General features: G+C 41.1%; 2 protein-coding genes, 1 long non-coding RNA gene and 1 other non-coding gene across 4 annotated transcripts; 3 read left to right on the top strand and 1 right to left on the bottom strand.

The window, feature by feature from the left end:
- Window positions 18,457–24,056, top strand: LOC109213562 (telomere repeat-binding protein 5-like). Its single transcript, XM_019377378.1, has 10 exons — window positions 18,457–18,542; window positions 20,043–20,254; window positions 20,351–21,098; window positions 21,182–21,385; window positions 21,475–21,534; window positions 21,635–21,714; window positions 21,834–22,075; window positions 22,639–22,965; window positions 23,087–23,150; window positions 23,550–24,056. The coding sequence occupies exons 2-10, from the start codon at window positions 20,174–20,176 to the stop codon at window positions 23,718–23,720; spliced, it is 1,977 nt and encodes a 658-aa protein (XP_019232923.1). The 5' UTR covers window positions 18,457–18,542; window positions 20,043–20,173; the 3' UTR covers window positions 23,721–24,056.
- Window positions 40,480–41,118, top strand: LOC109223053. The gene is made up of 2 exons (XR_002067515.1): window positions 40,480–40,597; window positions 40,730–41,118. It is a non-coding gene; the product is annotated as an uncharacterized LOC109223053 (long non-coding RNA).
- Window positions 40,849–40,919, top strand: TRNAG-GCC. Its single transcript has one exon. It is a non-coding gene; the product is annotated as a tRNA-Gly (tRNA).
- Window positions 41,924–46,207, bottom strand: LOC109213553 (M-phase phosphoprotein 6-like). Its single transcript, XM_019377370.1, has 5 exons — window positions 45,962–46,207; window positions 45,122–45,228; window positions 43,227–43,308; window positions 43,042–43,124; window positions 41,924–42,407 (listed from the first exon to the last, which is right to left on the bottom strand). The coding sequence occupies exons 1-5, from the start codon at window positions 46,001–46,003 to the stop codon at window positions 42,161–42,163; spliced, it is 561 nt and encodes a 186-aa protein (XP_019232915.1). The 5' UTR covers window positions 46,004–46,207; the 3' UTR covers window positions 41,924–42,160.

The raw sequence follows: 57,519 nt of genomic DNA, 5'->3' as shown, positions 1-57,519 counted from the left end.
GCCCATGAAATCAATGCCCCACACATCAAAGATATCAACTTCGAGAATAGTGGTGAGAGGCATCTCATCCTTCTTTGAAATTCCACCTGCTCTTTGACATTCGTCGCATCTCTTCACAAGTTCACTTGCATCCTTGTACAATGTTGGCCAGTAAAAACCACAACTAAGAACCTTTGAAGCTGTCCTCGCCCCACCATGATGACCACCGTAGGGAGAGGAATGACAAGCCTCTAAAATACTCAATTGCTCCTCCTCCGGGACACATCTCTGGATCACACTGTCAGTGCAGATCTTGAACAAGTAAGGCTCATCCAAGTAGTAGTCCAAACTATCCTGTTTAAGCTTCTTCCCTTGGTTAGAAGAGAGCTCACACGGTACAATACCAGTCACAAGGAAGTTGGCAACATCCGCGAACCATGGCATGCTATTCACTGATACGGAGAGGAGTTGCTCATCAGGGAAAGAATCATTAATTTCAAGGCCATCAAGGGGCCTCCCCTCCTCCTCCAAGCGGGACAAGTGGTCCGCCACTTGGTTTTCATATCCTTTGCGATCCACAATCTCCAAGTCGAACTCTTGAAGCAATAAAACCCATCTCATCAATCGTGCTTTGGAGTCCTTCTTGGTCATTAAGTAGCAAAGTGCAGCATGGTCAGTATGAATTATCACTTTAGCCCCCATGAGATAGGGCCTAAATTTCTCCATTGCAAACACAATCGCCAACAACTCTTTTTTCGTCACCGTGTAATTCACTTGAGCATCATTCATTGTTTTGCTTGCATAATACACCGGGTGAAACATTTTATTCACTCTTTGACCTAAGACCGCTCCAACCGCAACATCACTCGCGTCACACATGAGCTCAAAAGGCAAGCTCTAATTGAGTGGGGTAATAATAGGAGTGGTGGTCAACTTGTACTTGAGGAGTTCAAAAGCTTTCATGCATTCCTCATTGAACATGAACTTCGCATCCTTTTCCAAAAGTTTGCACAAAGGATTCACTACCTTCGAAAAGTCCTTGATAAATCTCCGGTAGAACCCCGCATGCCCAAGAAAACTTCTAACCCCCTTGACTGAAGTAGGGGGAGGAAGCTTTGAAATAACTTCAATTTTGGCCTTGTCCACCTCTATTCCGTTCTTTGAAATCTTATGGCCGAGGACAATGCCCTCCTCGACCATGAAGTGGCATTTTTCCTAGTTGAGCACAAGATTCGTCTCTTCACACCGAGACAACACCTTGTCAAGGTTCTTCAAACATTCATCAAAGGAGTCACCCACCACGCTAAAGCCATCCATAAACACTTCCAAGAAATCCTCTACCATGTCGGTAAAGATATCCATCATACACCGCTGGAAGGTAGCCGGTGCATTACACAACCCGAAAGGCATCCTGGAAAATGCAAAGGTCCCGTATGGGCATGTGAAGGTGGTTTTCTCCTGATCCTCCGAGGCAATCAATATTTGGTTGTAGCCTGAATACCCATCTAGAAAACAGTAAAAGGCATGCCTCACAAGTCTATTTAGCATCTGGTCAAGAAAGGGTAATGGGAAGTGATCCTTTCTGGTCACTTTATTCAACTTGTGGTAGTCCATGCACACCCGCCATCCAGTGACCGTCCTGGTAGGAATCAGCTCATTTTGCTCGTTAGTCACCACAGTTATACCACCCTTCTCCGGCACACATTGCACCGGAGAAGTCCAAGAACTATCTGAGATGGGGTACACAACCCCTGCATCAAGCCACTTGATCACCTCCTTTTTAACAACCTCTTGCATCGCCTCGTTCAACCTCCTTTGATGTTCCACGGAAGGCTTTGCATCATCTTCTAGAATAATCTTGTACATGCAAAAGGCGGGGCTTATTCCCCGAATATCCGCTAGAGTCCATACAATTGCCTTCTTCCATCTTTGGAGCACCGCCAATGTGGCATCTACCTGCATGTTAGTAAGACAAGAGGAAAGAATAACTGGCAAAGTTGAACTAGGGCCTAAGAATTCATACCTGAGGTGTGAAGGCAAAGGCTTCAACTCCAAAATGGGAGGTTCCTCAATTGAGGGCTTTGTTGGGGGGAGTTTTTCTGTTCTCAAGATCCAGAGAAAGCTTACGGGGCTCATAAGAATAAGACCCCATACCATGTAAAGCATTGACACACTCCACCCTTCCTTCATCTTCATTGACATCTAGGTTCAACAATACCGCCTCTAGAGGATCCTCCACATTTATCATGGCACTAGTATCATCAACGATCACCTCCGTGACAAGATCCACAAAGGAGCACACTTCCTTACTGTTTGGTTGCTTCATTGATTTGCACACATGAAAGACCACTTTTTCATCACCCACCCGGAAGGTGAGTTCCCCTGCTTGCACATCAACTAAAGCCTTCCCAGTTGCAAGAAAAGGTCTTCCCAAGATTATAGGCGCCTCATAATCGACCTTGCAGTTGAGAATCACAAAATCGGCCGGCAAGATAAATTTGTCCACCCGGACAAGAACATCATCAATTATACCTAATGGCCTCTTTATTGTTCTATCCGCTATTTGCAATCTCATGGAAGTCGACCTCAGTTTCCCAATACCCAAAGTCTTGAAAACGGAGTAAGGCATCAAGTTGATACTTGCCCCCAAATCACATAGAGCTTTTGCAAAGTTTGCACTCCCAATGGTGCAAAGAATGGTGAAAGCGCCGGGATCATCTAGCTTCGGAGCCATCGAGTGCACTATTGCACTAACGTGGTGGGTCATCTTGATGGTCTCACAATCCATGGATCTTTTCTTTGTCACCAAGTCTTTCATGAACTTGGCGTAACCCGGCATTTGTTCTAGAGCCTCCTCCAAAGGCACATTAATTGATAAGCTCTTCATCATGTCAATAAATTTCTTAAACTGGTTCTCATTTTTCTGCTTCGCGAGCCTTTGAGGATAAGGTGGAGGTGGCCTTGGCAAAGGAGCCTTGGCTTTAGGCACAACCATTTCCGGCATGTCTATTACGTGTTCCCTAGACGGGTTCACGTCATTCTGAGTTTCCACCTCGTTATCTTGGATATCAATCCTCACTTCCTCATTCAAGTTCTCATCATTCACATTCTCAACTACCAAACGGATATCATCCTCTTGCAACTCAACTTCATCACTCAAAATTTCTTTTTGTTTGGAGGCATTCACATCACCGCCTCGTCCACTTCTTGTAGTTACCGCCATTGCATGCCCGGTATTGTTCCTACCCTTCGGGTTGACTACCGTAACACTAGGTAGAGCCCCCTTAGGGCGAGTATTCAAGGATTGTGAGATTTGGCCTAATTGAACCTCCAAGTTTCTGATTAAAGTATTGTGGGATGTCAACTGGGCATCAGAGTCAGCATTCTTTTTCATCATCTGTTCAAACATCATTTCGATTATCCCCATTTCATTGTTGGATGAACTAGGACCTTGGGATGGAAATGGGGTGGATTGTTCGGTTGTTGATACATCGAGGGCCTATGAAAGCCTTGCCCCCGATTTCCTAGATTGCTATTGTTCCAACCACCCTGATTGTTGTTTCCACCCTAGTTGTTGTTGTTGCCACGCCAATTACCCTGATAGTTCTGGTTATTGTTCTGGTTGCCCCAATTTGAATTTTTGTTGTTGTTCCCCTAATTACTATTCCTTGTTGTTGTTGATTTCCCCAATTGCCTTGGGATCTCCATTGTTGTTGTTGGTTGGAAGAATTGCTCCTTTGGCCCTGATAGTTGTTCACGTATTGCACTTCTTCATTCTGCTCATCTTACTCATCATCTTGGAACCCACCACTATCTTGGTCATATTGATCCGAACTCCCTTGGTTCTGTTGACCTCTTTGTCTTCTTTTGTTCACTAACATGTTGACACCCTCCATAGCATTTACTTGTCGTGGAGTTTGAACCTGTTGTAATTGTGCCTTTGCTAGCTGGTTCATTGTTGTTGTCAGTTCTGCTATTGCCTGCCCATGATCATGGAGCTCTTTGTGCAAGTGAATGACCGTGGGGTCACCCTGTGGCACATTGGCTCTACTTTGCCAAGTGGAGGATGTGTCAGCCATCTCATCCAATATTGTATTAGCCTCATCATACGGGGTGTTCATGAAATTGCCCCTGGCGAGTTGGTTCATTATGCACTGATTTGTTGTGTTAATGCCTCGGTAGAATGTCTATTGTATCATTGCCTCAGTCATATCATTATTTGGGCATTCCTTTACCATAGTCCGGTATCTCTCCCATATCTCATGCAGTGGTTCGTTGGGCTCCTGCTTGAAAGCTAAGATTTCATCCCTCAAGATTGCCATGTGGCCCGGCGAGAAAAACTTTGCAATGAATTTATCCGCCAACTCATCCCATGTATGGATGGTGTGGTTGGGAAGTCTCTCAAGCCAATCTAATGCTTTCCCTCGAAGAGAGAAAGGGAATAATCTCAACCGTAGGGCATCCTCGGACACATTCGTTTGCTTGCTCCCCCAACCGGTATCAACAAATCCTTTAAGGTGCTTGTAAGAATTTTGATGGAGAGCACCCGTGAAATACCCTCGCTGCTCCAACAATATCAACATCACATTGGTAATTTGAAAATTTCCCGCCCGGATCCGGGGCGGGATAATTGCACTGGCGTAGCCCTGGTTTGGAAGCACTCGAGGTACAGCTCTTGCAGGTGGCGGGGGAGGGTCTGGAATATTATTATCATTGGCATGTCGGCCTCTCCTTTATCCTTGAGGTACTAGAGGTACCTCATCCTCTCCATTGTCATCAACCTCCTCCCCCGGTGGAATATCTCCAAGAGGTGCGTTGTTTGCCATATTTTAGTACCTGAATTGATAATTCACCCAGGTAAGTAAACAAGAAGGAAATAAAAACTAAACACAAAACAAGATAGATAGATAGCCAAAAACCACTTAGCTCCCCGGCAACGGCACCAAAAAGTGATCGGGTCCTATCCTACACCACTACAGAGTGGCAAGAGCGGTCGATGCAGCTTTTACCCGTGAAGGTCCGGATCGAATCCACATGGAGCTAGAATGTTTGGGAATTGGGTTCCTATCTACACTAGTAACGTGCAAAGTAATTGTTTACACTTCTAAACATGCGTGGATGGTTCACTAATCTAGATTATCACTAATGATGCAGAAATTAAGCTAAGTATGATATCTTTTTGTGAGGTTTTCTTAATTTATGGAAAGGCACTAGGAAAGTGACTTTCCCCTAGGTGAATACTTGACGGGTTCTAAAGCCTAAGGCAAAGTTGTCATGTTTGGGATTGGGATATAGCCAATGCACGAAACTACTCACTCTATATCTCTCGGTAGCTTGAGTGACTTTGCCCTAATTGGCTTTCTCAAGACCAATTGGGTGTCAAAATTGTGCAAGCAATATAGGCTCGAGTTGGGTATTACTATCTCTAGGTTTAACCCTTTAATTGGGGCTATCAATCTCTTGAATACGTTCCAATTCTTTGTTGGCCTGATTTTCCTAGACTCAAGCTCTCTTTCTCAAGAAGAGCCCAAGTCAAAAGGGCACAAATTAGTGTTTGCAACCACTAATTCAACATGGAAAACACAAATCAGGCCAAATATCAACCACCCATAAACATCTAAGCCCTAAAACAAGAGACCCATCAAATACCCACACTAGGGTTGAGCCACAACCCTAGCTAATGGTTCTAGCTACTCATAATAATGGAAGAAATCAGATATTGAGATGAAGAATAACCCATAAAATATAATTACAAGATAAGATTCGAAGATTCAATGTTAAACTAGCTACAAAATTACTCAAAATAGCTAAAAAACGGCGTTCACGTGCTCAGCTATAGATAAGATGACCTAAAAATCTGAAAAAGAAGTATTTATACAAGGTCGTATTTTCTGGATAAAAATGCCCCTGAAGGAGGTACCGCGGACCGCGAAAAATGGACTACGGCCGCGGTGAGGCTACCGCGGCCGCGTAAAATCAACCGCGGACCGCGGTCAAGCCTTTTCGGCTTCAAATCTTGTTCTCTGAATCTGGCCACCGTGGACCGCAATAAATGGACCGCGGCTGCGATGGCTTCAGCGCTGCGGCATAAAATCAACCGCGATCAGCGGTGTCTTGAAAACTTCCAAACTTCAGGCTCTCTGAATCACTTCTCCGCGAACCGCAACAAATGGACCGCAGCCGCGATGAGGCTACCGCGGCCGCGTAGAATCAACTGCGGGTCGCGTTGCTTGAAATTCTAGGATTGCATCTTCTCTGATCTTTGCCACCGCGGATCGCGATAAAAGAACCGCGGTCGTGGTGGGTCTATTGCAGCCGCAGTGGATTTATTGTTGTAGCGGTGCTTTGACTTGTTCTTGGCACTTGTGCAGGTTTCACTCCTTTTTGAGCTGGTTTTGACTTCCTTGTCACTTTGACCAAACACTGCAAACAACCACAACATGTAAGCTTTCAGGATTACTTGTATACACTTTTAATCCAAAACTCAAGCAAAAAGTAGTATAAAATAGGCTAGAATCCCTAGTTATCATCACGCAAGTCATAATACACAGCGTGAAGCTACTCGTGACCTCAAACTGTCGAACCAGATGCAATTGCTCAAAACGACCGGTCGGGTCGTTACGTCCTCGCCCACTTAAACATACGTTTGTCCTCGAACGTGCCGGGAATTGTTTCAAAGCTATCAAATCACTGCATGAGCTCACCATACATACACCCCGTGGTGATTACCCCATCACCCAAACCTATGCAGGCCTGATAATGCAACTTAACTGAAGATCTCACTTCAACCTTAGTCCATAACCTTTGGACAGAACCCACCCCTCAACATCTGAAACTCATCATAGGATTTGAATCTCGCATCATCACACTGTATAAACCTGAACAAGCCGAATTGAGCCACAGTTCCAACCCAGGGTACAATCACATGATGTTCCACACAACTCAAATGCCCGTAGTAATAACTTCCGACCACCATAGCTGTCCAATAACAATCTTGGCACCGGTAATACACTTCACATCAAATAAGACTTTGTTCCGGACCTCCGCAACGCTGCCCGTGATAAAGAAACATGCGGGAACTCATAACCGCTCATGAAGTCAACAAGTCAGGAAGTTCTCTCGTCCGTACACCAAGCAAGCAGCCCAAATGACAACTCATCACGGAACAACACAGATTCTCACACCATACGGTCCGTACACCCAACCAGCAATAACTCAGTTATGCAGTACAAATAGAAGGAAAGCAAGGTATGAGGACTATCTAACAAGTAAAACAGGTGTGTAACAACAAAATTAAAGTTTCATTAAATCATCCCACAGAGGGAAAAAAAACACCATGTAACCACAAGGAAAGGGTATCCCACATAACATACGCTGCGGCGTGCAGCCGGTCCTACATACTCAATCACATAGGGATACTCACCGAGCCAAAGTGCTCGGATTCACTGATCTCATGAATGTTGATATCAAGCACAATAGAGTGCACGAGTATAACTATGGGAAAATGAATAGAAATAATAAAACATGGAAGAAAGCAAGCACAACAAAGGTGCAATGAGCAAATCAACATCACGAGGGCCATCTCGTCCACATCGCCATAAGGCGCGAGATTAATCATATACCTCACAACCCATCATCGCATAAGAGAAAGACACATAACATAGGCTAGGGGCACAAATAATATCCATTCTGCCCGGTAACATAACCGTGATAAAAATCACACAAGAGCACCCAAACTTGATGTGATATCAAATACACATTCCCATTAGGCTTTCAAATAGCCCCCAAACCAAATCCTAATCATTCCCGAACAGGTAAATATCCTTCCAAAAGACCATAGCAACCTATCGATAATGTATGCTATCAGTTATCCCATTCTCAACATTTCTTCACAATCCGCAGACAAGGAATAGTTTGCATATTAGAACATCCAGCCCCAAAACCTCAGGAATTCCAGAACTCCCATACCGATCTCAACTACGCTACTCAAATGGCTGATACATCACTCACACCCCATCATCTTACGAAAACACCTACATAGATCTCCGACACCATGTAGCCAAAACCTGAACCTCAAAAGCCCGAAAACCCGGCAATCATCGTACCGCTAGCCAAGCATCTATGAACCAAAAGAAAAAGTTCCTTGCTAAAATGCACGCTCTTCACATATGATATCTGATAATGCCAACATTCTATTAACTTCTGATATCCATCCAGGAAAAAACCATAATGTACAACATATTCCTTATGCCCGTAGCGGATCGCCGACTCAAGTCGTGGTCAACACCATCGAGAACTCTCCGAGACCTCCACGCACGCAACTAAGCCATCAGGACCGCATCTCCCCAACTCAACCGAGTCACACAAACCGTCCAACCCAAGATTACTGCCACAAATACCGGTAGAGAATTCCCATTCAAAAAGGACCAATTACTTCCATTGCTACGCTGACCCAACACCACAGAGCTGACCCATTTCTTCGGATACTCCTCGTCTTTCCTCTGGGGTAACACTTCTCCCTGTCGATACATAATGATCCCAACCAAAGCCCAATGCAGAAAATCCTAGCACGAACCACGTAGCCCAGAAGCTCATAAATCACTGTATTTCCTCTGAAGCACCCTATAATTCCCCGACCGAGATGCTAGACCTTTTGTGAATTTGAAATAGCTTCTCCGACCCCCCTTTTATTCCGAAATGTAGATCCATTAATGACGCAGAAATGTCGTAATCCACAACATCATCCCATGGAAATCTCAGATCTTAGTCATATGCAAATTTCGGGGAACCTTTCAATATCGTATACATACATCCCAAGCCAAAGCTGACACAACACCTTACTCTGCAAGCTGCTCATCGATAGTGAACTCTCCCACTTGGTGCGAAGCCATAGAAAACAACATCTGATGATCCGCAAAACTAACCTTAACAACTCGTACAACACAAATCACAAGGTACTCCAAGTCATCTGCTACGCGCACATACATTCTCGTGATAGTCAAACTAGCTTCCTTCAGTGCCTTGAATGATAATATGTATCTTCCACTAAGTAGAAATCTCATACGAACCACATAGTCTCCAATACCACCAACTATCCTCAAATCAACTGTCACGCCCCAACCTCGGGAGGCGCGACCGGCGTTCAATCGAGTGAACCCAACTGAGCAAGACTTATTAACACTTTTCTACCCAACTCAATACGATTAAGGAAACCATGCTTCCATTTATTTAGACAATAGCAAAATCGAACATTCATATTTGTTAATCCATTTTCATGTCACAAACCTTAAACCATGGTTAACTTTTCAAGATTTCATACAGTTATAGTTTAGAAGAACTAGGGTATAGAGTTACAACGCAATTCATTGACCCATCCAACACTCGTACATAACCCACACAAACGTCTACGGAGCCTCTACGGATACAAAAGACAATTATGACAATGTCGGCAACAAGGCCCCGGCAATACCTCAAAAGTGGAAGTCTACAACAAAAGATGTACAACATAACCCCTTGAAGGAGAAAGGGGCTCACCAAGACTTTGAGAGGAGGACACTCCGCTACGCGCGATCGGCACTGTCCGCTATGGAGCCACCTACATTTATTCATAAATATAGCGCCCCGGCAAAAAGGACGTTAGTACCATGGAATAGTACTAGTATGTATAACTAAACACCATGTAGTTAGAAAGAACTATCATACAAGAATAAGGAAATCACAAGTATAACTCAAAAGCTTTAAACGATCACCACATCATCATATAAAAGAATCATACAACTTTCACATAATTTTCCATTGCTTTTAGTTTGGGCATTTCATACTGTTCATCATTATTCGCAATACCACCGCTATCTTGAGCGGAGTCCGTCACGACCTGATCGGCTAGGTTGCCTCATTTGAGACATATACCTCAATCACAATCTCATTCTCCTTTTTCCGAAATTCAATATCAGCACAATACCACCATGTGTGCGGCATGGCGTCCGATCACGGCCCGATCGGCTAGGACGCCTTACCAAGGCGTTATTCCTTTATCATTAATCATCTCGTTTCATTCTTTGTTTCACATATATCAATTCATAGGCACTTGGGGCCACAGTTATCACATCATTCTTGGCACTAGGACTTAATTCACATCATTTTCAATTTCAATGTTAGCTTTGTAATTTAGGATAATAGGTACACACGAGAGCAATTTAAGTTGAAAGCATAGACAAGACCTCACATAGATGGTACTACGATCGCAATTTCAATCTTGATTTGAGGTCTAAGCATTTCAATACTTGATTCATATTATTCGCACCTTTTTAAGTTATCAAGAATAGCGCATTGATCATATTGAGACACACCTTTCACGTATATAAAGTTGCAACACCAATTCATGTGAAATAACAATCAATACATCAATCCAACTTTAATCTTACCGCACTTGCACAAACACCAACGGAGCTCAATTTCTAAAAAGAGGGGGTTTTAGCCATACATATACCTCAATAGAGCTTTCCTTAAATTCTTACAAAATTTCGAGACTTTTAGCAGCTTCAATCTATTTTATGGGAATTACAAATTGAACCAAGAATTAGAGACATGATTAAGATTCTAGCTCATTTGAGCATATTATCAAGCACTAAGTGTGCATTGTGATTTTAGGACCCTTTTGTGAGAGATTTTCTTCAATCTTATACTCCAATTGCTATCTTTTTAGTTCACAACCTCCCCATACCCTATTATCTTTTATGCATGCAAGAAAATCCATTTTTATACCCATGAACCCACAAGCTAATTACTCATTCTAGTGTGAATTTCGAAACCAAGGGCTGGGGTTCAAGTTCTTACCTCTTGGGGTGAAGGTCTAGCAGCTGTGCTTGAAATTCTTCAAGGGTTTAGGCAAGAATTGGGTGGGGACTTGATGAAGATCACCCTCTCTCTCTCTAGAACTTCCTCTCTCTCACTCTATTTTGCAGTAAAAATAACATAAAAGGGGTCTTATGGGGTGTTTTTAATGGGATAGGGTCGGGTTTTAAAAGTTGGAAAATAGGAGCCCCGACACAATCTGCGATCACATAATGGACATGCGGCCCGCAAACGGGACCGCAAAAATGGCTTCAAAAACCTGAACAAACTGCCCGGGTATGCGACAGGAATGCGATTCGCATACCTGTTCTGCGGTCGCATAATGCACTGCAGAACTGCCCCTCACAAAATTCCAAGGGGATTACGCGATGACTATGTTGCCCGCATATTGATTATGCGATCGCATAATTGGCCGCATAGTTGACCTTAAAATTACCATCAGACTGTCTGACTCTGCGGCGACTATGTGGTCCGCATAGCTATTATGCGACCGCATAATGGACCGCATAAACGAACTTTTTTGGAAAATATTATTCCTTAACTTTTAATACATAGATCAGTCCAAAGGGTCCGAACCGCGGCGAGCTTCTAACACACATTCCTAACTTGGCACTACGAGCTTTCGAGTTTTGAGTAGAAATTTCCACGGGGCCTTACATCAACATCCATATCGTGACCCTACCATGATCGCGATGACTAGTCAACCAATTAGACCTTCCCAAGCTCGTACTTATCAACCAGATGCCAGAACCCGCTGCACCTCCACATGAACAACTGAAAAGTCTCTCAATACCTCCGCATCCTCAGTCTGGACGACACTTGAGACAATGCTTGAGCATCCCTGGCCCCCTCGTAGCCCGTCTGTAGCATCACGAACCGTTGGCGCATAGTTGTTACCGAGGGTGTGATATTGTACACGAGTGGATGCAAAGGAACATGAGGTATATGTTTCAAGTTGAAACAATATCGCACGACAAGGAATGAAAGAAGTGAAATTTCCTAATAGTTTCCGTAGCCTCTCAAAGATAAGCACAGACGTCTCCGTACCGATTTGCGAGACTCTACTAAATATGCTTATGACTCATAGCACCTATGAACCTAATGCTTTGATACCAACTTGTCACGACCCAAAATCCCTTCGAAGGAGTCGTGATGGCACCTAGTCTCTAAATCTAGGTAAGCCTAACACATACCGAAATGATGACAGGTTCTACCAACAGCTATTAAACATGAACCAGAAATTTCTAAATAAACCAATAGTCTCAACATGATACAATATCCCAAAATCGGTAGTACAAGTCATAAGCCTTTCTAGGATAATTATACGTAATGAATACATCACTGTTCTGGAATAAAAGGAAACAATGGAAATAAATACAGTAGAAGGTGACTTCGGAGCCTGCGAACGCCCAGTAGGTGTACCTTGAAGTTTCCAGCCACACCAAGCATAAGTCTCAAAACCAACTCGATCTGAAGTACCTGGTTCTGCACACAAAAAATGTGCAGAAGCGTAGCATGAGTACACCACAATGTTACCTAGTAAGTGTCAAGCCTAACGTTGGTAGAGTAGTGAGCCAGGTCAAGACACCTACCAAACATATAAACCTGTGTAGGATATGACATAAAACTAACAAGGAAGGAATATCAATGTAATGCCAATAGCAGATGGAAATCAGATTACAAGCAGTAGTAACGATAAGGGGAACACGAATGGCAACACGGAATAACCAAGTAATTAAGTAACAACATAGTCGGGGTACGGATGAAGTACAAATGTGCCCAAGTAGGGAAAACCATGTCAACTCAACTGATCAATCATTTCTAATATACAATTTTAACAATCCCACTTCTTGTAATCTCATATCATAAAGCACAACTTCCAAACCTTTAACACACATGGCACCTTGTGCCCACATCTTTCCATCTTACTTTGCACAGCAAAATTCACGTGCTACTCGGTACATAATATCCGCGTCAAATGCTAATTAGGATGTTCAAGAGATTTTATTTATATATCATAAAGTAAAATTACAGTTTCTAGACCAAGTATAAAATCAATGAGAAAGATGAGTTTATTTTAGAAATTATTTGGGTGTAGAAAAATAATATTTTCTAATAAAATACAACATCGAATAAGTTATTGAATTTAATATAGAATTTCTCAGATTAAAACATAATAACAATTCCTTTTTAAGTAAAATAAAAATCTCAGACAGGTTAAGGAGATTAAGTTGACAAATCAATTGAAGTAAAATATGACAACTATTAGAAATGGTAAATACCGAAATATACGGCAAATTTTAACTTAAAAGTCACACAAGGTATATTAATTCTTTTGTTTTAAATCACTATATTACTAACAACTCATCAGGACAGGAGGTAATGACTCAATGTAGTAAATTCACCTTGAAAATCAATGTACCAGAATAATAGTATTAGGAAAACAGCTCAGGAAATGACGGCAAGGCAATAAGTCAATGACAATAACTCAATCCTCGGAAAATAGTGAAAACCGGAAATACAAATTCTCAGAGTCTCGTACGAAGAAACTGAAGCCAATACAATAAAACATGGAAGACAAAATACAAAATATGTTGCGGCGCGCAACCCGATCCCACCATATAATATCGACATCATAATTCACCCTTATTCCACCATATAAATTCACCCTTATTTCACCTGTTGCGGCGTGCAACCCGATCCCACCGTACAATATCAATATCATAACATTAAGCAAAATATGTTGCGGCGCGTAACCGATCCCACCATATAATCTCAATATCATAATTTACCCTTATTCCACCATAACAGTCCACCCTTATTTCACATGTTGCGGCGTGCAACCCGATCCCACCGTATAATAACAATATCACAATATAAATATCCTCCCTTGTTTCACCACCTCCCTTATTTCACCTGTTGCAGCGTGCAACCCAATCCCCTATGCAATAATTTAGATCAACAACAGCAATTCAATAACTCAATTTACGAGAATTTCTACAATCTAGGGGATGAGTACACGGCAACAAAGGAACCACGTAAGAATTAAAGGAATACAACAACCTTTACAAAAATGACAAGACATGTAATGCACGTGATAACTAAGCATGAAATCACAACAATTTGGACAAGTAGCAGATATGCACAGAGTCATAGAAGAACTCGACAGTTAAGAAGTAACACAGCAATAAGGAAGGCAATAACTTCAACTAAGGCATATAAGGGCCAAACAATGAGTAAGAGGTACAATAAGTGCTAACAACGTCATATAGAGAATGTGAGAGTAGCCTAACAACCAGATACCTCATGTTATGACAGTTTAATCAAAGGCATAGGAAGAGACTAGACAATCTAAACCGGTTAATACCACATATAGACCGTGTACCCACTCGTCACCTTGCGTACACGGCTTTCACATAACAAGATAGCACAACTAACTCAATTCCTAAGGGGTGGTTTCCCCCACACAAAGTTAGACAAGACACTTACATCCGCTCGGCTCAATCTAGCCAAAGACGACTTAAATACATCAAACAATGCAAGAAAAAACAATTTCAATTAACAAAGCTATGATCCTTATACAATTTGAAAAAAGTCAACCTCCCGGACCCGCACCTCGGAACCCGATAAAATTTACCAAACACGAACACCCATTCCGATACGAGTTCAACCAAACCAAAATTATCAAATTCGGATACCAATTCATCCTTCAAAACATCATTTTACATTTTGAATGATATTACAATTTTCCTCAAATTTTCCTTTAGATCCTCATCAATTTGATGTTAAATCTAAGGTATAATCACAAAAATATAATTAAAAATTGACTAGAAGTACTTATCCAATGATTTGATATGAAAATTCTTCCACAAAATCGCCTCCCATCGAGGCTAGGGTTCAAAACATGAAAAAAGAAGCTATGTTTCGGAATGCTCAACTGTAAGTGATCACGCTCAACTGAGTCTCACAAAAGACTAAGCGGGCGTTGTAAATATAATCTGAGTATTATTGCCCAGAGTCGAACCACAGGGAATTAACCTATCAATTACTACTGTCGGATTCACTAAATTCACACAATCTGTTTTCCCAAACTTTCTGATTCACAATGGTTGATTTTCTAACAACTAAAGACTGAAAGTAATTTATAACTGAAATTTAACTAAACTTGATGTGTAAACAGTAGAAATAAGGTCTAAGGCAATGGTTTCCCCCGTTGGTAATTTCCTTGGTTGTATATGTCCTATAACTACGATTTAGTTGTCTCTAACAATCATGAATGCTCAAGCTATCATAATTCTTTCTCAAGGAATTATGATAATCTACTAGACGCACTCTCTCAAGCTACGCTAGCTAATTTCACAATACAGTTCACTTAGATTGCACCCGGGGTTTCGTTATCTCTAATCCAACCCCTAAACCCTCGGTTATGACTCTCGTCTATACTCCGGGAGTGATGTTGTTCATACAATCACCTAAATATGCACTCTCTCTCAAGTAGATACATAATAAATAGGAACGGATAATTGAGGGCCCTTTCAACTAATCCACAATTAAAACATAGATGAACAACTAAAGATTAACAACCAAATCCAATTATATTAATAAAACAACCAAGTCATCCCCAACGGGTTCCACCAAACCTTAGATTAAGGTTTTTAGCTACTCATAACAATGGGGAAATAAACTACTAAAAGATGCATAATCGTAAATTGCAAGAAAAATAAAGAAGAATAAGAGTAATGATGTTTTGGGTGATCTCTCACACTTGTTTTCCTTGCCAAAGTACTCTCTAAAACATTACATGCCTCCCTTGGGCGAGTTCTATTGTTTAAAATAGGGTTTTGGGCTAAGAATTTCGTGTTTTGCACTTCAGTCCCTCAATTTTACGCCTCTTGCCGCGGTCCTACCGCGGCTACGCCAGGACCGCGGCCAAATCACCTCTCAGAATCCGCAACACCTTCCTGCCGCGGTCCGACCGCGGTTACGCCGGGACCGCGGCAGTCCATCTCCAGTTCTGGTTTTGTGCATTTCGCATGGTGCACTTGGCGGATATTGTGCGATTGGCCTCTTTCGTTCATAATTGATCCCAAAAGTACTCCATAGCCTTCTTTTATTGTATGTAACATGCAAAGCATGAAAAGCACTAATCAGAGCATTTTGTTATCACTTTTACCATAAAAACTATACAAGAAAGTGGTTCTTTAGGGCTTAATTATAGTTCAATTCACCTATTATCAGTAAGCAAGCTGCAGATGCCGCATTTGCGACACTGGGTTCGCAAATGCGAACTCGCAAAAGCGAAGAATCGTTCGCAAAAGCGGAGCTTGAACAGTTCTAACGCTTTCGCAAATGCGACAGAAAATGTCGCAAATGCGAACACTGGTCTTCGCAAAAGCGACCAGTTTGTCGCAAAAGCGACCCTACCCAGCCCAGGCCTTCATTGCAAATGCGATAAAAAGTTCGCAAATGCGAACACTACAGGCTTTGCAGAAGCGATTATTTCTTCGCAAATGTGATCCCTTCCCCAGCAGCCCAGGTTCGCAAATGCGAAGACTACCTCGCAAATGCGGTAGTCGCATTTGCGACCAAAACATCGCAAATACGTTGAAACCAGAAGCAGCACTCAAAATTTTAACAAAAACAATCCGAATCCAATCCGAAACTCACCCGATCCCCCGAGGCTCCAAACCAAACACCCACAAGTCTAAAAACACAACATGAACTCGCTCGCGCGATCAAAACACTGAAATAACCTCTAGAATCACGAATCGGATGCCAAAACACATGAAAATCACAATGAACTTCAAGAACTTCTAGAATCACAACCAAGCGTCCGAACCATATCAAATCAACTCCAAATGGCACCAAATTTTGCAGGCAAGTTCCTAATGACAAAACGGACCCATTCCAAGTTCCAAACCAAAATCCGAACTCGATTACCTTAAATTCAAACTATGTCAAACCTAGGAAAATTCTAAACCTTTAAATTGCCAACTTCCGCCAAATGATACCGAAACCTTTTAGAAACATCCAAATGAAATTTCGGGCATACGCCCAAGTCCAAAATCACCATCCGGACCTACCGGAACCATCAAAACTCTGATCCGAGGTCAAATGCTCAAAAGTCAAACCTTGGTCAATTCTTTCAACTTCGAGCTTCTCAAATGAGAGTCACTCCTAAAAATCCTTTCCGAACTTCTCAAAAACCCGAACCGATGATGCACGCAAGTCATAATACACTATGTGAAGCTACTCGTGACCTCAAACTGCCAAACCGGACGCAATTGCTCAAAACGGCCAGTCGGTTCGTTACAATTACCCTTATGTACGTATTACTAAAAAGTCTTTTACTCCTCACATTAAATTATGCTGCAATATTTAATTAATGGTAGCTTAGTCACACTAACTATTTTTATCTAAAATTTAGTATTTTCTTAATGGGTGTGTCCAAGGCAAACTGGTCACTTATTATGGACCGGTGAGAGTAATTACGCAACTAAGTTATTACAGATGGCTTTCCGAACACCCTTAACCACCTTTGTTTGCGATAAGAGCCTTTTGAATTGTCTTTTTATTGTAATAACCCACGTGTCAATTAGACAATTACATACACGACAATGAACAGACATGTAATTTGACGTTGTAACCGTCACTTTATTAACGTTTGTTTTGTAAGGTTAAGAACTCTTCCCGAATTTAACGCCGTTATTTATCTTCGGTTCTCCGTTAGCCACTGAACTTATCAACATTACTTTTTTTAAAGGACGAAAAAAAAATTGAGGTAGTAATGGTTAGAGCAAAAGTGCCCAATAAAGGAAGTTGTTGATGCCACGTTGGACTAACATGAAATCTTACGTGGCATGTGACGCAAGCCACTGCCGCTTATTTTTAATCTCTTGAAAACATATGTTATAGCTTCAAGCATTTAAATAAACATTGGACTTACCCTTTTTAGATCTAACAAAAAGCAGTCCGGTGCACTAAGCACCTATTATGTGCGGGGTTCGGCGAATGGCCGGACCACAAGAATCTTTTATATGTAGTCTTACCTTATATTTTTACAAGAGGCTTTTTTAGATCTAATCTCTTTAATCCACTTTAATTATTTTTTTGGTTATTTATACATATGTTATTAAGGAATTCATTTTTTAGTATGAATTAACAATAAAATTGACCATGTGAATATATTAGTATTGTTAAAGGATATGTTGGGATATATAAAATCTATTTACTCTTAATTTTAGATCTAGAGTTCGAACTTAAAAAATAAAAAAATTATATATACGAAAATAAAATGAAAAGTTCTGCGTTTTAATTTTATCGGATTGTACTTGAAGGGACAGTGTAGAAGACACAAAAACTTTAAAAAGAAAATTCCCTCACCCAACGTTTTATTTGATCGTGTATAAACCAACCAAAACCAACCGATCCGTCTGTCCGTCCACGTGGCATCATCTTCCAAACTAGCAGAATTCATATGGGCCCACCATTTGGCAAAGAACCGGTCTTTTGGTAGTTTTTTCACCAGTGACCTGCTATTGCCAGTGTACTTACCGGTATTTACCGATAGTTCCGGTCACCGGTGTCAAAGTGTATAAAAAACTGGGGTTTTAGGCAATGTTTAGGTGGTTTTCAGAGGGGTTTTGGGCCATGAAAGAATTAATTGGTTGAAGAATTTTTTTCTGCTTTTCACAATATTTGGTTACTAAGTAAGTGGGGAAAAAATCATAATTATGTGATATTTTTGAATTCTTGATTTTCTTTTTCAGTTTTGGCTTTTGAATTTTCCTGCCATTTTCATTTCTTGCATTTAAATATTGTAAGAATAACTATGACACGGAAATTGTGGGATTATGAAGGGAATTATTGTGGATTTTCTGTAATATATATTGTAGAACTTTTTTTTGTTGTTGGTGGTATTTGGCAATCAAGATTTTTATTCTGTTTGGCTGTTGAACTTTTCTGCCATTTTTATTTGTTGCATTTAAATTTTGTATTACATGGTGAGTTCTTGATGAAAAATATGGCTGTTTTAAGGTTGTGTGATTCATTTGTTTCTTGTTTGGTTGGTTTAAGGTGATATGATCCATTTATTTTATTCTTTGATTGCATAATTTGCATAAAGTTCCAATCTTTGGTTCATAGCCTTTGTTGGGTTGGGAGAAAATCTTAAGTAAAAGAAACTGGAGTAAAATTTCAAGAATACTTCACCTTAAAGCTTTTCCCTTTCTGTTTCTTCTGTGAAAATCAGGGTGTGTCTTAGATTAGATCTATTGATCTTTTTCAAATGAATTCTAGATTTCCTATGTTGGTTTGGTTGATCAAATGTTTTTCTTTTTTAAATTCTTTTTTCTTAATTGTTCCTCCAATCTTTGTGTTGGGGTTATGGTAGTTCGAGCCCTGGGTATGGAAAAATTCTTGGTAGAGAGCGCTTCCCCCGAATGGGGTCCTACGTGGCGTGAATCTGGATATAGTCGGGCTCCAATGCGGGTACCGGACACCGGGTGGGAAACCAAAAAAAAAGTGTAGGGGTTATGGTGTGTTGGGATTTTTGAGGTGCTATCTGTGAGGGGTTTTAGCCCTTTAATTTCATTTAGATTTGTATAATTTACTTTACCTTCATGAGAAAATGGCTTCTTTCTTCCTCTATTCTTTTTCTTTTTCTTTTATTTAAAAAACCAACAGGCTTCTTTTCCTCCTCTACCTGAAATGGTTTAAGAGTTGGAAGTACGTTAACGCCTTTTTTTCTTTCAATCTAAACATATTTCTTTCTGTCATAATGAAGTTGAAAGTTTTTCTTGTAGCTCTGATCCAATGATTGTTGTTTCTTATGGTTTCTGAAACTGCGATACATTATGCATTTTCGAGAACTTACTTCTCCTTTGTGTATTTAATGCGTGGAATAGCTTGAACACGAAACTGGAGGAAATAGCTTTTTTTAAATTATGAAATCAAGATCAGAACTTTTCTTGTATTGTTTCAGCCCTCATAGTTAAAATTTTACAGTTTCAGTTGAAATTTACCTTTAGTTGAAAGGATATTGCGACAGTTGTAGGTATGATTAAAAATCTAAGATTGATCGACTTTCTTTGTGCTTTGATGCATTCTGTTGTGTTTCCTTTTTTGTTCCCTGATTTTCTTTATACCATTGTGCTTAACTTCCAGTACTTTTACCTCAATGTCTTGATTCATGATTTGTGATCTGGCAGGTTTTGTCTTTAGATTAGTTGGAATACTTGGCACGCTTGACCGATGATGTATAGATATAACGTTTTTATACTGTAAAGTTGATCAAAGGCTGCTGTGTTTTTTGAATGTTTAGTCCTATGGTTTCTGAGATATGGTGTTGCATAAGAGGTTAGATTATGGATTTAATGGCTATCAGGTCCCTCCTATTCCTCGAGCTACCAGATCAGCTAGGGTAATGTAACCTCACTTTTCCAATGAAATTATTTTGCCTTACACTATTTCGGCTTGATGTACTCATTCTAATCTTATTTCACTATCAATTTTTTAGGGAAGGGGCAATATTAGGAAGAAATCTGATGGCAATGAAATGTGTGCTTTTGACTTGTTGACTACCGTAGCTGGGAAGTTACTGCTGGAAGGAGAAAGCACTCCAAATTCTACTAACACCGTTAAAGAGGAGGAAGATACATCTTTAAAGGAAAATCTTTATAATGAAGGTATTCGAGAGCGGGGGTTCTTCATTTCTCCGATTGTCTCAGAAGCTCCTGTTGTAAATCATTGTTTAAGCAAATCGAAGGATACGTTATCTGGACAAGCATCTGTAATTACAAGTTCTGATTGCTCGGAGAAGTTGGATTCTGCAGAGCGATTCATAAATTGTGAAAGCAAAAATGAAACCGGGAACTGTTCTACTAAGGTTGAGCAGGAGGCATCTGGTTTTGGAGATTTTTCTAATTGTACATTAGGCGCTGAAAGTAAAAAGCAAATGAAAATTGATCTGTCAAATGATGCAAAGATTTTCAGTTCACAGTTTCCTGATCTTTGGGATAGGAAACCTACAAATCTTGTTGCTTCGGACAATACTGTAAAATTATCTCTTTCTACGGACCCTGTTCCTTTTGGGTCCTTTCCGGTGATCCGGAATGATGTAAAGTTAACTAACAAAGATGATGACGAAAATTCTTGTGGGTGCGCTCAACCGAGCACCAGAAATAAGGCCTTCAGGCCAACACCACGTGTAGGAAATTTTAGGACGAGGAAGTTAATCGACCTAAATCCTAAATTTGAAGATGCTGGTGAGTGTTTTTTTTATTCTTTATTTTTAGTTCTGACCTTCAGTTTTAACTTGCTGGAATTTGACATACTAGAATCTCTGCAGATAGTGAAACAAGGCATGTGTACAACAGGAAAAATGACTACAAGAGCGAAAGGTCTCAGAGAGATTTTCCTTTCAAGAAAAGAAAGCTCTATTATTGTAACTCGTTTTCTGATTCTGATGGAGGGAGTAGTGATAGAATATGTAGTTCTCCAACAAAAGACATAAATAGAGATGCCGCCGGTTATAGTCTAGCATCTTCAGGAGGTTTGTTGTTCTCTTCTGAAATCTTGCCTACACTAATAGACATGCACATTAATCATATTCGTTAATTGCTCACGTCGACTTTCTAACAGCCCGTGCAGCAGTTGGGACATCAATCTCCAGAGGCGCTCGTACATCTAGTGATTCCCATGGTGAGAAGGCGTTCTTTGGAATAATCAATGATTCTTTTGTATTCCAAGCTGTTTGTCATTTTGTAGAATTTCTTATTATGCAAAGATGTTTTTTCCTCAGTGAAGCTCAAGATCAAATCTTTCAGAGTTCCTGAGCTTTTTGTTGAGATTCCAGAAAATGCAACTGTTGGTTCTTTAAAGGCATGTACAAGCATTAATTCACAAAAATAAGGTTTTATTTTCAGTATTGCGGAAGTCTTGTTTTTTTCCAGATTCCAACACAGAAATTCACTCTTTATGCTTCTAATATTCTTCCGCAGAGGACCGTAATGGAAGCAGTGACTGCAATACTTGGTGGTGGGCTGCACATTGGTGTAGTTTTTCAGGGTAAGAAGGTTAGAGATGACAACAAGACCTTATTGCAGGCTGGAATTTCACATGATGACAAACTTGATGCTTTGGGTTTTACCCTGGAGCCTAATCCCTCTCGAGCTTCCTCAACTTCAGGTCCAGAAAGCCGTTCGCGTGTACTTCCTTGTGACACACTTCAACCACTAACCAGGTATTTCATATGCTCAATGAGCTCCAATTGGCGTTAGTTACATTGTGGTCTTAAGTTTCGGTCTTTCACTGGCTTAATTCGGTATTCAATTAGCTGTAGGATTGTGATTCTATGAGACTGGTGCTGCGTTCAGTTTACCAATGAGTTATATTTGCAAATGCATACATGTCGTAATTATGTAGTTAAAATCTCCAACTGCTTTCTATATCTGCTGTTGGTCGTTGTGGAAACTGCCAGGTGCTTATTGTGGAGTCTTTAATTTTTTTAATCCAAGTTGGAAACACGGTTAAATTTGTTAAGAGAACTTTTAATACTATTACTATTATTTATTTTCTTATTATTATTTTTATTATTTATATATATATTTTAACTTATTTTCATCACTACTATTATTTTATTTTGGCATGATGATGATATGAGTTGAGCAAAGAAGTGAGAATTCATATCGCCGACCCCAACTCTGTTTGGGACTGAGGCGTAGTTGTTGTTGGAAACACAGTCTTGCTAAGCCGGTACGTCTAGAATCAAAAGTGTTGATTATTTTGTCCTATACATCATGGCAGGGGCCCGCCTACTCCTACTGTAATTTGTAATGGCATACGACGGGGAACATATAGTGCCTTCTCAGATCATCCAGAACCAAATCTGAATAACTTCATTGAAAGCGATCATGATTCAGCTCCATCCCCTCCTGATGCCTCACTGGAGAAAGATGCTGCAGATTCAAGAGCATTGGTTCCGGTTGCTGCAGTGAATGCAGAAGCTTTGGCCGTAGTTCCAATGCGAAAGCACAAGCGATCTGAAACCGCACAACGTCGAATCCGCAGACCGTTTTCTGTTTATGAAGTGGAAGCACTTGTTCAAGCTGTTGAGAAGCTTGGAACTGGAAGGTATACTTATTAAAATTAACCACATCTCTGAACTGTGTAGAGCACACAGCAGCATAAATGAGTTATACGGAAATGCTGACTTTAACAATCTTGTGTCCCCTTTATGTAATTAACTTTATAGGTGGCGTGATGTCAAAATGCGAGCTTTTGATAATGCCAAACACAGAACCTATGTCGATTTAAAGGTACAAAACTGCAGTTCTCTTGCATCTCGACTACTCTTTTTTCCCACCAGTTTCTATCTTAGGCTCTCTACCCCTCGGGGTAGGGCCAAGGTCTGCGTACACACTACCCTACCAAACTCCACTAGTGGGATTTTACTGGTTCGTTGTTGTTGTTTCTATCTTAGGCTTCTTTTCTCACTTAGCTAGTTAACTTTTTTCACATTTAAAAATGTGAGTTGTGAGGAGTTTTGGGGCTCGGTCCACTTGGTTTCAGTCAAACCTCGACTTGACTCCGCTTTGCTTGGTCAAAGCTCGGGCTCAGTCGAGCTGGATTGATTAGTCGTGCAATTTTGTTTAGAAAATTAAGTTTGTTCCTTATGTTTATTAATCGCGTGATAGTTCGTGTTCACGATTCTTCAGGACAAATGGAAAACATTGGTGCACACAGCAAGAATATCTCCTCAACAAAGGAGAGGTGAGCCTGTGCCTCAGGAACTCCTTGATAGGGTCCTCATTGCTCATGGTTACTGGTCCCAAAAACAAGCTAAGCAACATATGAAACATCAATCCGAGACGCGTCTTTTGCTTTAAAGAAGGTTGTAAAGGATAAACTGGCTGCAGAAACTGGAGAAATATAAGTAATTAAGTAGATGGGGTTTGGAGAATTTTTTTGATTTGTTAATAATAATATTTTGTAAGTGTAAAGGTTATAACCAGGAAGTAAATTAGTTAAATTACATTTAGCAAGGAAGTTGGGGTTGGCACTTGTACCTGTTTGAAAATAAAGTGCTCGCTAACACAAATTTTGGTATGGGGGTTTTGTAATTTTGCTTAAATTGTTGTTTTTTTTTTTAACAAGATATTCTTATCTTGGCAATTGTAGTTTATTGTTCAATTTGTGTAATAGAAAGGGAGAAAATTGATCTAGTTGTTTTGTAACTATTAGCATTATAGCTCCTATAACCCTTGAATTTGAAGGAATTCAAGTAGGTGTGAGCAATCAATGTGAAAGTACTTGTAGATAGAAGTCGTTTGTCCATCGGTGGACTCATCCTGAATGCCGCCGTTTAGGCTCTCTAGTTAAGTCGGTTGTCCGCCGCCTTTCTTTTCCATCCTCGAGATGGCCATATAGTCAACTTTTATTCTGTTCCTCCAAAATGACCAATAAGGGCGGATAGACCGTCCACACAGTGCTGCTACCCACTTCTAGTTTAATTTGTGATATTAATTACTATTTTTATCAGCTACTAATTAATGTTTATTAGAAGTTAATTTGTGATATTAATTACTATTTTTATCCGCTACTAATTAATGTTTATTAGTATCTTTTGAGTGATTTGATTATGTATATATTTTCAACACCATCAATTTATTCAAGTAACTATTATAGCTTCGCCTTGTGTGGAGTCCCTTTAAAACGTGTTAAGTATATACCAATGAAAATGGACAGCTCTTATTTGAGAAATATTGATTAGGTTCTTATGGAATATGCTTTATAGATCATATAAAATTTGAATAGCATAATTAATAGATGCCAAGATATGTAAAGTAGGTCCTTCAAATTCAACATGGTGGTGGCCCTGATGGGCATCCTATTGAGCCATGTGAAAACAGAAAATAATTGCTCCTATTTTCACCTTTTTTTTTTTGTTTTGTTTTTCACCTGCTATTTAATTAATACATGTTTTGAGGTTTGACTAATTCAGATTCGTGTCGGAAGTCCTACTTAAAGGTAAAATATTTTTTATTGAAGATAATATTATATTCAAGACTCGAACCCGAAACTTCTGATTAATAATGAAGGAGCACTTATCATTCGACCCAATGTTTTGGATCTTTTTTAGTAAAAATAGCATGGGCTAGCCAGTTTTTGGACTGGTCATTCAAAATAGCTAGCATTTGCAAAGTCATTGAAAAAGAAAGTTCTAGCATAATATACTGGAGATCGGTGCACCTGTGTATGAACTTACATCATATTATGCTGGAACTCCAACACACAGAAAGTTTAAGTATATTATACTGGAAATTGGAGCACCGGTGCTCCAATGTCCAGTATATTATGCTGGACCGGTATATTATACTGGAGTATTTTTTCGGATTTTGAACAGTATTTTCGTTTAAATTTATCCTTATATAAAAAGTGGCTAAATTTCAATTACTTTTGAAACTGTGACTATTTTTAAATGACTGGATGTAAATTTAATTATTTTTGAATTTCTCCCTTTTTTTTACGATGAAAGTGACTATCAAGGAGTACTCCATTAGTTATCACATTCAAAGTTATCTATTCCTTTTTTCCTATTTTTGTTTAAAAGTGTTTCACCTTTAAATTGAAGATGACCAAAAACCAAAGCCTTTAACATAACTTTCACAAAAAGTATTTTTGTCTTATCTTTGCTTTTATGATAGTTGACTAAAATTTCTGATATTGAAAGTGACAATTATTAGGTTATTATATTTTCCTATAATCCGATATCTTTTATTTTTATTTTCAGAGCATATATTTGTCTTTTAAAATTGATCAATTAATTCTTGAAAAACTGAATACTGTAACATTTTAGTAGTTAAATGGGCAGAAAACACGAATGAAGTTACGTCACTCCCCTCCTCCTCTCTAATTTTTTATCCCAAAAAATGAAAAAAAAAAAAATGGAAGCAAAATGCAAAAAGAAAAGGACATCCGCAAGACAGAAAAAGGATGGAGATGGGATATATGTCATTTTCTATCATAAAATAGGATTAAAGAAAACATCTATCTTCAATCTTTAATTTTCGTCCACAAATAAATATACGTAAAGCTTGTACTCCACCTCTTCTTTATCTTTTCCTTCTAATTTTCCAATTTTTCCTCAGTTATCCATACACCATATATTTGCTACTAAATAATACGAAAGATACATCAAAAAAAGAAACATATATATATATATATATATGATGAGATACAGAATTTTTTTTTTTTTTTTTTAAGAAAACCACACATTCATCTGTTTTCTGTCGAGAACTTTGAAGCATTTGGTGTTGAGTTTCTTCTTCCTACTTAATTAGTAACAAATAAACAGAAATAGAACCAAACTCAGTTAAATGCATAAATAAATTAGAGGTATAAGGTTACAGTATTCATTTGAATCAATTCCTCAAATAGATAGCGAGTTTTTCCATACTTGGTTACAGATTTGAGCAATTAAAGACAAAATCTTTTGCCAAAATACCATAAAGATTTGGACTTAGGAGCAGGCTGACAAGAAATTTGAGTAAAAATAGCACGAGATAGCCAGTTTTCGGACTGGTCATTCAAAAATAGCTAGCGTTTGCAAAGTCATTGAAAAATAGCCACTATTTTGCTGCAACACAGAAAGTTCCAGCATAATATATTGGAGATCGGTGCACCTGTATATGAACTTCCAGCATATTATGCTGGAACTCCAACACGCGGAAAGTTCCAGTAAGATACTGGAATTGGAGTGTGCTCCAATCTCCAGTATATTATGCTGGACCGGATATTATACTGGAACTCCAGTATATTATATTGAAGTATTTTTCTGGATTTTGAACAGTGTTTTCGTTCAGGTTTATCTTTACATGAAAAATGACTAAATTTCGATTACTTTTGAAATTGTGGCTATTTATGAATGACCATTTGAAAATCTGGCTATTTTTGAATTTCTCCCGAAATTTGAAGGTAAGTAACTTAGGCCCAAATAAGAATCATTGTATGTTTTATAGGAATCTTTACACAAATAGCCGGTGAAATTTATTGTTTACTTTTTCTAACCGATATACATAGACTATACATTGATTATACATGATTTTCTAGCCGACGGAATCATTTGATTATAGATAATGTACACGCATTCTTCGGCATTTTTAATTTAAGCAATTAGGCGAACGGCTATATAGGTTAATTTATTTTTCTTCTTTATAAGGTCCAAAATTTTAAATGTATAAACCCATCAAAGTTGAAGTTCAATCAACCCTGAACTCACAGAGTATGAAAGAAGACTTCAAAACAGGAAAAAAAAAATAGTTGAGTTGGCTACTTTTTGGGCCGACTATTAGAGTTTAGTCAGATTTTCGCCAAAATTTCAAGGTATAATCAGTTTTCGGACCGGTTAATCAAAAATCGTTTACCAAGTCAATGAAAAATAGCCACCGCTTTGCTGCAATAGAGACCAGTCCAGCATAATATACTAGAGTTCGGTGCACTTGTGTATGAACTCCAGCATATTATGCTGGACCGGTATACTTTTGCTGGCTCCAGTATAATATATTGGAGACTGGAGCACTGGTGCTCCAAACTCCAGTATATTATACTGGACCATTATACTTGCTGGAACTCCAGTATATTATGCTGGAGTTCTAGTGTATTTATGCTGGAACTCCATCATATTATGCTGGAGTTCCAGCATACTATCCTGGAACTCCAGTATAATATGCTGGAGTTCAAGTATAGTTATACTGGAACTCCAGCATAATATACTGGAGTATTTTTCGGGTTTTGAACAGTGTTTTCGCTCAAATTTATCTTTACATAAAAAGTGGCTAAATTTCGATTACTTTTGAAATTGGGCTATTTTTGAACGACCAGTTATAAATCTGGCTATTTTTAAAAATCACCCAAAGTGGCCACTAATTCGATTAAATGAACGTTTCCGTCCCCAACTAAAACATGAAACACAACTCTAACAAATTGGTACTGAAGTTCGAAACCCGGGAACGCTTCCTGATTTTTTAGTCTTTACTAATGTAAAGTCCAGGAAAGATTCTTGGAGTTCAAAATAACTAGGTTCAAATCTTCATGGATGAAACAATATGACAAGGGGTCAAACCCTAGTAATCGTTGCTGGGTTTGAACCTATAAAGGTTTGAAATCCAATTATTGTTGAAGTCTGAATGTAAAAGAATTGTTTCATTGTACCTTTTTTGAACTCAAGGATAATATTTATAATTTCAGTTTGTGAAAGTTAGAATTTCATGATTGTGTCATGGAGTTCAAAATAAGGTATTTTTGGGTGAAACAATGTGGAAAGGATTCAAACCGCAATAATCATTATTGGGGTTTGAACTTCAGTATATTGTGCTAGAATTTTACCTTTAGAAGCTCCAAAGTCTGGGACAGTGTATTTGGGATTATACCTATAGAGAGTTTTTGGAACTCCCGTATATTATACTGGAGTTTTACTCGTAGAATGTTCGAAATCCAGTATCGATTATTGGAGTTCTTCCGTGTTTAGATTGTGGTATTTTAAGTGGTTACTTTACCAATACAATTGAAAAGACGATGAAACTCTAACAGCCGACTTAAAAAGTGACTATTTACCAATATTACACTTCAAAACATCACGACATAATACAATTAACTCTTCATAAAATAATTATTTTCGAGACCATGAAAGTATATTGTCGATGAATATATTATTTAATGGCAACGTATCCAATTCATTTTGTCAATTGGAGTGATAATTAATTTATACGTATACTTATGACGTCTTATGGTTAAATGAATTTTACTTACAAAAAAAGTTTAGTTTTTTTAGTAGAAACTTAAAAATACTCTTTAAACATGTTTTTCAAACTTTAAATTCTATACTTCAAGTTTAAAGTAGAAACTAGAAATACTGGAACCAATCGGGTAGCATAGATCATACTGCATATTTTATCTTGCAATACAAAAATCGAAAAAGGGCCATATTTTGCCCCTTAAGTATAAAGAAGTTATATTTACTCTCCGTTTCACCTTTTTAATGAACATTACCCTACCATTATATTTCAAATTTATTTTTACCCCCACCCGTTAAAACTCTTTTTCCGTCTTAAAAAAATCATGTGTCATGCTTTCATTGAAATAAAAGACCCGCCCCTTTTATAACTCTAAATCCGCCCGATCCAATCTTTTTTACCTGCATCCAACGAAAAAAATGTAATCTAGTTATTTTTCTTACTTTATTCAAAATTATGGTAATGTATGTCATATTGTCATGAATTCATCGGAGGCGATAGCGACAGCCGGAACTAATTTTAGGTATGGAACTCATTTTGGATACCTCTAACTACCAGTAAAATATAAAATAGAAAAAGCTGAAAATCAAGGAGTAAGTAAGGAAAAATGGCCACACACAATCTTTTCATTGAATAAACTAATTATATTCCCTCTTACAAGGTTAGAAAGAGAACTTACCTCGTTTCAAGATCTACTTTCCGGTCCAAGCTTAAGCGGTGGTAGTACAAAAAAAATATAAGAAATAAAAATATATAATTAAAAAAAGAGCTCAGATGCGCTGTTGTATCGTCTTGAATTCAGACAAAGTGCGGAGACCCTTTTCACCGCGTAGAGCACCAGGTATTCTTCACAGCTCTAAATGCACCAGCCGGAATCAAACCCGGGTCTGTACCGTAGCAGGGTACTATTCTACCACTAGACCACTGGTGCTTGTTGAATATTATATGAGGATGGTAATTGAATGATGTAGAGATTGAAAGACTGGATATTTCGTGCTCGCTCATGCTGGATTCCTGCAAAGATGTTGCTGAACATGTTCATTTTCAAATTTGGAGACTTGTAGTTGTTTGACTCAAAAGATACTAATTACTTTGTAAGCGGAAACAATCAAAATGAATCAAAGGTAAATCGTAATCGAATATAATTAGACCTAGAAATATATATTATGCTTGTGATTGTTTCAACAACTTGGATATTCGAAAGAGAGTAAGAGAAAGCTTGTTGAGAGAGAGAGAGAAAGAAAAGATAGTTTCTTATTGAAAGGATCCCCCCTTTACAACATTGGGATTCTCCTTTATATAACAAGAGAACCCCCTCAAAAAATAATAAAATAATACAGGGATAGGTCGCGTGCTTTCGAGGAGGCGACGAGACTCAAGGGCATACTTTCGCTCTGACATTCTTAGGTCGTCCCCTCTACTTCGGTTATTGCTTAGTCGGGGGTCGTTGGTTACCATAGTGGGCAGAATTTGACCCCATACAGATAGTCCCTCCGTTTGTTGGAGACGTAACGAAGTGCGTCGCCGATGGACGGAACCATGATCCTTGTACTAGGAAAATTTTGACCATGTTTGGAGACGACGACGTGGGGGGGGGGGCGATAGTTTGAATTTGTTGATCTATTTGCGCGCAATCCCTTCCCTGAGATGACGTCACCATATGCAGGCGTCATCATTGCGCGTGTTCCCGAGGAAGTACAAAAGGTGTTCTGATGCTTGGTTTTCCGCGCCTGTTTGGGGTTTTGCCTCTTCGATTTCAACGCTACCCGACCCTATAAATAGGGAAAGGGTTCAACTTAACCTAACTTTAGATCATCTGCAAACGTTTTCCAACTATTTCAAGAAAATGCTTTCTTTTTACGAAAAATCATCGCTTCCCTGAAAGTACACTTGTGGTTGCGTAGTACATCACTCCTTAATTGGAAACCATGACAAAATCTAAACGGGATAACGCTCCGGGGGTTCGTAATAATAAATCATCTGACATACCGCCTCCATCCGGCGGCGACAAGGGAGAGAAAGGGGAGGATCTCACCCCTCTTACCGTAGATAACGTGCTCCCGAAGCAACTCCTTATTAGGAGGGACTTTCAAAGGGATTCTCCCGAACAACCTTGGGAGAAATCTGAGTTACAACAAACTGATTTAGATACTCTTCGTGCGTCGTATGATATACCCGCTCACGTGGAGATGGGTTTAGCAGGAGCGGACTATGCGAACACCCACAGACCGGGATACTGTACGTTTTATGAATATCCCTTTTTGATCGGCTACGGCCTCCCCATTTTTCCATTGGCGGAGGAACTTTGCCGTTACTACAACGTGTCCCGCCCAGCTCACTCTGTATACCCTAAAGTTATGTAGGGTAATGTCGACATACGCGGAGCTGGTCGGGATGGAGGTCTCCGTCCACCACCTATTGCAGCTATTCAGTGCCAGCTATCTGAGGGGCACCATGCTGCATCTAAAGAATCGTGGCTCGAAGGGGTTGGTTGTGCAAACCGACGATCGGGCTAACCGGGGCTATTGGCGTAGATACTTCTTTATCAAGACGGAGCACCTGGTGTCTAACCCCATCGGATTCCCTGAGAGGTGGAATTCGAGACGTAAGTATTATTATCCGTCGAGTCGTTTATCGTTCGTGACTCTAGCGGTTCCGATTATACCATCCTTATGATTTTTCTGTTATTTTGCAGCTATAGCTCACGTCCCCCGGTTCATAACCGATATTAAGCAGTGGGTGTCCAGTTTGCTGCCTCTCGCGGAAGAGACCCGTACGTGGGCAGAATTCATTGAACGTTATGGTCCCGCGAGCCCTTCAGGTACTTCTTCGACTTTTAATTAGTCGCTTTTACAAACTTCGTCGGCTAAATCACTTTTATTGCCAGGTCGAAGTGCTCGTAAGAGGAGGGCGACGACATCCGCCTCCTCCCGATCAGACGTTGGTCAGACTGCGCAGGAAATACTTTGTGCTTCTGTCAGGGAAGGGGTGACCGTAGCCTCTTTACAAGAGGCTGCTCCTGCGGAGGTGGCTATAAATGAAGCGGGGTCGTTGACATTGTCTCCGCAACCTGCGGACGAGTCTTCTGAGGGAGAGGAGCCTGAGGAGAGAAAAAGGAGGAGGCTCGTGATGGGTAAGGCGGTGGCGACTGGAGATGAAGAGGGTGACGCGCCTCGCCAAACAACTAGGCCCGTCTTTATGGCCGACGCCATCCGTTCGGGGAGGCCGGCCAACCAGATAAGTGCTGATGTTGGTACCAGCTCGGCTCGTGTTGCCGAGGGTAGCTCATCGCCCCTTGTTGGTGGCGACGCGGGGGACCAACTGCTGAGGCCGCCCACGGGAATGTGGAAGAGGTGGTGGAAAACTCTGCACGCGTGGAGATGACAACAGACGGATCCGGCCACCGCATCGTGATTCTAGGGGCTTACAACTTGTTACAGCACAGCGAGCGGGCTGCACTGGAGATGGCCCTATTGTGTGCTGCCCCTGAGCGTGAGATGCTGAGCGCTGTCAGCGATGCGGAGCTGTCACGGAGGGTCGCTGGCATGGCGTTACAGGTAACTTCTCTGTTCTTCCGTGTGTCGTGAAGTTGATTTTGATGCGTACTAACTTACTTGCATGTATATGTTTTCTTCTTTAGACCCTGGTTTTAGAAGTGGAGAGGAGGCGCCGTGAGGAGAAGAGAACGACCGTTTTTGATAAGATGGTGAAAAAGTATAAACGGTATCGCTGCAAGCATCAAGCGGCGGCCGATCTTTTCCGGCAAGATCCTCAATTCCAGGTGTTCCGGGAGGGCCTCGAACAGCGGGAAGCACAATTGAGCCGCAGGGCGGCGGAGCTGAAGAAAATGGATGAGGAGTTGGTGAAGGTTGTGGCTCGTAATAGCGAGCTGGAATCACTCCTCAAGCTGAGGGAGGAGGAGTTGGAGCTTAGTCGTGGAGTGGCGGAGGTAGCCGATCTTCACCGTAGGGTGGTGGCTTTGACAGCCGAGCTCGAAGCTAAGGCGGCTGAGATCGATGTCCTTAGGCGTACTGCCCCGCCACGTCCCGGGGACGCGACCCAAGATGTGCACGAGATGTGGGTATATGCGGAGGCCAAACTGGACGTGTATAGAAAACTTCTTGTTGCGGGATGTGCCTCCGAGGAGGAAGTTCGGGAGCAGTGGCGTGAGGCTCGTGCCGCTCGTGTAGCTTGTGGGTACAGCTCCGACTCTCCTGACTGAGAGGGCTACACTTTGGAGGACGTCAACCGGCTCGAGTCCGACCCATGGTTTAATGAGACTTACCGTCTCGGTGGCGATGGTCGAGAAGGAGAGCAAGCGGATGGCGATGGTAAATCTGGCGAGGCTCCTTAAGATTTGTATAGGTTTTGCCTTTTTTCTTTTTGGAATGTAATGGGAGTCCTCCATGGGACTAAATGTATATAATTTTTGTCATAGTGAAAGAATTATACTATTGTTGCTATTCTTTTGTGTTGTTCTTTGTTTATACATATTTTGTCACCGTCGAGCTTGGCTGGCGCATCGGTTGTGACGGCTTTTGGCCCGCAGGACGTAACTTCGACTGTCGTTGAAGTGTTATTCGTCGTTGTCGATCGTGGTCGACGATCATTGGCGATGGCCTTTGGCCCATAGGGTGTAACTTCGACTGTCGTTGAAGTGTTACCTGTCGTCGTCGAGCGTGGTCGACGATTACTGGCGATGGCCTTTGGCCCATAGGATGTAACTTCAACTGTTGTTGAAGCGTTATCCGTCGTCGTCGAGTGGGGTCGACGATCATTGGCGATGGCCTTTGGCCCATAGGATGTAACTTCAACTGTCGTTGAAGTGTTATCCGTCGTCGTCGAGTGGGGTCGACGATCATTGGCGATGGCCTTTGGCCCATAGGATGTAACTTCAACTGTTGTTGAAGCGTTATCCGTCGTCGTCGAGTGGGGTCGACGATCATTGGCGATGGCCTTTGGCCCATAGGATGTAACTTCAACTGTCGTTGAAGTGTTATCCGTCGTTGTCGAGTGGGGTCGACGATCATTGGTGATGACCTTTGGCCCGTAGGATTTGACTTCAACTGTCGTTGAAGTTTTATCCGTCGTCGTCGAGTGGGGTTGACGATCATTGGCGATGGCCTTTGGCCCATAGGATGTAACTTCAACTGTCGTTGAAGTGTTATCCGTCGTCGTCGAGTGGGGTCGACGATCTTTGGCGATGGCCTTTGGCCCATAGGATGTAACTTCAACTGTTGTTGGTGCCTTATCCGTCGTCGTGGACTGGGGTTAGCGCTCTTTGGCGATTGCCTTTGGCGCTTAGTATGGAGTTGGTGGCCTTAGCCGCTTACATAATGGAGCTGGTGGCCTTAGCCGCTTACATAATGGAGTTGGTGGCCTTAGCCGCTTACATAATGGAGAAGGTGGCCTTAGCCGCTTACATAATGGAGTTGGTGGCCTTAGCCGCTTACATAATGGAGAAGGTGGCCTTAGCCTCTTACATAATGGAGACTCAACTAGGCTAGTCCCTTTACTATATCGGCCTGGAGAATGCGTCGACTGGCTTATGATAAATCTGTCTCCATACGCCCCTGGGTGTCCCCTTCGTCGCCTCGTTAAAAACCTCCCCGAGAAAACCCAATTGGGACAAAACTCAGGTAAGGGAAAAAGAGTATGACTCGGGAGACGCCCCTTAAAAATGGAAGTACTTGAGGTGGGCGATGTTCCAGTTGTTCTGGAGTATTTTTTCCCTCCATTGTTTCCAACTGGAATGCTCCTTTGCCTGCATCTGCTGTTATTTTATATGGCCCGCTCCAATTGGTGCCCAGTTTCCCTTCGCTTGGGTCTTTTGACGCCAAAGTTTTGGCTTTGAGGACGTAGTCGCCTACTTTGAGCGGTCGTATTTTAGCTTTTCTGTTGTAATACCTTTCGACCTGTTGCTTTTGAGCCGTCATTCTTATGTGGGCCATATCCCTTCGTTCTTCTGCCTCGTCGAGGTCTTGAAGCCTACCTATGTCGTTGTCTGCTCCGCTGGTATGTGAATATCTCAGGCTTGGTTCTCCGATTTCGACTGGTATAACCGCGTCGGTTCCGTAGACCAGTGAGTACGGTGTTTCTCCTGTGCTGGATTTGGGCGTTGTCCGGTATGCCCATAGTACCTCTGGTAGTAATTCGGGCCAGATTCCTTTGGCTTCTTCGAGTTTCTTCTTCAGTATGTTTAATATTGTTTTGTTGGAGGATTCCGCTTGGCCGTTGGCGGCGGGGTGATATGGCGTGGAGAGTATCCGTTTGATGTGCCATTTGTCAAAGAACTCCGTTATCTTTTTGCCGATGAATTGGGGGCCGTTATCGCAGCTGATTTCTTTGGGGATGCCGAAGCGGCATATGATGTTTTTCCATATGAAGGCGATGACTTCTTGTTCGCGTATTTGGGCGTACGCACCTGCTTCTACCCACTTGGAGAAATAGTCAGTCAAAACTAACAGAAATCGTACCTTTCCTCGTCCTGCTGGTAGGGGACCGATTATGTCCATCCCCCATTTGATGAAGGGCCAAGGTGATGTTACTGAGTGTAGGGGCTCTCCCGGTTGATGTATCATGGGGGCGTACTTTTGGCACTGCTCGCACCTACGAACGTACTCCGCTGCCTCCTTTTTCATTGTGGGCTAGTAGTACCCGGCTCGGATGATGCAACGGACGAGAGCGCGATTGCCGGTATGTGCGCCACAGTGGCCCTCGTGTACCTCTTCGAGTACTTGCCTTGTTTGGTGTGGCCCCAAGCACTTAGCGAGGGATCCGCCAAACGTTCTTTTGTACAGATCGTGACTTATTAGGGAGTATCGGGCAGCTTGTACGCGGAGCTTTTTGGCTGCTTTTTTGTCGAGCGGGAGTGTCCCGTCCTGCAGATAGGAGACAAACTGGTTGCGCCAGTCCCAAGTTAGATTTAAAGAGAGTACCTCAGTGTGATCTATGGCTGAATGGAGGAGGGTGACTATGTTTCCCTTGTTGATGTTTTTGGTGGCTGCAGCCAATTTGGCTAGGCCGTCTGCTTCGATGTTCTGCGCCCTCGGGATTTGTTCCAGGCGGCATTCGTCGAATTCGGGCATCAACTTGTGAATTTCGGATTGATATTTCTGCAGTCTCTGTTCCTTGATCTGGTAAGTCCCGGTGACCTGGTTTACCACGAGTTGAGAATCGCAATGGAGGATGAGTCGTCGGGCTCCGTACTTGATGGCCAACTTCATACCTGCAATCACAGCCTCGTACTCGGCCTCGTTGTTAGTCATCTCGGGGCATCGTATGGACTGACGAATTATTTTGCCCGTGGGGACCTCGAGTACGAGTCCCAGTCCCGATCCCGAGGCGTTGGAAGCGCCGTCAGTGTAGAGGGTCCAGAGGTCGGTACTAGGAGAGGCACGAATGGCCTCTAGTTTCTCTTCTGGGAGATTCTCTGTACTGAAATCGGCAACAAAATCTGCAAGTACCTGCGACTTGATGGCGTTTCTCGGGTGATAGGATATGTCGTGCTCGCTGAGCTCTATGGCCCATCTTGCGAGCCTGCCCGATAGCTCGGGTTTGTGTAGGATGCTTCTCAGGGGGAAGGTCGTTATAACTTTTATTGGATGACACTGAAAGTAGGGTCTAAGCTTTCGTGAAGCTACGACCAGTGCCAGAGCCAGCCTCTCGAGGTGTGGATACCGTATTTCGGCGTCCACTAGGGTTTTGCTGATATAGTAAATAGGAGACTGCGTACCTTTGTTTTCACGGGCCAGGACTGCGCTGACGGCGACTTCGGACACTGCCAGGTATATTAGCAAGGGTTCGCCAGGGTTTGCTTTAACTAGCAATGGTGGCGAAGACAGGTATTCTTTCAATTTTTTTAAAGCCTCGGCGCATTCCTCGTTCCATTGTAGTCCGTGATCTTTTCTCAATACGTTAAAAAATTTATGGCACCTGTCGGAGGATCGCGAGATGAACCTGGATAGGGCGGCTATTCGTCCTGTCAGCTTTTGTACCTGTTTTTTACTGTGCAAGGTCTCGGGTATTGCGTCATCGCCTTGATCTGGTCAGGATTGACTTCGTTACCTCGTTGTGATACGAGGAAACCCAAGAACTTTCCTGATGCTATGCCGAAGGCGCTTTTTTCTGGGTTTTATTTCATCCCATACTGTCGTAGTATCTCAAAGGCTTCTTTCAGATGGTTGAGGTGGTCTTCTTTGTTTGCCGACTTTACCAGCATATCGTCGATGTAGACCTCCATGGTCTTGCCAAGCTGTTCCTTGAACATCCTGGTAACTAGCCTCTGATACGTCGCCCCTGCGTTTTTGAGTCCGAAGGGCATCACCTTGTAGCAATACGTTCCCTGGTGGGTGATGAAAGTTGTCTTTTCTTGGTCCTCCTCGGCCATCATGATCTGGTTGTAGCCGGAGTAGGCATCTAGGAAGCTTAGCAGCTCATGTCCTGCTGTTAAGGTTTGTGAAATCTACGCACATCCTCCACTTCCCGTTTTTCTTTTTGACCATGACGACATTTGCGACCCATTGGGTATACTTTGATTCCCTTATGGACCCGTTGGCCAGTAGTTTATCTACCTCTTCGCTGACGGCCTCGTTGATTGCGGCGTTGAACTTTCTTCTAACTTGCCGCATGGGTGGATATAGTGGGTCGGCGTTCAGTTAGTGGGTGGCATTGTCTCTTGGTATCCCCGGCATATCTGAATGAGAAAAAGCAAATAGATCTGCGTGGTTAGTTAAAAATTCATAGTACTTACTTGGGTCGCAGAGGCCGTGTCCGATGTAGGCTTTTCTCGAGTGGTCGGTGCTGTCCAGTTGTACTGGGTTGAGATCCTCGACCGTTGCTTTGCAGGCTTCTACGATGTCCGGATCTTTGATGGCTTCCATTGTCGGGTCGACCTTAGTCCCCGACACGACTGATTGCTATGCTTCCGCACTTGCTCCTTTCAACTGCTTGGTGTGTGAGTAGTCTTGAGCGATTCGGTAGCATTCTCGTGCGGTGCGCGGCTCGCCCCGAATGCTAAATATTCCCTAAGGGGTGGGGAACTTGATCACTTGGTAGAAGCTTGAGGAGACTGCTCGCATGGCGTGTATCCACGGGCGTCCTATGATGGCGTTGTAGGCTGTTTCTTGGTTCATAACGTGGAAAGTGGTTTCCAGCGTAACTCCTCCTGCTAAAATCGGCAATGATACCTCCCCGGAGGTTCGTTCCACTGCATTGTTAAAACCTGTCAGTGTTATGCAACACGGTATTATCCTATCTTCGAGCCTCATTTGCGCGAGGACCCTTGGATGGATAATACAGGCGACGCTTCCGTCATCAACCATGTTCTCTTAACATCAGTGTCAGCAATACGTAAAGTTATGACCAAAGCATCATAATGAGGAAAAGACAAACCGTCGCCATCTGACTTATCGAAGGTGATACTTTCTTCGAAGTCATCATACCGTTCGTGGGCGATTGTTCGCTTCAGTTTGTGTGAAGTGGTGAACTTTACATGGTTGATTGCTGAATCGTCGCCTCCTCCGACGATCATGTTGATGGTGCGTGTCGGCGAAGGCGGCTTTGGCGGTCCTTGAGGTTGATCCCGCCCGCGTGCGAAGTTGATCTTTCCCTTGTTGCTAAGTACCTCTCTTAAGTATCCTTGGTTCAGCATTCTGACCACCTCCTGCCGCAGCCCTATGCAATCTTCGGTTTTGTGCCCTCGTTCTTGGTGGAACTCGCACAGGACATTTGATTTTCTCATGGCGGGGTCTGATTTCATCTTCTGCGGCCATTGTACCTTGGTGCCCAGCTTCTCCAGTGCATACACTATTTCTGAGGGAGACACACAAAAGTTATGGGCGGATAATAAAGGGGGCATACCTCTTTCATTACGGAGTGGGGCGACATGTCGCTGCAGTGCTTCTGTGTGTCTAGGTGGTGGTGGATGCGAGGATCTGACGTAAGGTTGCTGCCTTTCTTTGTTGAAGCGCGAGGATTGTTCCCACCGGCCCTCGCTGCGTCGATCCCTCCTTGCTTCTGACTGTATTATCGTGAGCCGCTGGGTTGGTCCGTTGAGGTCATCCTCGTCGGCTCGTACCTCGGCACAGAAGGTGTTGTGGATCTCCTCCCATGTAGTGGGACGATACTTCATGAGTCGGTTTAGTAGCTTTTTGGTTGCTCTCGAACCATCTCTGCTCAGCCCGTTTTGGAAAGCTGCGATCGCCATACCTTCCGATACGTTTGGTAGGCTCATCCTTGCTCTGTTGAATCTGTCCAGGAAGTCCCTGAGTCCCTCACCTGCGGTTTGTCGAACGGCGAAGATATCGTTGACCCTGGCCTCTGCTTTCTTAGCTCCTGCATGGGCGGTGGCGAACTTATCCGCCATTTCTTCGAATGTTGATATCGTTCTGGCTGGCAGTTGTGAGTACCATGTTAGCGCCCCCCCCCCCCCGTCAACGTTTCTCCGAACTTTTTCAGCAGTACGGATGGTACTTGTTCCTTTGACAGATCGTTACCCTTCACATCGGTCACATAGTGGATCAGGTGGTCTTCGGGGTCCGTCGTCCCGTCATATATCCTTAAGTAGGGTGGCATCTTGTGGCATCTTGAAGGTCTTTGGGATCGGGTGAGGTGCAGCTTCTTCGCTATATGGCTATTCGACGAATCTTCCCACGTCGCGCTTTGGTAGTAACTTAGGAGCGCCGGGAATTTTGTCTACTCTTTCTTGATGCTCTTTCATCTGATCCCGAAGTGCCTTGTTTTCACTCTCCATTTCCTCCATTTTTTTAAGGATGGCTGCAAGTGTGCCATCGCTGGTCTGGCCATTGGTGTAGTTGTTGTTTGTACGTACAGTATCGTGTTCACTGGTGGTAGCGATGTCTGTCGTCAACGGGTTCTTAATGTTGCTTTGGGGCGATTTTTCGAGCAAGCTGCCCAGGGTGTTCGTCAGCCATTCTTCCAGTAGCTTCTTGACCACCGGGGGTGGTGCTTCTTTGACTGCAGACGTGGAAGCCCCCTTTTCTTGCATGATCGTCAGACCTTCAGATGGGGAGGGTGAGATTTCTCCCTCTTGAGTGTTACCAGGTGTTGTGCTCAAGATGTTTTCTCTGCCGGCCTCGTTGAGGGGGCCCATGAGGTTGGTTGTGACGCCTGCTATTGCTTTCAATCTTGCGTCATTTTCCGCCATTTTTCGATTTCAGTAGGGTGTGAGGTTTATTTTTGATGTTCTAGGTGCAAACTATGATTTCGATTGCCGAAATCCCCACAGACGGCGCCAAATTGTTTGAATCAAAAGATACTAATTACTTTGTAAGCGAAAACAATCAAAATGAATCAAAGGTAAATCGTAATCGAATATAATTAGACCTAGAAATATATATTATACTTGTGATTGTTTCAACAACTTGGATATTCAAAAGAGAGTAAGAGAAAGCTTGTTGAGAGAGAGAGAGAGAGAAAGAAAAGATAGCTTCTTATTGAAAGGATCCCCCCTTTACAGCATTGGGATTCTCCTTTATATAACAAGAGAACCCCCTCAAAAAATAATAAAATAATACAGGGATAGGTCACGTGCTTTCGAGGAGGCGACGAGACTCAAGGGCATACTTTCGCTCTGACATTCTTAGGTCGTCCCGTCTACTTCGGCTATTGCTTAGTCGGGGGTCGTTGCTTACCATAATGGGCAGAATTTGACCCCATACAGTAGTGAGTGGCGATCCAACCCTGATCGTTTGCGAGTTTGGCAGAACTTAGTGCTTTTGGATTGAACCATACAAATATGTGAGACAAACGAGTACAAATAGAGTTAGATATAGATTTTAGAACTCATTATCTCAATTTAGAACCCACAAACATTTAAATTCCGAGTCGGCCATTGCCCATTCTATCCACAAAGTTAAAGGCATGCAAGCACATACACACAAGAAGAATTTTCCGATTCTTCTGCATTTCACCTTTCTTCGTCTATGTTCTGTTTGGGGCATGTTCATTAGGTGCTCCCTTTCTCTTAGCTGATTTATAGTAGTGTTTGTTTTGGGGAATAAAAGCTTTGATTTTGTTTCTAACATTTCACTCTACAGCTTTGATTTTTGTTTCTAATATTTCACTCCTTTTTCTTTATCCAGTTTATCAGAAGAATCGGAAAATTCAGCAACATCTTTGCAGGAATCCAGCATGAGCGAGCACGAAATATCCAGTCTTTCAATCGGTAATTCAATTACCATCCTCACATAACATTCAACAAGCACCAGTGGTCTAGTGGTAGAATAGTACCCTGCCACGGTACAGACCCGGGTTTGATTCCCGGCTGGTGCATTTAGAGCTGTGACGAATACTGCGCCCCCATGTGGTCAAAAGGGTCTCCGCACTTGTCCGAATTTCAGGATGATACAACAGCGCATCTGAGCTCCATTAATTTTTGTATTTTTATTTCTTATATTTTTGTGTACTGAAGCCTCTGGAAATGAAAATGCTCAATAAAGCGGGTAGGTCTTACTAGCCCTTACACGTCAAACTTATTTACTCATTCTCCAAGCATCTGGTAATTCTGGCTGCCTTTCCGCTCCTCACTTTGGTCCCGCACTAGTCTGAATTCGAGGACGATATAATGGCGCATCTGAGCTCTATCAATTTTTGCATATTTATTTCTTATATTTTGGTGTACTACCACATAATTAGCTTATTCCATGAAAAGATTGTGGACTCCTGATTAGGATAATTTTGATTGACATTTCGATAGGCCATTTGGCTTATTTATTCCTTGATTTTCAGCTTTTTCTATTTAATGTTTTACTGGTACTTAGAAGTATCCAAATCAAGTTCCATAGCTAAAATCAGTTCGGGGTGTAGCCATCGCCAATCCAATGAATTCATGACATAAGTTTATACAGTTTACCTTAATTTGAATAAAATAAAAAAGAATGACTAGATCATTCATTCTCATTTTTTATTTGACTTTATGTTAGATTGGCAAATGGTTACTAATTGAATGAAAGCAAATAATAATATAACACATTGCAATTTACAAAGATGAGTAGATTTACAACTCCACGGCTTGCCTCTATACAGATGTGTATATTTGAGCAGTGCTAATTTTATACTGCATTCACTCATATGAATCTTCAGTCATCACAGAAATTTTGATTATTTTTATAAAAAGAGCAAATTTTCATTTTTAACCCATCACCTTTTGAAAGGGACAACAAACCCCCTAGATCTAGTTGTTGATTCAAGATCAAGGAGTTTATGTCTCATTCAAAGGGTGAAGGAGGTATTGTTTCCCAATCCCAAAAGTTCAAGGGGTTAAATGAAATTTACTCTCATTGAAATTTTCTCTTATAGACTTAATACCCATATTTTCTCACAGACGTTTTGTGACTATTTCTTTAGAACAAACCTGGCAGAAACTTTTCCTAAAGGATTATAACAATCCAAAAGTAAAAAGGCTAGTATACATTGATACAAAAGAATTACCATAATCCAGAAGACTAATGTTGCCATTCCTCAACATAAATTGAAAATACAGAAATTTGCCAAATCAGTAAACAAAATCACACTTACCGCCTTTTCTTTTGAGACTTAGGAGGTTTAAGAACATTCCAGTCCAGTCTATGTGGTTTTTTGGAACTCTGACTACTACTAGGTGATTCCGCTGGATTGCCAAGAACTCTCTTATGTGATTTGTTTGGATACTGCGCCTCAGAGGATGTCTCGTCTTGCTTCCTTTTAAGATCTTCGTTAGGAGAATGACACGAGTCATCCATATTAGAGTTCTCCAACCCACATTGTGATGTTCCATTTTCTCTGTGGCAACGAATAGTAAGTAGTTATGAGCTGAGATAATTTCAGTCATTCCTTGGCTTAGCAACTCAAACATCTTTGGTATAAATAACAATTGAACTCATCACGAAACGCCTTGAAAGACGTTATGGGGCTCACAAATTTTTGAAATGCACCTAATAAAGTATACAATAATCAAGAAATTCAATGCAATCATGGGACAAACGATGCCATCCTAGCTTTACATCTCCTAGTTTCCCTATCTTAATTCACCATTTTTATTTATAAACGGTGTTAATCCTTTTACATTTAATCATAGTTTATTTATTTTATAATCATAATTCGTTTATGCAATCTTTAATACTTTATCATAGGGATCTTATACAATATATCTCCTATTATCTTTTTTTGAGAAATACAATATGTCGCCTATTATCATCTCTACGTAACAAACATTCACTAAGAAGGAATTTTCATCATATTCGGCTCAAAGATATACTAGGAGAAAATAATGTTATCTTTCTACTGATGAAACAGATGTGAAAAGATAAAGTCAAGATGGTATATAGTAGAAGTAATGGGCCATAATTCTTATCGTATAACAACAATGGATGGAGTACACAAGTTACTATGAGAACTTTAAGCATCAAACACTGACCTTTTCGAATTTATTTCACTCGTCTCTGAAGAACAAGCAGCAGAACCTTCAGAATGTGGTTTTGACGCTTCTTCTCTTAATTTCTACCAAGACAAGGCTTTGGTGAGACAGGATAACAACCCACAGGAGAATAGGAACTGAACAGTCTTTTCAGAAAGTATACATAATGCAAACCTTATACTCACATCAATAGAAGGATTAAAACACTGAAAAGACATCCGACCCCTTGTAGTCCCAGGGTGGGGATCCCCTTCCATAATGACAACACTGCATGCAAAAAGGCAATAAAGAAAAATCAGAGGAAAATGTAAATGTGTATAAAACAAAGGTAAATATGAAAATAATGCAAGAAACAAGCATCTTTGAGTGGGAACAAACCTAGTACTACTGGAGATCTGAACATATAAATACTCCTTCCATTATAATAAAAATCCCCAATCTATAGGTGAATTTACGATGAACTATTTGTTGTAGCGGACACAGTAGTCGATATATAATTTGAACCACATCATATAGCGTCTCCGGTATGTGAAATAGATTCCACTGCGCTTCAAATTTTCAAAAATGGAATTCCTAAAATATTACTTTTTGCACTCGGCTTAACATCGCTGAGGTAATATTAAGTTACTAGCATCCAATATACCTGTCAATGAGGATATATATAATATATAGCCAACCCCGACTTGTTTGGGACAGAAACTCAGTAGAAGTTGTTGTTGTTGTAACATCCGATATACCCTTTATAAAATATCTAAACTCTAGCGGAAGAAAACTAATTTTATGTGATCTAAATGCCTAAAACCCATCTACCAGAAAAAGTTATACAAAGTCAAGCTTTGTCAACATGTCAAAGATCATAGTTATAGTTGAGCAGTCTAAACATTATACATATTCCATTCTAGTGCTAGTGCTATTTGAGCACTGCAAAGAAAGAAATACTTCACACGTTGGAGAAAGAAAAGGAATACTTCATATTATATTTAACCAGTTAAAGTTAACTCAGTTACTCCTTTTGTGTGCCCTTTAACAGGTAGTATTCAGGAACAGCCTAAATCTGAGCAGCAAATTTGATATTCGCCAGAAGGAAAAATCTAGTTTCTAGTGGTATTAAACTTGGTCCAGCTTTAAACTAAATCCAAATTAGACAAAGTCCAAGGAAAATGTAAATTGTAATAGTCCTGAGTTAACATTGATCTCAAAACAAAAAATTGGTGTATACTCATAGTCTCATACGTTGCACCACAACATTATTTATAATAAATCACCACTTCCATCCCAATGTGTCGAAGATGCCGTTTCACTAGTTAATCCCTTTCATTACATTTAACCAGTTGTAATTCTTGATTTTAATAGTTGAAGCATTTGCACAGAATCGAATAACTAGGAAAGAAGTATATTATCATATCGAGAAATGAGCAAGATGAAGGTGCCAAAAATTCTAAGGCAGCTGCATAAAGAGGCAAGGGCTCCCATTTAAAGGAGCTTCTTGAAGTGAGAATAATAATATCAGCTGGGTAGGTTCTATTCTTATCCAGACCTCTTTCTTCTCTCTATATTCTTTATTGTCATATCAAATTCCTCATATCTTAAAGGCAGCGATTTTCAAATTTCAACACAAAACGATTCCTGATAAAAAGATTTCCAACAGTAGATAGTGTCTTGTAGGAGTATAAATCTGGTTATATTTCCATAATTCGATGTATATAAATCTTTTTTATAACAAAGAAATCCTCGAGGGTCAGTGGCACTGGCACATGGTTCGGAACTCAGTGAATAATGGGTCTGCCCATCTACCCTTCTTTTGTCTCTAGCAAGATTCAAACCTCTGATGTGCGCTACTAAGCTGCACATCACTTGTTGCACTATTACCACTAGACCAAAGCTCTTGGAGCTACAAAGTATAGCGCACATCACTTGTTGCACTATTACCACTAGACCAAAGCTCTTGGAGCTACAAAGTATACAAATTTTAATACTACTCCAACTAAAAATACAACTCAAATTTCAACACTCTTTAATATCCCATGCTAATAGTTATCAAGCAAAATAACAAGCAAGTATAATTGAAGAAAAAGGTTACCATCTTTTTGGAGCACTAGAGGGAAAGGTTTCATCAGGTATCACTACTTCTTCTTCTTCTTCTTCCTTCTTAGGCTTTTCCTCTCTCAGAGCTGCCCTTTGCATAAACTGAAATTACAAAAACATTAAAAAAAATCTTTAAATACAGCAATTAGGCCTCAATCTCATGTACTTGGAGTCAACTACATGAACGATCTATATCCATCCAACGTTCTCCAGCTAAATACCAGCTTTAGTCTGAAGCAGGATTCAAACTTGTAACACGCGCCTTCACTCTAACCAATAGACCATAGCCCCGGTGGGCTGGGCTGTATCCGTTCCCTCTATTCAGAGAATCTTTTTAAGCTAGCTATAAATCTATGGAGTTTAGACAAGAGGGGTTGCTCTGATGGTAAGCAACCTCCACTTCCAACCAAGAGGTTGTTAGTTCGAGTCTCCCCAAGAGCAAGGTGTTGGGAAGTTCTTGGAGGGAAGGATACTGAGGGTCTATTTGGAAACAGCCTCTCTACCCCAGGTAGGGGTAAGGTATGCGTACACATTACCCTCTCCAAACCCCACTAAGTGGGATTATACTGGGTTGTTGTTGTTGTATAAATCTATGGAGTTAGCAAAAACCTTCAAATAAAGCTAATATAATTTACAAAGCGTAATTGAACAAGTTGAGAAAACTATGCAAGAGCTAAAAACCCTCAAAACCCAGCTTAAAATTTCCTACTTTATTTAATTTTACAAACAAGATCAAAAGGCACCAAATTGAAAAACCTTCAAATAAAGCCAATAATTTTTATTTAATTAACAAACAGATTAGAAAAAGGGACCAAATTGAAAGCTCCTTTTTTACCTTCAAGTTCCTCAAGGTACTGGATAGTTCACGCTTTGCCATTCTGATTTTTACGCACACCAAAACTGAACTTACAGTTATAGCTAGCTGCTCTTCTACTTTTCCGGCACGGTGACAGCGCCGGCGCCGGCGTCCAGCAAACTTGAAAGGGCTAAAAGAAGCTTGCTGAACTGCAAGAGGTTTTAGTCCGGCGTGAAGGGATTTTTAGTAAGTTGAAAATAACAGATTTGCCCTTAATTCCAACGGGGTGAGTAGGGTTCGTAATTGGGCCTGCCCATGTTTTAATTCCTCCGGCCTGCTAAAGGGCATATTTGTCTATTAATAGTTAATCCCCGAATTGCTACAACATACCCTAGTAAAATCCCATTAGTAGGTAGTAAAGTGCATGCAGACTTTAGCCCTTCTCCAAAAAGTACAGAGAGGCTGTTTCCTGGAATACCCGAATTGCTAATTAGGTGCATTCTTATTTCAAATTATATTTCGTATATAAAATAATATAGATTCGTACACAATTTAATACAAATATTATTTAATACCATCAATCAAATGTTACAATAATTATGGGCCGATTATGTTTTCTTTCTTTTGCGGTCAACATATATTATCTTATGTGAAAATTTATGCTGACTTAATTCTTGTTATACCCCAACCAAAAGAGCATTTAATGTTTTACTAGTTTTGTTGTTTGCTATATTAAATCAATAGTGTCACGCCTCAACTTTGGGGAGCGCGACCGGCGCTTAAACGAGTGAACCCGGTCGAGCAAGTATGTTAGATACTTTCCACTCAGCCCGCCTATGACCAAGAGAAGGCGCGTTTCCATTAGTTCAAATAGTTGAAGGATCTTTACAACATTACTAATTCATTTCATTTTACTACATCATTGTTAAGTTTCCTAAATACATACACTTTACAATGTAGTGGAACAAGAGTCCAAAACATGTCATGATCCATCTGATCTTTCTAGCACCGATACACAACCCACATAAATGTATACGGAGCCTCTAAAGATACAAAAGACAGTTATGATAATGCCGACTACAAGGCCCCGGCTATACCTCAAAACGTGGTAAACATATAAAAAAAAATGCACCCAAAGAGTTCTTCTTTACCACTTTTCAGATAGAGGGGAACATGATCCCGGGATGAAATGGGCTCACCAAGTCTGCTGGGAAGGTGATGATGTACCACTAGCTGTGATCAACACTGTCTGTTATGGAAGCACCTACATCCATTTAAAGGTGTAGCACCCCCGACAAAAAGGACGTTAGTACTGTCGAATGTATTAGTATGTAAAGCTAAACACCAATCTTAATAGAATGAACAATGAGACAAAGGGGAAGCAGTCATGATTTACAACAAGAGCTTCAAACAATACTAAAACATCAAGTAAGGATCACGTAAGTTCTTGGTTCAATTTCCATCTTATTAGGTTGGTAATCTTAGTGTCATGTGCCATAATTCACATTACCACCGTGTTCCTATACGGAGTCAGATCTCCCCCCCCCCCCCCCCCCGCCGATCAGTTAGGTCATCTCATTTGAGACATTAAACGGTTGTTCCTGTTTGGAGTAGAATCAACAGAATAGCTAATAGCATAAAAACAGATCCAAGTAAAGTATAAAGGAACAACTGATGCCTTGATATTTCTTTGTCTCGAACCCCATACCCCTATAATAATGGTAGAGTTAGGGGTGGCCCCAAAGCGGAATTGACCGGTGGTGCTTGGTCGAAGCTCTAGTAGGTAGCCACTCCCTTCTCAGAGAACCGTACGTGAGACTTCCGCCTCATACGGCTCCGTCCCGAGCTTACCACCATGTATGCGGTATGGCGTCTGATCGCGGCCCGATCAGATAGGCCATCTCACTTGAGACATCATCTTTTCAATCAATTATTTCACTTCATATTTCTTTTCCATCTTTCAATACATTAGCACAAGTGGCCTCATTCATTAAGTCTTTCTTGGCACTTGGCTGTATTTTACAATTCATGTTTTTTTCTATTTACACATTAACGTTATTGTCATATCAATAGCAACAAGGTCTTTCATTCACGACTTGATTACACACGGGAGCAATTTAGGTTCTAGAACACATAGAGGCTTTTTCACACAATTTGACATAATAATCTTTATTTGAATTCGACTAGAAGTCTAAGCATTGTTGCATATCTTCCATATCTTTAGCATATTACCAAATGATAAGATAACATGATGAAAGCACATGGACACATATTACACATATTTCCTTCCAAGCAAGCACATTTGGAATAACAAGTTCTATACGATCATTTTGGGACTTACCCCGATTTCATGAACACCAAGGGGGGTTCAATTCTAAGAAGAGGGGGTTTTAGCCATACATACCTCAATTGAGCTTCTTAAAACCTTAGATGTTCTGGAGTTAGCAACTTCAATCTATTTTAGCAATGTAGCAAAATCGAACCCAAAATTAGGAGAATGATCATAATTCTAGCTCACTAGAGTATTCTATCAAACACTATGTGTGCATTGCTGTTTTTAAGGCCTTTTATGAAATATTCTACCATTCCTCCACCTATTCTTAGTCCACAACCTTCCCACATACTTTAGGAATCCATGCATGCAAGATATCCACCCCCACACCAAATAATTATCTTACTAATTATTCTCCTTTTACTAAATTTTTGAAAATAAAAGTTAGGGTATAGATTTTTACCTTTGATAAGAGAACCTTCTTGATACTCTTCAAATATTTAGCAAGAATTGATGGATAATAGTGTGAAGGTTGATCTCTCTCTCTCTCTCTAAGAACTCTCTTCCTCACTCTAGAATATCAGAAAATAGCTCAAAATGGTGTATGATATGTGTTCTTAACGAAATAGGGTCAGGTTTAAAATAGGAGCCCCGACACGAATCTGCGGTCGCATAATGGTAATGTGGTCCGCGAAAATTGGCCCTGAGAACTGGGCTGGTCTGCCTCACTCTACGGCCGTTATGCGGCCCGCAGACCTGCTCTGCGGTCGCATAATGCGTTGCAGAACCTCCCTCTGCAAAAGTCTAAGGACATATGTACGCCCAAAGTGCGGCCCGCAAAATGGATATGAAATCGCATAATGGGACGTAAAAATGACATCAAAATTGGCCAAAAAGACTGCCTCACCTGTGGCCATTCTGTGGCCCGCAGAGTGATTATGCAGCAGCATAATGGGCCGCAGAAATGCACCCTTCTGTAAAATATTTTTCTTTAACTCTATAGCATATTGTTCAATCCAAAAAGTTTGAACCGCTGCATAATCCTAACTTGGCACCATAAAATTCTGATTTTTAGGAAGATTTTTATAGGGCCTTACAAATAGTAGTAATTTAAGTTGATCACATATAAAAAATGGTTGATGTTGAATCATGGGACATGTTTCCTCCAAAAAAAAAGTATTTTAATGATAAATACTATGTTCCTATATGTAGTTATTTTATATTGTTGAAAATATTTCTATACAAAAACTCTATCGAAGGTTTGAATGGACACTAAAAAGAAAAAAAATCACTTACCTTTATTTATAAACACAATAAGGGTCAAAATTACCCATATTATTTGCTAAATAGTTTAAGATATTCTCTGTTTATCTATCAGTTCAAAAATAAAATTACCCTTATGTCTAGCGGCAGAACCATTGAGCCTTCAATTTAATGACATTTCATTTTTTTACTGGGCTACGTGGCAATCGCGGGCTGAAACCAAGCCAGATATTATACCCGTCCCATTTATTTGACCCGCCTCATTATTTTTTTTTTCTTTTTCTTTCTTCCTATCACCCAACACACCCGCTTTCACTCACCTAAATCCCAAATATTCCTCTTCCTAACCTCTCTTCCTCCATCACAACCACCATTGGCTTTATCATCGGCCAATTGCCTCCACCATTGGAAATTCGGAATTACCCCTGTTGCGACCAAACACACACGCAAGTATACGTGGCCGTCAAGTAATAAAGTGACCCGAAAGTCAGATGTCGAACCTACAGAGACTTAGATTAATCGTTAACTAAGCAAACTAAAATCAATTAACTGTCCAAGATAATCAAAAGTTTTTTTTTTCTATTACAACTACTATTGCGAAATTTAAACACGTAACCAAGGGGATATAGATTCCGGGGTTGTGGTTGGTTTATCAATCCTATTAAGTTCGTAATTACGCCTGTTAATCCAAATTATCTAAAATTGCTAATTAACCGGATTGTTATATAAATAGCATATTCCCACAATACTATCTGTCTATCCATAATATATCAACTATATATTCCTATGGTCTTGAATCTATTATGAACGAATATAATACGGTATTCAACTAAGCAAGACTATTAGGTATATTCCTATCCTAACCGCGAAATCTTTCCCCGAGCCACGGGTTCAAAAACAAGCTCTCTCTAATCCTACTCTATTCTAAATACGGCTTTCCCAAGTATAAATAGATAGTCAATAGAACTCAACTGCTGGCCAAACAATTAAGCAATTATGCACAGAATTAGAGAAACAACCAAAAATGATAACTCGAATTATAGTGATGTAATTAATAAACTTCAATATTTATGACAACCACAACCCTAGAACGTGAAGCTTAGCTCCACATAGACATGATAGCAAAACAACAATTCATCCAAAGAAACGTAAAGATTACTAATTTTGATGGAAGAAAGATGGAATCTGATGAATTCCAGCCTCCACGGCAGCTCCGTGCTCTCCCTAGTTCTAAAGTATGTCAAAAGCCACTCTAAAAAATGTCCTCTCTTCGCAAGTCATGTCCCCCTCCCCCCCCCCCCCACCCCCAAAAGTTAGTTTAAAGACTATTTATATGGGATATGAGTAGCACGGGGTTAACTAATACAAGCCCACTTCAAAACAACCTTTTTAGGTTAGCTCGTTCACTCTCTCGTGTGCACGCGAGAGCGAACGAGCAAAGTTCTTCTCCTTTTCTTTCTCTTCTAAGTCTCTCGTGCACTTCCATGCCTTTTTGCTATGCTTCGCTGCTTTTGTATTCAAGCTTTTCCTCAGTATCTCGTTCACTCTCTCGTGTGCACGCGAGAGTGAACGAGCAAAGTCCTTCTTTTGTCTTTTGGTCATGAATCAACTTCTTTTGCTCACATTTCGTCCAACTTGCTCCTATATATATAAGAATGCACGTAATAAGCATAATTCAATACAAAATCTTATGTAACCTACCGTAACCACACAAGTTATGAGATGAAAGTAAACCAAAAAATATATATTTTTCACCATTTATCAATACCCCACACTTAAACTTTTGCTCGTCCTCGAGCAATTTTCTACACTTCACAACAACACGACCTTTTTAAACAACTCATCATACCAAGAATATTTAAAATAGATTAAGCACAATAGTGTAACATCCGCACCTCAAGATTTGACTCACAAGCACCACTCATTTTTCACAACTCGCTCACTTACTCTGACATAGAGGTCAATGACTTTACCTTTCCTTCATGAATCCAGTGCCCTCACACAACAAAAGAGAGTATTTCCACACACATAAACTTCAAGAACAATTAGCAACTCAATATAGAAAGAATTCACTCACTCTCAGAAACAACATTCATATGCCACAAAACATGAACCATAGGCTTGCTCATAGTGTACTACTCTACTAATCGATCTCATTCGGTCAAGGATCATGTAACGACCAATCGGTCATTTTGAGATTTTGCACTTTGATCGCCAGTTCTCGGGCATGACTTGCTCCGTACGATGTTTTATGACTGATGCAGCTCGTTGGTTTTGGTTTTCACGGGAATCGGTATGAATTTGGAAGAACAGTCTCAGTTGAAAGCTTTGAATTTGGAAGGTTTGACCAAGAGTTGACTTATTTGTATATGAGCTCGGATCGGAATTTTTATGATTTGGTTAGCTTCGTTGGGTGATTTATGACTTAGGAGCGTGATCGGAATTGGTTTTGGAGGTCCGGTGTAGAATTAGGCTTGAATTGGCAAAGTTAGTATTTTGGCGATTTCCGGTTGATAGGTGAGATTTTGATCCGAGAGTCGGAATGGAATTCTGAGAGTTGCTGTAGCTTCGTTATGTGATTTGGGATGTGAGCATAAAATTTCAGGTCATTCGGACGTCGTTTGGTTGGGTTTTTGATCATATGCGTGTTTCGGAAGTTTTTGGGAAACTTAGGCTTGAATCCGATGTAATTTGAGGGTTTTGGTGTTATTTGTGGTGTTTTGATGATTGGAGCAAGTTTGACCGATGCTTTAAGATGGATTGGCACTTTTGGTTGAGGTCCGGGGGCTCGGGTTTAGCAAATTTCGTGATTTTCGATGGTTTTCGATTCTTTTCGATTGGGTTATGTCCCCTTAGCCTATTGTGATGTATTCGCTCTGATTTTGGATAGATTCGACGTGCGTGGAGGCCGATTTGAGGGGCAAAGGCATCGCGATCTAGAGATTTCACCGGTTCGAGGTGAGTAATGATTGTAAATGATATCCTGAGGGTTTGAAACCCCGGATTTGCACATCATAGTGCTATATTGAGGTGACTTGCACGCCGGATAGCGAGCGTGGGGTAGAGCACCGTTGGGGATTGTGACTTGGTCCGTCCCGATTGATGATTTTACCGCGTATTTGACTGCAACTTATTTGTTATTATCATGATTTGGGCCGATTGCCATATTTGGGCTTCGCGCCAATTATCTGAACCCTTCGGGGATTTTTATCATTGTTTCCTCACTATTTTGATATACTACTTGAACTCAATCCTGTTGATTATACTGTTTTTACAAACTCAGCCGCTTTAATTGAACTTTGAGACTTAAATGACATTTCCACTGTTGTTTGGGCTGAGCACTACTATTTTATTGATGCCCGAAGGGCTTATGATGTTTTCTGGACTGAGTGAGGCCGAGGGCCGTATGTGAGGATATATGTGAGTGAGGTGAGGAGGCTTTCAGGCCTCGAGTGTCATGTGAGGAGGCTTTCAGGCCTCGAGTGTTATGTGAGGAGGCTTTCAGGCCTTGAGTGTGATGTGAGAAGGCTTTCAGGCCTTAAGTTATATGCCACGATGTGGCTTGATATTGCGCTTGGGCCGTAAGGGGCCCCTCCGAAGTCTGTGCCCCCACAGTGAGCGCGGGTACCCATATGGATCGGGCTGCACGCCGTAGCGAGATATGGATCGGGCTACACGCCGCAGCGATATGTGGATCGGGCTGCACGCCGCAGCGGTTACTATATGATACTGATCTGAGAGTGGTCTGAGAGAGAGCCCGAGGGGCTGAGAGTGTTTCTGAGAGTAAGCCCGAGGGGCTGGTACTGTTTTGAGATGTTGTCCGAGGGGCAAACTTTTATGTGTGCATCTTGTATATTTACTTGCCTTTTTACCTGTTATACGGTGGTATTGGTGCCCGAGGGGCGGATTTTTCTGTGCTTATCAGCACTAACTGTTTTGAAATCGTTTTCGTAACTGTTGAAAGGATCATTTTCAAAAGAGCTTTAAACTGAGCCAAGATATTTTCCAAAGATTTCACAGCCTTACTGTTTTCTCAAAGGATTGTACCCTGCTTCTATACAGCATGACTGTTTGCTTTACGTGATTTCTTACCGCTCAGTTATTATTTATTTTGTTACTCACTGAGTTGGAGTACTCACTTTACTCCCTGCACCTCGTGTGCAGATGCAGGTATTTTGTTCACCTGGTAGCGGGTTTTGAGCTGATCAGAGGCTAAGTTAATGGAGATTAGCAAGGTGACTGCCAGCGTTCGCAGCACCGCATGTTCTTCCTTTGTTTTTCAGTCCTATTTGTACAATTTTCAGACTTGTAGTGGTAGTTATATTCTAATAGTTGCTCGTGACTTATGACACCCCGATTAGGGTTGTGTTGGGTTGTAATTTCGTTAATTAGTATTATAAAGTCATATTTTTGCTGTTCATTTATGCTTAACTATTTTTGGAAGAGTCGAGTTGGGTTAGTTGGCTGGCCTTGTCTTCACGAGAGGCGCCATCATGACCAGTGCGGGGTTTGGGTCGTGACAAGTTGGTATCAGAGCCTAGGTTACTAGGTCTCACGAGTCATGAGCAGGTTTAGTAGAGTCTCGCGGATCAGTACGGAGACGTCTGTACTTATCCTCGAGAGGCTGCAGAACCTTTAGGAAAACTTCACATTCTTGAATTCTTATCGTGCGTCCTTGATTCAGCTTGAAAAGTAACTCTTGAAATTCCTTCCACGCATTCGTAAGCGCGCATGAGCGCTCAGTATCAGATGTGCCTTGATGGCTTGTGATTCCCCGATCCAGGGGTGAGTTATGATCTCTGTGAGTTTGATGTTAGGACAGTCTGGAGGACTTGAGACCGGATCTTTGCCTACGGCTTGAGCACTGAGGTGCTGATTGTGTGAGTAAGTGTTTTGAACTTATATGTTCGGCAGTGTCCCTATTAGTGGAAGTGACGGCTGGGTAGCTATGTAAAGAGTGTATTAGTACTGTGAGATGTATCTATGTGACTTAGAAGTGGCGAGGAAGATCTGCTGGATGATAGATGAACCATTAAGTGTTTGATTTCTATTGTGAGTGGGGGTGTGGCCCCGAGTTATGGGCGCGTGAAGAATCTTTTCGTGTTTCCAGTAAGAGTGAAGTAAATTTTATGTTGCGGTACGAGTTCAAACTCAGGAAGACTAAGTGGCTGTGTAATGTGTATGGCGGTGGAAGGTATACAGGAATGTTATATTGAAGCGAAGCAGGTGGGTTATCTCCTGCGAAGTGTTCTGAAGTGGTGTGATCCTTATGTGTATATTGGGAGGTATCATGTGCAAGTGAAAAGTACGTGTTGAAATTTGGAATTTCGGGTCGCTTAAGAGATTGGGCTTAACTGTTGTGGGAATGAATGCGAGAATTGCAGAAGAGTTACAGTACGGGGTGATCTGTGTTTTCACAACTTATAAATGATTTGAGTTTAATCTCACTATGTTAATGTGGCATCAATAGAGAAAAAGTGTTATGAGTTATTGAGGGTATTTTGATCTATGGCTTCGAGCCAAGTGGGGGAGTCTGCTGTGAGTAGTTGATTGCACGGTTAGGTACTATGCTGGTTCCAGTTTGAGGCGTGCGGGTGAATCAGTTATGACTTGTGGGGATTGAGACCGAGGATGTTGACGAAGGTTATATTATGCTTCATAGGGTAAGGAAATCACAGAATGTCTTAAGTTGTTACTGGTAAAGAATGCTCAGTGCATAGAGCAGTAAGTTACTTGGGTATTTTAGGATGAGGATTTCATTCTTACGGTATTGGAGTGCCAATGAGGCACGGGTGGTTCTGTTCGTTAGGTCAGGTAGTTTGCAGTTTGAGTAAGAGTGAATGACTTTCGAGAATGGTTCCAATGTGTTCAAGATTCTGCAGGAAACAATCGGGTATTTTAAAGTGGCATGCGTGGTTAGAAACTGTGTTTTCGCTGGAAGAGGTTCAGATTTGTGGTATTTCTATGTTGATTATGGAGTTCTATCTATCAGTATCGGAAAGTAAAGGTAACGGATTCAGATTCACAGGAGGTTCTTCAGATTAAAGTACTCGGGAGCATGATGTTTCTGACAATATTTGAGAGAGTATTCAGCGGCTTATGGGTCCTAGACAGTGTGGTCTTGTGCTTGGGTCTCGTGTAGTGAGCCTGGGATTGAGAGATTGTGGTACTACAACAAGAGGAAGCATCAAGTTAAAAATGAATCGGAAGGAAATTCAGATAAATGGAATGATTTGATAGTAGACCGAATCGGTATGGTAAGGGTATGATCAATTCTTTGTATGTGTTCGAGGTAATGGGTTCTTACAGGTATTTGGAAACAATGCTCATGGGTTTTGATGGCTTGCTTAGCTTGGTCTAGTTAGAAGGATTCAGTCCTGGCAGTTTAATTTGTGCAAACGGAATTGGGAGAGTTCTTGTTGATTTCTACCGTGGTTGGAGCGGTGCATTTTCTACGAATATTAGAGGTATGGGATGTGTAATGATTTCTTTTTTCTTCTTCTATATGGGATCAATGGAAGTTCTTGGCTAAATGAGTGCATAGATGTCTGTGGCTTGGAAGGGAGGTAAAAGTTTTTCCTGTTATCCTTGGATGGGTGGTATATGTGGTATGTTGTGGAGGATTGAGGTTTGTGTGTATGAGATTTCAGTTCAGTTCTGAAAGGAAATTCATAACACTCTTAGGCAGCGGGTAGCCTCAGATGATTAAGGAAATGGTATTTTTATTTGGAAGTGATTTGACGAGAGTATAGGTTTCAGAAAAGGGGTAATGTGATTAAGTTGATAGCACTTCGGTAGTATTGCGGCACCTTCTTTTAGATTGACTGGTGATATTCAGGTTTGTTTGGGGGCACAGGGAAGTTTGAGAGCATCTAACATGGAATGATTGGGTATTAGAGGTGTGGCATATATTCGGACGGCGAAATTGGGATAGGATATGGTGATTCATGTGTCGTATGGGTGTGGAGACGGAAGTTTTCATATTCAGGCTGTGTTGTGATTGTAGATCGTGTGTATCCGCACTGTTTAGTTACTACCGAGATTTGGAGGCCCGAGTATTCTATCTTGAGTCGGCTTGGTTGGCTCCGAATGGCATTGTTGAGGGAGGTATTGATTCGACCGTTGTTGAGCTTATCAGTGATCTGGGAGATCTATGAGTTACCTTACTGTGTTGCGAGATGCTAGGATTTGTTGGTTATAGGCACATATGGTGCGGTTCAATTGGGGTCTCTTGGTGGAATTCGAGCGGGAAGAGTAATTGAGCGATGCTTAGTGAATGGCGTATCGGTTGTGTCCTATCGGGTTGCGTGGTATATGTTATTCGTTGCACCGTGGGTGTAATTATTTGCTTTGGTTCCAGACATCAAATTATGCGTGGTTGTCGATTTTTGAGCATAGTGACTTGAGGTGTTTCATGTGTAACAGTGTTTGGATAGGATCGCGCATGGTGGCGAGGCTACGTGGAGATGTGACCTTTCGGGGTAGATTCATGTGTTCTATTTCTATGATGCGAGACAGGGTCTCAGCTTTGTGTTGTGATGGTACTGATGAGCTTGAGGTACAGCTCTTTCGTTTGGGTCATTTTCATGATTTGAGTATATTCAGACTGTTTCTTATTGGTGTGCTAATTATGTAAGTTGTGGCTTAGGCCTGTATTGATGTATCATGTCACCAGAGTGGTGTGTTGGATTCGAGGTGATTGTTGGGGTCATTAATGAGTACGAACGGGTTTGATTTCAGCTTGTTGGAAGGATAAACTCGAGGTTCGGTTCGGAAATCTGCTGTGGTATTAGCCAAAGGGAGGCGACTTCATGAATGGTTGATGTGAGAGATGGTTACGGTTTATTGCATGTTTCATTATCATTAGCAGTATATAGAAGTGTTGGAATAAGACCTTAGTTGATAAGAGGTTTTCTACCGGTACTCGGGTGTTGTGTATAGCTGCTGTGAATAGAAGTTATCGTTTCGAGTGTTTGAGTTATGTGGTATATCATATGATTGCACCTGAGGTTGCAGGTATGGGGTATTACAGCGGGTTCGGACTTATTCTGAATATAGATGT

This window comes from Nicotiana attenuata, chromosome 2, assembly GCF_001879085.1.
Source record: "Nicotiana attenuata strain UT chromosome 2, NIATTr2, whole genome shotgun sequence".
In the NCBI taxonomy this organism is placed as follows: domain Eukaryota; kingdom Viridiplantae; phylum Streptophyta; class Magnoliopsida; order Solanales; family Solanaceae; genus Nicotiana; species Nicotiana attenuata.
This window is presented reverse-complemented; position numbering and strand designations above follow the sequence as displayed.

What these genes read in the sequence shown, in the direction of transcription:
- LOC109213562 (XM_019377378.1), top strand. Translation starts at nt 20,174, where the DNA reads ATGGTGTTGCATAAGAGGTTAGATTATGGATTTAATGGCTATCAGGTC. An exon ending in ACACTTCAACCACTAACCAG is followed by an intron (nt 22,076 to 22,638) that starts GTATTTCATATG and finishes ACATCATGGCAG; the next exon opens with GGGCCCGCCTACTCCTACTG. An exon ending in GAACCTATGTCGATTTAAAG is followed by an intron (nt 23,151 to 23,549) that starts GTACAAAACTGC and finishes ACGATTCTTCAG; the next exon opens with GACAAATGGAAAACATTGGT.
- LOC109213553 (XM_019377370.1), bottom strand. Translation starts at nt 46,003, where the DNA reads ATGGCAAAGCGTGAACTATCCAGTACCTTGAGGAACTTGAAG. An exon ending in GTTTTAATCCTTCTATTGAT is followed by an intron (nt 43,125 to 43,226) that starts GTGAGTATAAGG and finishes TTGTCTTGGTAG; the next exon opens with AAATTAAGAGAAGAAGCGTC. An exon ending in AGTGAAATAAATTCGAAAAG is followed by an intron (nt 42,408 to 43,041) that starts GTCAGTGTTTGA and finishes TCGTTGCCACAG; the next exon opens with AGAAAATGGAACATCACAAT.